Below are 64152 nucleotides of genomic sequence, written 5' to 3'. Positions count from 1 at the left end.
CCAGGCACCTGCATGCTTGGGAAGCCAGGGCAGAATGCTCCCCTAACTCCGTTTTCACCAGGAGGAATGCAGTACCCTGCAGAAGCACATTTTTCAGTTTTTCTAAGAGACCCAAGCTTGGAGCAAACCTCCTCCCACAGAGGAAGCCCCAGTCTGAATGGGAACTCGGTGCCAGGCTTTGAAAATGCCTTCAGGCACTGAGCGAGGCTTTTGGAGAGCAGGGTCAGAGGGGCAGCAGCGGGGAGGGCTTCCAGAAGTAGTTTAGAAAACTGTGCCACATCTGTAAAAATATTTAGTGGCTCGATGGCATCCTAGTGTCGTCTAGGAACCTGGAGTCGCATTGCTGCCTCTAAACCCCATTCTGAAAAAAAAGACTTGGAAGCCAAAGCACACTGAAAAGTCTCTTGCCTTTTTTGGAAAAGCAGAAAGACATTTTCTGAGCTGTCGGGAGCAGAGGGAATAGGCTTGGTGGGCTCCAGGGCGTGGGCGTTGGCATCGCAAGTGGATGGCATGGGAAGTGATCTTGGGAAAGGGTCCGAGCGCCTGGGCCGCTGCGGTGGGGAGGCGCGCGGCACTGGTGTTCGATGCCCCAAAGCAGGGGCCAAGAGCAGAAGGCAGCGCTTGGCGGGGAGCAGGGCTGCACACACCATGGCAGGGCTCTGCCTCGGTGCAGGAGGGCAGCCGTGCCCTGTTCTGTGCTTTTTTAGCCCCAAAGCAAAAGGTAGCATCCCGCCAGCCCCCAGCAGGGCTGACAGTGGGGGTCCCACAACGTCTGAGGTGGGAGCCTGAAGTGCTGCATGTCTGCCACTTCCCCCAGGCTTGTCCTGCAAGAACAGAGTCTGGCTTGCACCACAGATTCACACCGAAAGCCCCACACTAGGACAAAAGTCTCCATGCAGAGAGGAATCCTGCCCCTGTACCGAGAGGCACGCTGAATAGTGGCAAGGGGCAACTGGGGCGGCCATCTTCTCTGAGGGGCAACATGGTGGGGCCCAGGACTTGGCAAGGATGGGCTTCCTCACAGAGACCGCTGGCCCGTGGGGAGGGCTCAAGCTCCCCCTGGCTCCCTGGTTCCTGGGGGTGGGAAGTTTCTGAGGGGTGTTTTTTGAAGGATGGCTGATTTCTGAGGGGAAACATCTGAGGGGGATTGCGTGGTGAGGGGCAGCGCACAAAATGGCAGCGCCCTCCTGGGCATGGCAGAAGGGGGGGCGCCTGGAGGGGGAGACACTCCTGCTATGCCTTTCTCTGGGGGCAGTGAGGGGGAACCTTTGGCATTTTGTCTGTCCCTGTTAAGGGAGTAGAGGTCTTTCCCTCGTGTTTTGCCCCTGCGCAGTGGCTGCTGCACGGTGCACAGCCTGCTGGAAACAAGGTGGCTTGTCCTGGTTTCCTGAGAAGAAGGGAGGGTGGTGAGAGGGGCATCCTTTCTAACCTCCCTGCCTTGTTTTCCTTCTCTTCCCCAAGGCTGCAAGATCAAAGCCCTGCGGGCAAAGACCAACACCTACATCAAGACGCCGGTGAGAGGCGAGGAGCCGGTCTTCATGGTGACAGGGCGGCGGGAGGATGTGGCCATGGCTCGGCGGGAGATCATCTCCGCAGCCGAGCACTTCTCCATGATCAGGGCCTCCCGCAACAAAGCCGGCACCACCTTCGGCAGTGCTCCCACCTTGCCGGGGCAAGTCACCATCCGGGTGCGCGTGCCCTACCGCGTGGTGGGCTTGGTGGTGGGCCCCAAGGGCGCCACCATTAAGCGGATCCAGCAGCAGACCAACACCTACATCATCACGCCCAGTCGGGACCGGGACCCCGTCTTTGAAATCACGGGTGCGCCGGGCAACGTGGAGCGTGCTCGGGAGGAGATCGAGACCCACATCGCGGTGAGGACGGGCAAGATCCTGGAGTACAACAATGAGAATGACTTCCTCTCCAGCAGCCCTGATTCCGGCATGGAGAACCGCTACTCGGAGGCCTGGCGGGTCCATACGCCGGCGCCGGGCTGCAAACCCCTCTCCACCTTTCGGCAGAACAGCCTGGGTTGCATTGGCGACTGCTCCGTTGACCCCGTCTACGAGACACCCCGGCTGAATGACCAAAACGACTTCAATTATGGTTACCTCTTCCCCAACTACGGCGTGAACAAGCAAGATCTGTATTACGGGGTGCCGGAGTCGGGCGCCCCGATGTGGGCTGGGCAGGAGAACACCAACCCTGTCTCGGTGCTCTTCTCGAAACAGCAGCGTTCCAGCAGCACTGGTGCCATCCACCCGAATTCACATCGCTCCCCATCCTCCTCCATCCAAGAGCCCAATCTCTCTGGTCTCCCCAGGCGGTCCCAAGGAGAGCCGCTCCAAGGGTTTTCCAAGCTGGGGACGACTGCCGCTGCCCGGACGTCTGTCTCCAGCAGCCGCGAGTGCATGGTGTGTTTCGAAAGCGAAGTTACGGCAGCGCTGGTGCCATGCGGCCACAACCTCTTCTGCATGGAGTGTGCCGTGAGGATCTGCGAGAGGACTGATCCGGAGTGCCCGGTTTGCCACGCTGCAGCCACTCAGGCCATTAGAATATTTTCCTAAAGAGACAGAGCAGGGCATTGGGGTGGGGTGGGGGGTAGGAAGGGAGCATGGGGGGGGGTCCAGGAAAGAAAAGTGATGATGATAATAATAATAATAATAATAATAATGACATCTGAAGAACAAACGAATGAAAGAATAAATTAATTTAAAGAAGAAGAAGAAGAAAAAAAAAGAAATTATTTTACAAGCAATGTATGTTATTTTTTAAAAAAAAGTGAATAATAAAATTAAAATGAATAGCAAAGCCAGAAATTTTGAAGGGCGAACGATGCTCCAGCCTGCGATGTCTTTTTTAAAACAAGTACTCTGAACGCACACTCGGATCTCGCAAGCAAAGCGGTTTAGTTCAGTTTTTTTTGGTGGTGAGATTGGGACTTCTCTGCATTGACCAAGCCAGGCCATCTCGATCGGACGGGGAAGGGAGCAGGGATGTGGGGAGGGCCCTGCCAGCCTTTCTTCTCCAGCCATGTTCAATCTTCATCTTGGTCTGAAGCCCCTACTCTCCTCCCCCCCCAGGGATGTCAGCCCAACTGGGAGCTCAGAAAGAAACAAATAGAAAGAAAGGAAAACGGATGTCGGGGATTTAAAAAAATAAAAAAGACACCATCAACCTCTGGGAACCTGTTAGAACGAGGGCACAACTGTATTACCTCAAAGATTTAAACAAAAAACCACAGCAGCTAAAGAACTTTTATTGTTTTCCTTTTTTTCTAAAAAAAACAAAAACAAAAAAGCCACAAAAAAAAAGAAAATAAAAAAAAAGACGAAGAAGAAATAAAACTGACGCCGGTGAAGCTGAAGAAGGTTTGGAAGAACCTATTGGAATCACACTGGGCGATTAGCATTTATTTTATTATTCTGAGCCACCATGGAGTTTGGAACTTTGTTCTTTTTTCCTTATCCGAGCAGGGATTTGTTCATCAGACGAATCAGGAGTCACTAACAGGGTATTTCAAAAGCAGTCCTGAGTTCCCATCCGTGGGGGGAGTGTATCGACTTCCGCGTTTCTGTAGTTCACTCTTCATCCTTTTTTCCAAGTGATGCCAGCTGCAGCTACATGCAACACGCAAGCGCACGTGCACACACGCACACACACACACACACTTGTAACATTGTGCTTTTCTTTTCTTAAAAAGTATATATATATCACACCAAAACCTAAGAAAGACGATCATGCAATACAGGCAATGAGCCCATATGAAACCAACATGCATCCCAACAGAAAGCAAAAAAGAACCCCGAGTTTATATATATAATTTTGTTGTCGTCGTTTTTAAACTGGACCAAAACTTTTGTTACCCAAAACCGAGTGGGGGGAAAAAAAAAAGAAGAAAAAGTATTTCTTTATGGACCAAAACCTCTTCAGCTGTCCTTTACCTGGATCTTCCTGAGGTTGGCCACTTTTATATATTATATTTTTTTCAGAACGAAACAAAAAAAAAAAAAGAATTGCCTTGTTGAACATCCTTTAATCATTTCAAGACTCCTGGTTTTGTTAAATCAGATACTTTCTAAACCATTGGGAACTGGGAGAGGACGGGCTTCGAATCTGGCTTCTGTGCCAATGCACACGAGATGCAAGCCAGCATCTTAACATCATCAGGTTTGTTCAACCAGTCTGTGGATGCCAAAATGCCGTGATGGTAAAGATGTGTGTTGGATTAACCTATCAAGTACCAGTATACCTATCTATAAATATATGTGTGTATATATATATATATATAGGCACTTAACTCATCAAGCACCTATATATATATATGTATATATAAATTATATATAGAGTTTTTCTCCCACCACCACCGCTTCCCCATTTCCTGCCCCTCGACTTCTGCTCACAGATCCTGGACCCTGATTTAGAACTGAACCAGCAAGTTTCACAACTTGGCAGAGACAGTTCTACAGCAAAAAAAAAAAAAAATAATAATAATAATGATGATAATACCAATAAAAATCGCCTGAGATTTTTTTTCCCTTCAGTTACAGGAGACTTTATTTTCATCGTAATAATGTTCCTGGGAACATCCCCTCTTCTGCTCGGTTTGCTGCCGCTTGCTGCCGGTGCCGGGGCAGGCTGCTCCGGTGCTCTGCATCGATAAAGGTCTGCTTTCAATCTCCAGATACTGGGTGGAGGGGCGTGAAATGATGTACCTCCACCGTTCGTGCATCGACGGTAAAATGTTACGTAGGGGGCGAGATGGAGGGGTGGACGCTGTTCCTAGGTTCTGTAATGGATGCTGATGTTTCGGAAAGAGAAAGAAAAAGAGATGCAAAAAAAAAAAATAAGAAAAAAAAAATACTAATGCTGTGCTAAAGGGACACTGTCAGGTCGAATGTGTACTTGCCTCCTCCCCAAAGCTTTAAGAAACCTTCGGCTGCCTGGTTCTCCGTGCCCTGCGGCGCGCGTAGCCGCTGGCGCCCGGAGCGGGTCGGGATGCGAGCGTGTGCCCGGGGGAGGCGCTGCCTTGGCCCCGTGGCCAGCCACGTCCTTCCTAAACTAGCCTGGTTCTTGTTCAAAGTCTGGCTTTGGTCTGGTCCCAGTAGAAGAAGGGTAAGGGAGAGAGGGGGGGAGCATTTCTGCGCGCCGGGCGGGAACCTCTCCCCGCCCCGCACGCCACCGCCTCCGCTCGTCTGTGCCCCCGGGGTTGCGTTGGAGCCGTTCTCCCCCCCCCCCCCCAAATCCTCCCGATGGTGGCAAGAGAGTGGTTGGGGGCAAGAGCTGGGGGAAAAGGGGGGGGGCTCCAACCGCCATTCCGGGGGTGGGAGGGGAGGCGTTCGGAAATGTTCGTGTCGGTACCGGAGGGGCTCGAGCTGGAAACGCAATGGCGAGGTGCTTCCCCGGCTGAGTCCCCCGGGGCCGATCTGTTAGTTGAGTGACTAGTCGTTCTTGGCCGAGTGAAGTCTGTTCGTGGTAATGTGAGCAAGTTTTTGGTCAATGTCTTTCTTTGATGCCAGGTTGTGAAGAGGTTGTTGGGGGGGGAGCGGGGAGGGGGGGGAAGGAGACACCCGTGTGGGGGCCTGGGGCGGGGGGGGACCTGTGCTAGCACTGACCCTAGGGATTTGGGGGGGGTGAGGGGAGGATAAGAGGGGCCCTCGTCCGCTCCTTTTATCTCTTCCCCTTCCCCTAGCAAGCGAAAAGCGATGTAAAAGCCTCCTGCATGCTGAAAATGTTAGAGAAAAAAAAAAAAAAAACAAAAAACCTTTCTTTTTAGGTAAAAAAACCGCAAAAAAAAAAAAGGAAAAAAAAAAAGTTAGAAAACAAAAAAAAAGGAATTAATGACCCAAACAAACATCCATGCTCGCTGATCGGAACCAGGGGCCGGCTGGCCGTCTGTCCAGGCGGCGGCGGTCTGCCCCTCTCTGCAGACGAGGTTCCTACTCAAGTCTCCAAGTTGGCCTTTAATAAAATCTTCAGTTCCAATAACCTTTATATATATATATATATACATATATATATACATATACATATATATTAAAAGAAAGCTTGATGTAGCAGTTCTAGTTTAAAATGAATAGAAGTATTTCGGCCCCCGTTTTATTTTGATTTCTCCTTTTCCCCTGCTTTTCCACCCTACACCCCCCCACCCCCACCCCCCCACCAACTCCGTATTTTGATGTAGCAACTTTGGAAGAAAAAAACCAGGCGCTGTAAACGCACCGAGAGCTACCTCTGGCCCGCGAGGGGCTGCAGGGGGCTCGGGTGGGGGGGGAACCGCGGCCCCGCCGCCCCCCAGCCCCTCGGGGGCACCCGGAGAGGCTCAGACCCGGGCCCTGTCCTAGGGGGAAGCCCGGTTGCGGGGCTTAAAACGACAAATTTGCGTAACTTTTTTTTTTTTTTTTTTTTTCTCTCTTTTTAAATATATGTATATATATAAAAAAAAATCTTAAAAAAAAAAAAATAAAAACAAAAAACAAGAAAAATGCCCATGACCTTAACTATTTGCTCTGACTTGTATCTTCCTTGATAGGTGACTGAAAAAAGAAAAAAAAAAAAAAAAAAAAAAAAAAAAGGCTTGTTGGTCCAATTCACCAGCAATAACATCCGCTAAAAGCAGAGCCCTCCGGATAGGGAGGGGGGTCGCGGTCCTGGCTTTTTGGGGGCTCCCTCGTCCCCGCCATGTCCCATCCTGCCAGGGGGGCCCAGCCACCCCCGGGTGTGTTTCGGGGGCGCAGGGCGGTGGGACGGAGAGCGGGGCGCCGAGCACCCGGAGCGCTGCTGCGGGCGCAGGGTGCCGGGCGAAGGCAGGATCAGGCCCGGGGGAGGCTGGTGGGCGCTCGCTGAAACGGGGGCTGTGCCGAATACAGGGTTCGTCCGGCTAATTTATCGGGCTTCCCGGTGCCGGGGACGCAGCCAGGGAAGGGACGGACGCGTCCCAGCCGGGCTCTGCGAGGGGACGCCCCGAGGAGAGGCGATGAGGCGGAGCGGGTGGTGGAACGTGAGAAAGGGAACCGGAGGGATGAGATAATATCGTGCCGTGATGTCATCCTCATCGACGTAAATTATGTAGAGAATAGTGTGTATTATAATGCATAACAGAAAACGAAACAAAAAAAAAAAAGAGAGAGAGAGAACCAAAATTGGATTTATATTTAATGAGGAGATACTATAAAAATATCTTGTCCTAGCTCCCATTTGCAAAAGTATTTTTCAGCTGGAGGGATATCTATTATTTTTTTCTCTTTTCTTTCTTTCTTAAAAAAAAAAAAAAATCTCCATACATACAAAGGCTCAGACTGTTACTATTGTGAACCTCTTAAATCAAAATGCTCCAACCTGTTTATTTGGTATTTGAAGGGTTTATTTTGATGCATTTACTGGTGTTTTTTAAAGAGAGAGAGAGGAGGGAAAAAAAGATTAAGATTTTAAAATTAGAACATTTCTTTATAATTTAATATTCTATTTTAATAAATGCATTTATTACATGTAAATGTAGCAAGGAACTGGGCTAATAAAAATACTTTTTATTAGGTAATTTATTATAAGAAAAAAGGATATTTTATTTTATGATAAAGTGATCCTTAAAAGTTTAGAAGGTTTAGAATATATGTAGGTTAAAAAATACATTTGTATCCAGAGTATTGCTTAAAAAGTGTTTTTAATATATGTTTCCTTTTTCGTGTGTGCGTGTGTGTATGTAAAAGGTGATAGTTATGGTGCAGATAGCCCTTTCCAGGAATAAGAAATTAACACAGTTGGATGTATTTAAAAATGAAAAAAAAAAAAATGGAAAAAAAAAAAAAAAAGAAATTACAAACCGGAGAAGTGAAATAGACAAAACCACTACGACTCGGAGCCGCGCGGTCGGTTCCCAGGCCCTGTCCTGAGGTCGCTCGGTGCCGTCCGTCCCCGCGCCCGCCGCCGGGTGACCTCGCTTTGCTCTGACGGTGGCTGCTTTGGGGAGAAAAAGGGCTTTTTTCGGAGCAGGCTGGGCACGCTCAGAAAGCCAAACTCACCTTTCTCGCCCCTTCCGCCCTCCTTTCTCGCTCGTTTTCCTGCAGACCCCAGCCTGCCCCAGGTTGCCAACGGGGAAGCGTTGCCATTGACGCGTTTGGAAGCAGGATTCGGGGCGAGCCCGGCGTAAAAACCGCTTCTCGCCCAGCGTGGGAGGCTCCGCGGGGCCTGCGGGTGCGCGGGGCCGCTCGGCGCCGGGGCAGCTCCGGCCTCTGCCTCCCCTGGGCCGAATTTGGCTCCGTCTCCGCAGCCGGCACGGCCCTGGGTGCACCAAACTCGAACCCGTCCCCAACCAGGAGGGCACCGGGACACGCAGCGAGCTGCGCCCGTCCCCACCGGGCTGGCAGGGCCCAGGCCCCGTGGCCGCCCCGCGGACGGGAGCCCGCTGGTGGGGTTGGGGGTCTCGTCCCGCATCCCCCAGTCGCGAGGCGGCGGGGATGCTTCTGCTCTGTTGCCTTTCAAAGAAGCATGTTAAAATAAGTTGTTTTTTTTTTTTTTCTGTTTGTTTGTTTTTAACCAAAAAGGAGAAGAAGAAAAAAAAAAAGTTTGCGTTGATGGGTATTAAAAAAAAAAAAGTTAAAATAATAATAATAAAAAACGCTCAAATTTATTTCATATAATCCTAGAGTAAAGATTAAAATAAAATTAACTAGTTCAAATAGTAGATGCTATCCATATTGTTTAATCTATAGTAGATCCAAGTGATCCCAGACAGAGCAGAATGTAAAGTAAACTTGTAAACAAGATCAGTTATCATTTTTAACTTCCCCAGAAATTCCATCTTTTTTTGGTACTATTTTTCTGAAGCAAACACGTCGACGAACGAAAAGCCTAACAAAATAACAGACCACCGACTGGTACCTTCTGTCAAAGTCCTGAAGTTATTTTTTTAGAGGGGAAAAAAAAAATGGGATCTAATAATATGTATTTTTTTAAAAAAGACGCGTTTGGGTTTTTATGTTGCTTTTCTAATAAAAAGTATAAGGATTTGGCTAGTCACTGAACAAAAGAAGAAAGTTTTAGGCCATTATTTTTGCCTTATTCTGACCTCCAGCCTCGGGCCTGGAGCACGGAAATGGAAATTTCAGAAAAAGACGCTAAAAGTCAGAATCTCGTTGCTGTTGACTTTTCTCGCGCCGTTTGTGCTTTCGGAGCTCCTCCAGGCACTCGAGGTGTCGGCGGGTCCCGGTGACGGCGGCGGGACCGTCCCTGGGTGGGTGGAAAGGAAAATTGGGCGCGGGTGAACTCCCCTCTGTAAGGTGACGGCCGGAGCTGGCGGCAGCGAGGTGCCGGTGCCGAGCGCGGAGCCGTGCTGAGCGCGCCCTGCTCAGCGCTCGGAGCACGGGACGTTAGGGTTTGGTTCGTTCCCTTTGGTTTTCGGGCTTTTTTTGCTTGCTTTCTTGGTTATATCTCGACCCAGCAAGGGGAAGGGTTGTGCCGGCAGCGGGCGGCGTACGGCTTGGGTTGAGGGTGCTTCGTGAGCAGCTGGCAGCTTGCAGGCTGCCAGCTCCGGCTCGGTGGCTTTTTTCGGTGCTGGAGGCTGCGGTGAGGGAGCCGAGGCTCAGCCCTTGAGCGCTGGGACTGCGGCGAGATGTTCGCCCTCCCCGTTGCTTGTACCAGGCAAGACGAGCCCTGGCTGGTCGGACCCTGCTCCGTGCGCGCCCAGCCAAGTGCTCGGCCCCTCGGAGGCTGCTTTTCGCTGCACTGACCCCCTGTTTACACGCGATGATGCTAAAATAAATGACCTAGTGCAAGCTCCCGTTGTTCGCGGAGGGAGCGGAGCATTGCCAAGAAAACACCCTCGCAAGGTGGCTGGTTACCTCCGGGTTTAGCTCTTGCTCCTATCCTCGGTGTCGTGGCACAGCCGGAGCGAGCCCCGGCTGTCCCGCGGTTCAGGAGCATCCGCCAGGATCCCAAAGCCTTCGACAACCACGGCGGCCACCCCAGCGCCCGCACCCGGGGCGGGACGAGGCAGCCGCTTACCAGCATTCAGCAAAGCCATGCAATAGGTTAGGACAGGAAGCGAAGACAGTTCTCATTCGGTTTCTGCGTATAGCACTGTGAATCCGAGATCGCTCGCTGCGCCCGCCCCGTCAGCCCAGCGCCGGTTCGGGAACGCGGAGGCACGACCCCTCCGCCCGGTCCTTCCCCGCGGGGCAGCGAGCGGCCTGTTTGCTCTTTCATTTTCGTTTTACCTCATTGTTTTTCGGTTTTGATACTTGAAGTAGAGTCAGCGCTTGACATTGTGCAGCGGCGCCCTGGACTGGAGAGCGGATGCACTTTATAGTCGCTTGTCCGTGGCTCGTGGGGTCCCGTCCTGCCTCTGCCGCGTCCCCGCAAAGGTTTCCCTCGGTGTCAGCACCGCGGAGCCAGGATGGGCGGGTTCTTCCAAAAAAAAAACCACAAAACCTTCCTAGGATGTTCATGAGCGGTCTGTGGTGTGTTGTGGGTTGAAACTGGGAGCCGTGTTCTGCTGTCAGTCGGCCCGGCCGAGGTTGGGCAGCCTCAGCCTTGGTCCCTGCGCCGCTCGCCCGCTTCGGTGGGGTTACTCCACGGGACGCCGAAGTCCCTTCGGCCCTGGCAGGCTGCGGCGTCCCCGCTGGGACCTGGGCCAGCATCGCTTCAGGGCCGCTAATGGAGCAAATTGAAAGTCACCCCCGGTTAAAGTGACGCTAATGTGAAATCTGGAGTTGCTCCACCGCTGTCTGCGCAGCTACGCAGGGATTAAAAAGAAAAAATAATGCAATCGTGTCCCCCGCCCTGCCCGGCGGTGGCGGTGGCAGTTCACCGGGCGGCTGACGGCAGAATGCGTCCTGGTCTCGCGGCGATGCTTGGGGACAACTCGCTGAGGACCGGGGCAGGGGCAGAGCAGCGCCGCGTGGCCGCGGGGTCTTCCCTCGGCTCCCAGCAGCTGAGAGGGAGCCGCGGTCGCGACCTGCTTCGCCCAGCTGTGAGACGATCGGCCCTGTTCGATTTTTTTTTTCCCTTTTTCCTTATGAATTCTCTTCAAGAGAATTGTAAAGAAAGGGGGAAAAAAAAAAAAAAGCCAGGGGCCAGATCCTGTTTTGCAGTTGAGGGTTTGCTCCTGGGTTAAGCAGGCGTGAAAGGCAGTGGGATTTGACGGCTGGGCGCGTGGTGCCGGCTGACCCCGGCGTCGGCTGCAATTTCCTCCGGCTCTTCCCGGTATTGGAGGTCCCGGCTCCAGCTCGCTGCCGCTGGGGCTCCGGCAAAGCATCTCCGGGGCCATTTCCCCGTTTTCTCGAGCAAAGCCTCAGCCCCGGGGAGCTTCCAGGGGAGCTCAGCCCATGCCAGCCCCGCGCAGCCCTCGCTCGCCAAGTGCCACTGAACTTTCTCTCGCCCTCGCTCCAAAATGCCGAATGAGTCCACGTGCATCCGCTTTTTTCCACGGAGCTGCCGGTGTCGGCCTCGGCATCCCGACCGTGGCCCCTCCGCTTAAAGTCCATTCCCTGTTACGTTGTGTTTTCCTTTTTTTTTTTTTTTTTTTTTTTTTCCTTTTCTTTTAACGTCATAGGAAACCTGTAGTCGGGATTGTTACTATTGGAAACCGATCACATGTTCCATCCAGGTATTTTCATCTCTCCGGCATTACGCAAAAATAAAGGCCTGAGAGAGAGATATAACCGAACATAGAAGTAGAGTTAGGCTCGTTGTCTGAGTTTTGAGGCATATAGTATAAGGGGAGAAGGAAAAAAAAATTAAAATAAAAAATTAAAATAATGATGTTGCACAACTTGTAGAAAACAAAGAAGGGAAAGGGTTAATGTATTAAATGTGCTAAATTACATTAAGAACTTAATTTTATTAAAGTATTATTACTTAAGAAACTTGGTACCTGCTCTTGTTTTCTGTCTGTTCACGCTCTGGGAAGGGCTCCAGCGGCGGCGGGTGGGAGCGGGGCCCTGCTCAGAGCAAAGGGATTTTACTTCCACGGCGATCCCGTCCCCTGAACCGGCTGCCACCCTCAGCCCTGGCGGCGAGTTCCCATCTCCGTGAGCTTCGGGTCACCCTCTCTGCCACGCCGTTCTAGCAGGAATTGTGTAAAAATGGGGGAATCGGAGCAAAACGGAGCTAAAAGCCGCGACGCCCCGGGGACGTGGCGGTGCCCGGGCTCACGCTGCGCTGGGGGGGGCTCCAGCCAAGGGTCAGGTGCTGCCACGGTGGCTGCTCAAAAAGGGGTAAAATCAAGCCCAAATGGGGCTTGCCCCACACCTCCTCCCTACCCCGCTCCTCTTCGTGCCCTTCCTCGCCTGGGGATGCCGCCGAGCTGCCATGTGCCAAGGCGGGGGGAACAACGGGGCCGGAGCTGGCGCGGTTCCTGGGCTCAAGCAACGACCCCAGCAGGCAGAAAAAGCCTCCAGCAGCAACTTTATTTTAGGATTCTGTCCAAATTCCCGTTTTTGTCAATAAACCATGCCCCAAGGCAAAATTCCTGCTGAGTGGGACGGGGTGACCGTGGGCAGATGTGGAAAGAGAGGACCCCCCCCACACACACACCCCGGGGGATGCGCTCCTGGGGCTGGGGCGAAGGGAAGGGAAGGGATGGGATGGGATGGGATGGGATGGGATGGGACGGGACGGGATGGGATGGGATGCGATGGGACGGGATGGGATGGGATGGGATGAGACGGGATGGGATGGGATGGGATGGGATGGGATGGCATGGGATGGGATGGGATGGGATGGGATGGGATGGGATGGGGTGGGATGGGGATGGGATGGGATGGGATGGGATGGGATGGGATGGGATGGGATGGGATGGGATGGGATGGGATGGGATGCGATGGGATGGGATGGGATGGCATGGGATGGCATGGGATGGGATGGGATGCGATGGGATGGGATGGGGTGGGATGGGATGGGGATGGGATGGGATGGGATGGGATGGGATGGGGATGGGATGGGATGGGATGAGACGGGATGGGATGGGATGGGATGGGATGGGATGGGATGGGATGGGATGGGATGGGATGGGATGCGATGGGATGGGATGGGATGGCATGGGATGGCATGGGATGGGATGGGATGCGATGGGATGGGATGGGGTGGGATGGGATGGGGATGGGATGGGATGGGGATGGGATGGGATGGGATGGGATGGGATGGGATGGGATGGGATGGGATGGGATGGGATGGGATGGGATGGGATGGCCCCTGCAGCCCCCGCATTGCCCCCTGCCCATCACGCCAGCGGCACCGGCTCTGTCCCAGCCCTGGGGGGCCCGGCTCTGTCCCCTGGGCAGGGGGAGCGGGGCTGGCGGCCCCCTGTGAGCGCAGCACACGCTCCATCTAGTGGCAGCCTCATCCCCAGGCTGCGCCCTGCTGTCACCAAGTCCCTCGTCCTCACCCCGCAGCCCCAGAAGTGGCAAAACCTTTCCAAATCCCCCCACCCTGGGAGCCCCTTTTCCCCTCCTCGTGCACCCCAGCACCCGGCCGAAGGACAGGGCAGCTTTTTCCTCTGCACTGGCTGCGCTGCAGGGGTGCCTCAGAGGGGCTCAGGGCACAAAAACGGGGCCCAAGGAGGGAATCGCCCCCTGCACCCCCCCCAGCAGGGCGCCCCATCCACACCCGGAGCCGTGCCCGGGGCTGGGTGCACCCGGTCTCTTGCCAGGCAGAAAGAAGGGTGCACCCTGGCCCCCCACAACCCCCAAAATCTCCCCCAAAGGGCTGCACCCACGGGTGCCACAAAAACCCGGGTACCAGGCAAGGGATTCGCTGCGCTTGGGCTTGTTCGGTGTCACCCTAAGGTGACTTCGGGGCTGGAGAAAGCAAGGACATGAAGGGTGGCACGTCCCGAACCCTGGGGAAGAGAGGCACTGGTGGGGAGACACGGCTCGGGGAGAGCTTTTCCTCTCCGTTCCTGTAGGTCCTACATAAACACAGGGAGAGCAGCACGAGGCGGCATGGCCAGCACGCACAGGAGCGGCCGTGCAGAAGAAGCGGCCGCCAGCCCCATCCCGTTCCCGGGGGGGCCGCAGCGAGCAGAGGTAGAGGGTGAGAAAGGCGACGGCTCCGTGCGCGGGGCGGCGGGGGGCGGCGGGGGCTCAGATGTTTTGGCAGCAGGGCGCCTGGCGGCCCTCCTGCTGCGTGGGCAGCACGCGGACGGGCTCGATGGTCGTGCTGGGGCCGAACTCGGGCTCGGGCTGCCCGGTGATCTGCCGCTGCGACACGATGCGGTAGATCTCTGCCGAGAAAGGGGGAGAAGGAAGGAAAATTTTTTCATAAAAAAAATGCGGATTTCAGTGAAAGAGCTTCCCCCTCCCAAAGCGCACGGCTCAAGAGGCTGGGAGCACCCGCCCCTCCCCGTCACGGGGAGCAGGATCCCACCCTCGAGCTTACAGAGGTCCCGGGAGGGACCCCAAAGCACCTCCTGGCCCCCCCCTTACCCGTGAGGATGTTGTGGAAAGCTGTCTCCACGTTGGTGGAGTCCAGAGCCGACGTCTCGAGGAAGGACAGCCCGTTCTTCTCTGCGAGGACAGGCTGAGCTCAGGCAGGTGTCGTGCGGGACGGGGTGGGGTGGGATGGGGTTTAGGGGATACCTGCGAAGCTTCTGGCCTCGTCGGTGGGCACGGCCCGCAGGTGCCGCAGGTCACTCTTGTTGCCCACCAGCATGATGACGATGTTGGCATCGGCGTGGTCCTGCAGCTCCTTCAGCCAGCGCTCGGCGTTCTCGTACGTCAGGTACTTGGCGATGTCGTAGACGAGCAGAGCTCCCACGGCCCCCCGGTAATAACTGGGGGACGGCGAGGGGACGGGGTCACGGCCGATTCCCGGGGAAGGGATGTGGGATTGCAGGGGGGGAGCGGGGACACTCACGCCGAGGTGATGGCCCGGTACCGCTCCTGCCCGGCCGTGTCCCAGATCTGAGCTTTCACGGTCTTGTTGTCCACCTGGATGCTCCTCGTGGCAAACTCCACCCCGATGGTGCTCTTGCTCTCCAGGTTGAACTCATTGCGGGTGAAGCGGGACAGCAGGTTGCTCTTCCCCACGCCGGAGTCCCCGATGAGCACAACTGGGGGGGGAACAAGCACGGCGTCGGCCCCCGGACCCCCAGCACCAGGCAGCACCGACTGTCCCCGCCGCAGCCACGCGGAGCCGCCCCCAGCCCTGCGGGGACCTGGACGTCCCCGTCGGCCCCCATCTCCTTTTCATCCCGAGGGAATCGGTGCATAACCAGGGATTTAAAGAGCTGGTCCAGAAGTGAGCACCAGACAAGGAGAAGGAGGAGGAGGAAGAGGAGAAGGAGGAGGAGGAGGAGGAAAGTCCCTGGGTGTGGGCTGGGCGAGCGCATTTTCTGCCTAGTTCCTGTAAAACCTGGCGCAACGGCCTGCGGGGAGGCTCCGTCACACGGCTCCCCTGTCGAGTTTGTTGGGTTTGTGACTCAACAGGTTTGGATTTCTTTTCTTTTTCATTGCTGCTGGCTCGGTCCGTTCCCCGGGGGAATGCGGACTCTGGGGTGGGCCTCACCTTGCCCTCCCCAGCCGGGACCAAACCTTCTCGGCAGCAGGGCCACCGCCGAGCCCCCCGCCACCCCGTCACCACGCTGGGGGGAAAGGGAACCCGGCGAGGGACCAGCAGGAGCTCGGGGCTCGACCAGCAGCAGGGGAAGGGAGGCTCCTGACGCCGCGGGGCGCTGCGTGGATGCCTGGGAAGACCACGATGGGCTGGGCTGCCCTCGACGAACCACTGGAGACGCGGAGGCCAGCAACGTGCCGGGTTCGCTAATGAGCCTCATCGCTTTGATCCCGTCTCAGTGTTTAATTAACGGGAAGTTGCCACTTCCCTCGGCTCAAGTGCCACGTCTCCGATCCCGGCAGTGCTGCTGCAGCCCGGCTTCCACTGGCCCCGTGCACGCCCACGGCAGTGCTGAAGGCAGCTGGGGAAACTGGGGCACGCGTGCGCCATGCCCCTGGAAGCCTTAGGACAGGGGCCTTAGGAAGCCTTAGGAGCAGGATGCTCCCTCATCAGAAAGTCAGAGTAACGCTGCTTCGAACCGAAACCAGCACCCGTTTGGGCGACAAAAAGCCCCAGCAAAGCCCCAGGGACCCAGCGAGCGCTGGCCCAGCTCCGTGCCCCTAAACACCGCGTCTCCCTTGGACTTTGCCCCTGGTTTGGGTGGAACCCACGGGTTCTGGACTCAAAGCCGGGTTCTCCTGTTTTTAAGGAGAATAAGAGAAGAACGGGGAAGGAAACGCAGAGCCCGACCTCCAGCTGCCCTCAGCCCCGGCTCCTTTAGGAGCCCGGCACCGCAGGAGGACACCGCTGGGCCCCCCCCAGAGCCGTGCCTCCGGCGTAGCAGCGGGCGAGACGCAGGGGCCGCCCCTCGCTGGGTCCCAGGAGAGCTCCGGGGAGGATTTTTGAGCCACCTGCTCGGCAGGAGGGGTCCCTGCCCACGGCAGGGGGTTTGGAGCGAGGTGATTTGCAAGGTCCCTTCCCACCCAAACCAACTCCGTGATTGATTTCCTGGGCGGGGGCCAGGGGAGGTGCTGGCGGCTGACTCACACCAAGGTCATCCCCTGGCTCCTGTTGCGACTTTTGGACGTCCTGTTGCGACTTGGCGACGTCCTGTCGCCGCTTTGCTCCAGCCAACAGCACCGGGACCCCGTGCTGGTGGCTGGGGAGAAGATCCCGGGGCTCCCGGCTCCCTTCCCGGGGGGGGGACAGCGGGGCTTTTCCCCGCTCCTCCCGCTGCCCACGACTCCCCCCCAGCCTCCTGGGGCTGCCCAGGGGCCGAGCACCCCCGCACCCATGGGTGCTGCCCCCCAAGGGGGGTCCTGCCCCCCCCCCCGCAGTACTAACGAGAAGCCGGGGCCAGGAAGAGCTGCTCGCACCCTTGGGTGCGGGGACACCCGGCACCTGCCCAGCACCGGGAGCTGGGCCCGGTCCCCGGTTCTGGTCCCACGTCCCAGGTCCCGGTCCAGGTCTCTGTCCCCGGTCCCCGGTCCTGGTTCAGGTCCAGGTCTCCATCCCCGGTCCCCGGTCCCGGTCCTTGGTTCCCAGCCCGGTCCCCAGTTCAGGTCCCGGTCCCCGGTCCCAGTCCCGATCCCCAGTTCCTGGTCGCGGTCCTGGGTTCAGGACCCCGGTCCCGGTCCCGATCCCTGGTTCCCGTCCCTGGTCCCGGTCCTGGGTTCAGGTCCCCGGTTCAGGTCCCGATCCCGATCCCTGGTTCCCGACCCCGGTTCCCGGTTCAGGACCCCGGTCCCGGTCTCGATCCCCGGTTCCCGTCTCCGGTCCCGGTCCCCAGTTCCCGGTCCTGGGTTCAGGTCCCTGGTTCAGGACCCCGGTCCCGGCCCGGATCCCGATCCCGATCCCGGCTTCAGATCTCGGTCCCCGGTCCCGATCCCGATCCCGGTCCCGGTTCCGGTTCCCGGTCCCGACCCCGATCCCGACCCCGACCCCGGCCCGGCCCCGTACCCTTGAAGAGGCAGTCGTACTCCTCGTCCCGGCCCCGCATCCTGCCCCTGCCCCGGTCCCGGCCCCGGCCCCGGCCCCGGCCCCGCTCCCCCCGCCCCGCCGCCGAGTTCCGGACCGGGGCGGGGGGGGGCGGGACGGGGGCCACCCCCCGCGATCCCATTGGTCCCCCCCCGCCCTCCTCCGCTGCCATTGGCGGGCGGGGCTGTCCGTCACCGCCCGGCGGCTCACCTGGGCCAGGTGCGTGGGGGCGGCGGCGGGGCCCCGAGCCCCCCAGCCCCCCGTTCCCACGTTCCCCTTCCCCTTCCCCTATTCCCCTTCTTCCCCTCTTTCCCCCATTCCCCTTTCCCCTTTCTTCCCATATTCCCCATCTTCCTCCCCTTCCCTATTCCCCTTTTCCCCCCTTTCCCTTCTTCCCCCTTCCCCCTTTCCCCCGTCCCCCCTTTTCCCTACTCCCCCTTTCCCCCTAAACCCCCTTTTCCCCTTCCCCTCCTTCCTCCCTATTCCCCTCTTCCCCTTTTTCCCCTCTTCCCCTTTTTCCCCTATTCCCCTATTTCCCCTTCCCCCTTTTCCTCTCCCCCCCTTCCCCTACTCCCCTTCTCCCTCCCTTCTCCTATTCCCCTATTCCCCTTTCCCCTTTTCCCCCTATTTCCCCTTTCCCCCTACTCCTCCTTTCCCTCTACTACCCCTTTTCCCCTATCCCCCCTTTCCCCCTATTCCTCCTTTTCCCCTATCCCCCCTTCCCCCCACCTTCCTCTATTCCCCTTCTCCCTCCCTTCCCCTATTCCCCGTTCCCCCTTTCCCCCCTTCCCCTATTCCCCTTTTCCCCTATTCCCCCCCTTCCCCTTCCCCCATGACAGCACAACCCCGCTCCCCATGCGGAGCCTCCAGCCCTGGGCCCGCACCCGGGGGAAGACCTGGGGAACCCGGCAGCGTCCCCCCGTTTCCCAGGGGGTTCGGGAGAGGCCCCTTTTTGGGGCCGATCGGCTGCCGAGCATCCCCCCGGGGGCCACTGGGGCGACGGGACAGGGGAAGGGGCGCAGGGACCCCCATCGGGACGCGCCCCATGGGCATGGGGTGGAGGGCCCGGGCCCGAGGCCACGAGGGCTGAGGGATTCCAGCACAGTGAAGCCGCCTTTCGCAAGTCCTTTAATGGTGGCATCACCGCGCTGCGGGACACGGAGCTGGTGCCGGGCCCCGGCCCGGGGAGCCAGCTGAAAACTGGGGGGGGGCCTCGGCTCGGTCCCGCCGTCACGGCGTCCCGGGTCAGGGATGGGGACAGACCCGCTGCGCGCTGCTGCGTCGCTCCCCGAGCTTTGGGATGCGGTGACCCCGAAGCTGTCCCCACCGGGGACGCGGAGCTGTGGGGACAGGCACGTCCCCAGCGCCTGGCACAGGCCCCACGGCAGCAACCGCGGGCAGCTCCCGTGGGTGGCACGGCCCCGGCGAGCCCCCGGCAGCACCCCAGGGCGTCTCAGTCCTCTGCACGGCGGGGCTGGAGGGACCGGGATTGGGATCCGGGCGGCTCGGTGCTGGCGTTAATTGATCGGGACCCGATAAAAACGAGGCGGACGGAGCAGAGCTGCCGGCGCCGAGGCTTTTCCCCGTTTCTGGCAGAATTTGCCCGCTGTCCAGGCTCCCCGCCACGCCGGGGCGGGGGGTGGCACCGCAGGCTGCTTGCCCCCAGCCTGTGTTGGTGGCCCAAAGGGGCCGGCACGGAGGCAGCCCCAACCCCAGCTCCATGCCCTTGGCACGTCCCGGGCCCCCCCCCGAGGTGCCCGGCGGGCTCAGATGGCCACGCAGCACGGGCGCTTCTCCGCCTGCGCCGGGGCCGAGCTCTCGGGGCTCTCGCTGCCGAGCGACACCGTGCTGCTTTGGCTGCTCCTCTGCTTCTGCTTCTGCACCTTGTGGAAGATCTCTGCAAAACACAAGAGGGGCCGGGGGGGGTTGCGGGTTCGTGTCCTGGGGGAGCAGAAACCTCTGAAGGCTCCCCACCGTTTTTGGGAGGACGCTTTGAGGAGGGGGGGGCGGGGAGCAGCTCTCTGCGGTCGCGTCCCCGTGGCCAAGCGTGGGTGGCGGGGAACACCTTGAAATTTCCTCTTGCCCAACCTGTGTTAGTGCTTTGGCCCGTGCTGGGGCTGGCACGGCACAAATGGCACGGCATGGCACGGCACAGCACGGCATGGCACGGCACAAATGGCACGGCACGGCACAAATGGCACGGCACAACTGGCACGGCACACCTCGCTGTGCGCCTGTCCCCACCTTCCTGGAGAGGTGCTCCCGGCCGAGCATCACCCCTCTCCGTCCCCCAGGCCCCCGCGGGTGGCTCAGCAGGATGCTGGAGACGTTGAGTCAGGAGTCCCCCGTCCTCCCTCCCCAAGGGATTTTTGCCCGAAGGGACCCGCGGATTACAGGGGGGGGGAGAAGGAGCCCCCGGGGCCCTGAGAACAAAGCCACCGGGTGACGGGGAGCGAAACGCCCAGCGCAAAAAGGCCGGAAACCAAACCAGCCGGAAAGACGGCACCGAAACCAGCCCCAAAACTGCTCAGGCGGAGCAGGGCGGAGGAGAAACGCGCCGAGAATCCTCCGCCCGGCCCCGGGTCCCCCCACGAGGGACCCCGCGCCGCCCCTTCCCCTTCGCCCCGCGGTGCCGGAGCGCGCACCCTTCAGGATGGTCTCGAAAGCCTGCTCGACGTTGGTGGAGTCCAGCGCCGAGGTCTCAACGAAGAGCAGCCCATTGTTCTCTGCAAGGACAGCGGGCCCCCGCGGTGATGGGGACCCCAGCGAGGGCACGGCTCATTTTGGGGCCCCTGCCAGGATTTTTGGGACCCCCCCCCCCCCTTCGGCGTGAGCACCCGCTAGCAGGGAGGGTTGGAGGCTCCCAGCTTGTTTTCGGGGGCGGCGGGAGCGGCGAGCGCCCGTACCTGCGAACATTTTCGCCTCCTCCGTGGGCACCTCGCGAGCCTGCGCCAGGTCGGTTTTGTTCCCCACCAGCATCACCACGATGCTGGGCTCGGCGTGGTCGTAGAGCTCCTTCAGCCAGCGGTCCACCACGTCGTACGTCTGGTGCTTGGTGATGTCGAAGACGACCAGGGCACCCACGGCGCCCCGATAATACCTGGGGAAGAGCTCCACCGTCACCCCGTGCTCCGGACACCCCACGGCGGCCTCGGTTTTGGGGGGGGGGGGGTATGGGGAGCCCGTCCTTACGCGGAGGTGATGGCGCGGTACCGCTCCAGCCCGGCCGTGTCCCAGATCTGCGCCTTCACCATGGCGTCGCCCACCACGATGGTGCGGGTGGAGAACTCCACGCCGATGGTGGTGCGGCTGTCGTGGTTGAACTCGTTGCGGGTGAAGCGGGACAGCAGGTTGGTTTTGCCCACCCCGGACTCGCCGATCAGGACCACTGGGGAGGGAAGCGAGAGATCCCGCTGGCGCCGGGCGAGGAGGGTACCGAGGCCGAAGCGTGCACCCGACGGGCTTCGGAAAGAACTCGGAAAACCCTTCCTGGTCCTGATCCAGACCCGCCAGCGGCCCGTTGCCTTGGACCGTCCCGGGGACTGGCACAGGGACAGCCCCAGTACAGTGTGAGCCCGGGAGGGTGAAGGGGAAAAGGGAAAAAGGGGAGAAAAAGAAAAAAAAAAGGGAGGAAAGCAGCCCCTGGACCATCCTGTCCCTATTAACAACGGCCCCAAACATGGACAGAAAATGGGTTTAACGCCCGGCACAGCAAATGGAGCCCCAACCCCACAGTGGGAGCTCTCAGCCCCTCTCCAAAGCCACCCAGGGGCTCGTAGGGCCCCCCACCGTGCTCCCTGAGCGCCGCTGAGGCCCCAGCACCGCTCAGGGAGGGGATCCAGGCAGCAGGAGCAGGACGAGGACGCTGCCAAGCCCAGGGGACGCCTGCGGTGGGAACGTGGGGCTGGTGGCACCCGTCCTCCCAAGCGAGGTCCAGCCGGTGGCACCGGGGGGGGGACACCAGCACCCGGTGCTTGCATCGCTCTGGGCCCCCACGGCCGGGTCTGACCCCGCGTCCTCTGCGCGTGCCACCACCGGGCACCGTGGCCGGACGACTTTGAAGTGCCCGCCACCCTCGGCCGGCACGTTTACACCTCGCGTGTACGGCCCCAGCCGTGTCACCCCCTCCGCTTACTGGTGCCCCGGGGGGTAGCAGAGGGTCCCCAGTACCTCCGCGGAGCCCACGGGCAGCGAGGCAGCCCCCCCGACCCCACCGCCATCCGTTCGGGACGCAGCCCCCAGCGCCAGGACCCTCTGCAGCACCCATTTCCTGCTCGCGGGGCACGTCAGCTGCAGGGGTAGCCCCCAGCCCCGTCCTGGTTCGGGAAACGTCAGCCCGGGGGGAGGACCCCCCGCCCTCCTCCCACCCCGTCCTTCGGGTGAAGGGAAGGGGACGAAGTTTCCTCCTCACCCTTGAAGACGAAGTTGTAGTCTTCCTCGGCGCTGCTCATGTCGCCCTGCTGCCGCCCGCCCCGGCCGGTTTTCCTCCTTCCCTCCGCTCGAGGTTTCCTCCTTCCCTCCGCAAAGCCTCGAGCGGGGCGGGCTCGTGGAGGCCGCCGAGGGAGGGGATGCGGAGGGCAAAGTCTCCTCGGCGGCGGGGAAGCGAGGGGGGTCTCGGGAGCTGGGCCGGGAAGCGGAGGCGACGCGAGTGGCGTCGGCGGAGCAGCGCGGCCCGGGCCGGGTTGACTCAAGGGGTGGGACGGGTGGCGGCGGCGGCGCAGGTTGGGCAGGTAAAGTCACCCCTGGGACCGTCACGGGGCAGCCGGAGGAGGAGCTGGGCCCGATCCTGGGGCCAGCGCAGCGCGGGGCAGGCTGGGGCAGCGGGGCCAGGAGCAGGGCCCTGGGCTCAGCCGGGATCTGGCCGGACACCGGCGCTTTTCCTCGCCTCTGCTGCCGTCGTGTGAAAGCCGGGAGCAGCAGGGGCTTGGGGGAAAGAAGCCCCCCAGACCCTCCCCGCAGGAACGCAGAGGGGCTCTTGGCAGCTTTGTTTTTGTGCTTGTTGCAGACCCCGAGCTGGCGGGTAGCTGCCCCGTCCCCCCCCTTTCACCCTCCTTTTATCTGAGACGCACAGAAGGACACGAGCACCAGACACGTTTTTATTCCCCCTTCCTTGGTCCCCTCCGCAGCAAGCGGCCGTCCGGGGCTCCCCGCCAACGCCGCCGGAGGTGTCGGAGGTGTCGGAGCTCTCAGCCGTGGCACGGTGCCCCCCGTGAGCCCGTCAGCTCCTTGCTCCGGGGTCAGGATGCGGCCACCTGTGTCAGCGGCTCCTCCAGGTACTGGACCAGCGCCTGCGCCTGCAGGTGGGGACTGGTGTGAGGGGTGCTGAGCGCACCAGGGCTGCAGCCCCCCAGGGGACCCGGTCCGCTGTGGGCAAACCCACATCCTGCCCCAGCGCCCGGGGGATATTTGGGATCTGCACGGACGCCGTGTGCGTTCTCGTTTTGGCTTAAATTTCACCGTGGAGCCTTAATAACGTGCGGTTTCCTGCCTGAGCTGGCGTGGGAGCTGTCAAAACTCTGCCTGGGGGAATGAAGCATCCCTGGCATGGCTGCTTCCTCCACCGCCGCCATCCTCTTCCTCCCGGAATTACCCCAACGGCCCCTTTTTGCCCCTCCCCGCCGCATTACCTTGGCTTTCAGCATCCCAAATCCCACCGTCTCCTTCGCGTACATGCACAGCAGGAGGTTGGCCACGCGCGTGATGGCCACTCGTCCCTCCTGCCCGGAGAAAAACGGCACCTGTCGGACCCCCGGCTGGGCAGGGACCCGTTGGGGGGGTCTGGGGGGGTTTGGGGGTGCCTGTGACGGGGGGCGGGGTGGGCGGGGGGGCAGCCCCCACGTACCATGCAGTCCATCAGGATGAACTTGAGGTTGTCCTCGTTGAAGGCCTGGTGGCCCGTTCTTGTCGTAGGCCACCCAGATGTTGCTGGCGATGGCGGCGGTGACCCTGGCGTCGGTGTCGCCGTAGCCCGAGTAGGCCAGCAGCGAGCCCTCGTTGTTCAGGAGCCTGGGGAAGAGACGGGGCGAGGAAAATTCGGCACCGCCGAGCACGACGGGGGGGGCACCAGCACCCAAGGGTGGGGCTGTCACCCCCCCAGAGCTGGGTGCCGGGCTCGGCAGCCCCCCGCCAGCCCCCAGGCTGAGCTGAGGGAGCTGGGGGCGACCCCAACCGCTGGGCTTTAGGCTCAGGAGCTCTGTCCTGGGGGGGGGGGGGGGGGGGGGGGTTCTGCTCCCTTCCCCCCCCCCCCCCCCAGCAGCACCCCCACAGCCCCCCAACCCCACTGCGTGCCCCCGGGGGGGGGCTCAGGGACGCCCCCAGCCCGGCTTCGCCCCGCTCACAGCGTGCTCTGGACGCCGCCGGTGTTGGCCTGGCTCAGCACCTGCGTCAGGGCCTTGGGCCGCAGCATGGCGGCGCCCTCCCCCCCTCCTTCCTCCTCCTCCCTCCTCCTCCTCCCCAGCCCCGTCATGGGGGGGGGGGGCCGCTGACAGGCGCGGGGCACGCCGGGACTTGTAGTTCCGCCGCCCGCTCAGCGCGGGGCACGCCGGGAGTTGTAGTGCAGCGCCCCCCCCGTCCCTCAGCCGGCCCTGCTCAGCGCGGGGCACGCTGGGAGTTGTAGTTCAGCTCCCCCCCCCCACCGCCCCCTTCAGGCCTACTCGGCCCCGGGGGCACCCCCACCCCGGCCGCCCCCAAAACCCTTCCCCCGCAGCCCCGCAGCCCCCCGCCGGGCCGCCAGGGGGCGGCAGAGGCAGCCCGAGGCGGGGAGGGCCCGGGCGGCGAGCGCCGCCTTTCTCTGTCGGCGGCGGCCCGGGCGGGCGGCGAAGATGGCGGAGCCGAGCGGCGGCGGCGGAGGTGGCGGCGGCGGTGGAGGAGGAGGAGGAGGAGGAGGAGGGCCGGGCCCCGGCGGGGTGGAGCTGGGGGGGCCCGGGGGGGCCCTGATCCGCGTCACGGTGAAGACCCCCAAGGATAAGGAGGAGATCGTCATCGCGGACGGGGCCTCCGTGCGAGAGGTGGGGGGCCGGCGGGGGGGGGGGGGGGGGGTGAGGGGTTTGGGGGGGGGGGCTGGGGGGGATTTGGGGGGGGTGGGGGGATTGGGGGTGTGTGGGGGATTTGGGGGGCGTGGGGGATTTGGGGGGCGTGGGGGGGGTTGGGGGGATTTGGGGATTGGGGGGGTGTGTGGGGGGTTGGGGGGCTATTGGGGATTTGGGGGGTGTGGTGGGATTTGGGGGGTCGGGGGGTGTGGGGGGGTTGGGGGGATATGGGGGATTTGGGGGGTGTGGTGGGATTTGGGGGGTCGGGGGGTGTTGGCTTGAGGGGAGGAGGTGAGGATTCGGGGGGGGAGAGTTTGAGGGGGGGAGCGGAGGTTTTTGGGGGGGGGGTCCTGTAAGGCCCCCTTGGATTATATGGGGGGAGTAGGGGGAGGTGGGGGGGCACAGAGGCCGGGGGGGGGGGTGTAGAATGGTTTTTTGGGGGGGAGAATGGTTTTTTGGGGAGGGGGAGAATGGTCTTGGGGGGAGGAGAATGGTGTCGGGGGGGGAATGTGGCGTCGTTGGGGATGCGGGGAGGGTGGCAGGAGGGGGCGTGGGAGGGGTTGGCTTTGGGGAGGGGGATGCGAGGGCTCGGGGGACCCCCCCGCCAGGTAGGGGGGAGCTGGGGGCACGGGGCTGGGCTGGGAGCCCAGGGCCCGCCTGGCACCCATGGGTGCGAGGTCCGCTCCCGCCAGGGAGCTGCGCAGGGCACGGGGGAGCGGGAGCGGGATCACGAGGAGCGGCTCCGGCGCTGTCAAAGCGGCGTCGGCCCCGGAGCACGCTTCGATGCGGGGTTCAGGGCGTTTACGGCCCGCCGGAGCTCTGGGGGGGGGGGATTTGCGGGGTTGGCGGGGGCTGCGGCGTGCGTGGGCCCTCCTGCTCCTTCCCGGGCAGCTCCCCCGAAACCCGGCGGCGCTCGGGGGGGTGCCAAGCGCCCGCTGCCCGCCGAGGAGAGCGCGAAGCCCCGCGGCCAGGAGAACCTCGGGTTCGGGGCTGTGCCCTCGGGGGTGCTGGGTTTGCGGGGTTTTGGCGCAAAGGCTGCGGAGCTCCTCCGGGAGAGGCGTGCGCTTCTCCTCCCGGCCTTTCCCTGTGAATTTCCGCTGGTCCGGGGCTTCCAAATGCAAAGGTTTTTTTTTTTTTTTCTCCCCTCTCCAATCAACACGGGAATGCCCCAGCTGAGCTAGCGGTGGCGAGCTTATTGGCAGGTGTTAATCCCTCCCCGTCGCACAGCAAAGAGGAGATGTCAGCGGTGCACGGCGTTGCCTACTCATAGGGAGTCCAGCCCACAGGGGTAGGAATTCGAGGAGGCCCGGTTTAATTCCGGTGGCTGAGGAAGGACGGAGCCCCCTTTTCCCGTGTTAAGTCAGAGCAGGGCTTTCCTTCCAAAAAAAAAACACAACAAAAACCAGACAAATAAAGTTCGGTCATTGCGGATAACTGGTGTGTTTGGGTTAGCCCTAAGAGGCACGCTTGATCTTTCTTTGGAAGCCTCCGGCTCGCCTTGAGGTGGTTGTTCTATACGTCCTGAAATTTACTCCCCATCTTGTAAGCGGTGTAGAGCTTGTCTTTGCTTTTTTTTTGTTGTTGTTGTTGTGGTTGTTTTCCTTAACGCCTCAGACATCCTCAGCAAGTGGTGACTGAATTGCTGCCTGCATGGGCTCCTTTTCGGTGAGGTACTGAAGGACTGTCGCTCCCTTACGCCGTTTGCGGGGGTCGATCGGTGATACCTGGAGCGTTATCTTTCGATTTCTGGTCTACGGCCGTTTGCCTGACAAGCGCTCTGTTTGTTTTGCAGTTCAAAGAAGAGATTTCCAGGCGGTTTAAAGCCAAACAGGATCAGCTGGTTCTGATCTTTGCTGGGAAGATCCTGAAGGACGGAGACACTTTGAATCAACACGGGATCAAAGACGGGCTGACGGTGCACTTGGTCATTAAGACTCCACAGAAGTAAGGAACTGTTCGGCTCGGGGAGGGGGCTGAGAGTAAAGGAGCGATGGGGTTACGCTGTGGTGGAGCGGCTCAGCTTCGCCGGGGACTGAAGCAGAGCACTTGTGTGCGAGTCCGGCGGCGGTGACGGAGCGGGACAGCTCTCGGAGGCTGTCTTTTCGCCCCGCTTTGCCGTTTAACTGCGGGGTTTATCGCTCGGCCTGTCTTTTCCCCGGGTTGTGCAGCTTGTGGCGGGTACCTGCGGGGGCAGGCTGCTCTTCGGCGCAGTTCGCAGGCGTGGCTTTGCGTAGTTTGAGCCTCTCTAACTTGGTCATCTTGCGAGATCCCCTCTGAACTTGACGCTGTCCTAGCTCTTACCGAGGTGACTCACTGCTACCAGAAATGACCTTCCCGGTGGGTTTGTATTAAGGCTGAGAGTAATGCCCGCTTTGCCTTTCGCTTCCTGCTCCGCGCTCTAGCCAGCAGCTCGGCCTTTCTCGGGCGCCGCGGAGGACCTGCGGCGCACACCGAGGGCTCCCCGCGGGGCAAAAGGGCTTCCCTGTGGCATCTCTGCGTGGGCACGTGCAGGCAGCTGGGAGTTTGGGGAGGCTCAGGCCGTTTGGCTGCTTGCAGTGAGGTCACCGGCTCGAGAGCACGCTGCGGGCACACCCCTCGGTGGCTTCCAGCTCGAGCGCAGCTCCCTCGCGTCCGCCTGCGCCCTGTCACTTGGCCTGAGCAAGGGCTGCGGGGCGAGCGCGAGGTCCTGCGAGGCCGGGCCTCTCCCGGCGCTGCCCAGTGAAGCAGAAGGCACGAGAGGCTCTGGGGAGCCGTTGCTGTGCCTCAGCCGCGTCTTGTTGATCTCGAAACGCCCTTCGCGACAGTTCCCTGGGCTCCCTGCTGCAGGCTGATCGGGGCGCCTGGCAAACGAACGGGGCTGCAGCTCTTTGTGCAGGTCCGCTGTCCCCCCGGGAGAGCTGACAGAGTGGAGATTAGCGCCTTTTTTTTTTTTTTTTCCTATTCTTTACAAAGCCGAGCTCGTGTATTGTCAGCTTCTGCAGGAGGTCTCGCCCTGAATCCTGCGTCTCCAGGTCGCTCGGTAGGCTGATGCTGCTTACCGCTGTCCCCGCCGCAAACTGCGGTAGTTGGGAACCTTTTCAAAGGGTGAATGAGAGAGCTGTCCTGGGCTGCTCGTTTTGTTCTCTAATAGTCACAGATAAGTGCTTACTGAAGTCGTTACAGCCTCTTCCTGTGCCGAGAGAAACCAAGTGACCTTCCTCCAGCTTCCTCCTTCCTTTTTTGTTAAGCTTCCTACTTGCTTTGTTCCCCACATGCTCTGCCTCCCTGTCGGCGGCCGTTGGTTTTCGGCACCGGTCGGATGGGGCTGGAAAACACGGTGAGGCCTTCGGGTTCAGGTTCTGAAAGTCCTAGAAGACGTGTGGAGAGGGAGAGGGGCTTAGAGAAGGGCATCATCCTGGGTTTGGGACAGGAGAGAATAGAGAAAAGGGTGGGAAAAAACAAAAAACCAAGAGCTTGCTGTTCGTTATGCGTTAGCGACGTAAGTGGCGTTCCTTTTTTGAGGTGAGTAAAGTGAATTTCGCCATCTGATTTCATTTGAAAGCTCTTCAGCGCTAGTCCAGGACTCTCGCTGCCATGACTGCAGATGCTTCAGAGAATCTTTGCAGTGTTCCTTTTTTAAAGGCCCATAAAAATCCCAAGGAAGACCTGTGAGTACGAGGTACTGGTTTGGGTCGGTTTAGTCAGTAAAGCTGGCGTCCTGCGTCTGCCGCGCTGTGGCTCGTGATCCTGTGCGTGTTAAAAGAAGCCACGGCAAGCTTGTGGTGGAAGGAGAAGTCTCGCGTATAAGGTAAAACCGAGAGCGGAGGTGTGAATTCATAGCCCTGCCGGCCAGAAGTGTTGTTTAGGGTGGATGCTCGCTGCTTCATGCCTCGTTCCTCCGTCTGTAGGGTAAGGCAGGCGCTTACTTTGTCCCCAGGAGCACCGACAGAAACGTTCAGTGCATGAGAGGAGTTGCAGCAAAGCCAACTCTTGTTTACCCCGTCCACTAGCCCTGCTGTAACCTCCTGTGGTTTCTGTGGGAGCAGCAGGAGGATTTTCCTGTTTGGAGCAAACTCATTGCTCAAGGATATGGCCGAGGTAAATAGTTCAGCGTGATTCAGGCGGGAGCTAGATGCAGCTCGGAGTAAGACCAGTTGAGCCGCTTCGTGTGGGCCAGGATGAAATGTCAGAGGCTGTTATGCAGCAGGGTGGGAGGCAGATTCCAACAGATGGAAGGCATCTGGGAGCTGCAGCTGTGCAGCCCTGCGGCTGGGAATGAAAGCAGCCGGGGCTGGCCGCTGCTGGGCCAGCGGGCTTGAAGGGAGGCTGCCTCGGTCCGGGGTGCGCGGTCCCGCGTCCCACGCGGAGGATCCCGCTCCAACCTCCCCGGTCTCAGGAGTTTAACGCCTCGTTTCGTCTCTTTGCAGGGTCCAAGATCCAACAGCTGCTGCTTCTGCCCCCAATGCTGCTTCTGCCCCCACCGCGAGCTCCCCTTCTGCTGCCCCGTCTCAGCCTTCCACATCCAGCAGCGCCGCTTCGGACGCCGGCAGCAGGCGGAGCAGCGGGTCAGGGACTGTGGGAGGTCCTGGAGATGGAGGCCCTAACAGCGCCACGTCCATCCTTTGTAAGTGCTGGCCGGGAGAAAGCGGAACGAGAGAGAAGTTCCTAGGAATGGGAAGGAGCCGGGAGCCCCTGTAATTGTCTCTGCCGCTCGCATGAGTCGCTTCCCTCAGCGTAGCTCGGTTTGCCTGCTCAGGATAACAGCGAAACCCTTTGTGAAGCATGCGCAGGGGGTGTCCTCCCTCAGAGCTGGCTGCCGTAGGAGTAGGATACCCCAAGATGAGTGTGGGTGCAGTTCAGCTGATGCGCTTGTCCTCTTTTTGCAGCTGCCGGCAGTTTCTGACTCACGCCTCTCTCCCCGTGTGTTGTTCCCTCTCCAGCTGGCTTTGGCGGCATCACCGGGCTGGGCAACCTCGGGATGGGCTCGGCCAACTTCATGGAGCTCCAGCAGCAGATGCAGCGGCAGCTGATGTCCAACCCCGAGATGCTCTCGCAGATCATGGAGAACCCCTTGGTGCAGAACATGATGTCCAACCCGGACCTCATGAGGCAGATGATCATGGCCAATCCCCAAATGCAGCAGCTCATGGAGCGAAACCCGGAGATCAGCCACATGCTGAACAACCCGGAGCTCATGAGGCAGGTGGGTCAGCGCACCGGGGGCTGGTCCAGGTGGGTCCGGGAGCGTCTTTGTGGGCCAGCTTCGGTGTCTGCTCGCGGAAGGGGGTGTGTGAATGCCAGCCTGACGAATTCAGAGATCTCTTCCTTTTCCTTCCCTCCGTAAGCTCCTCACAAACAGATGGTGGTCTTGAGTTAAGTGGATAGCGATTACACAACCCGCATGCCTGCAACTCTTATCTCCCTCGCAGGGCTGTTGTATCTATTATGTGGTGGGCAAAAAAAAGGGTACTCGGATCGTTCTAGCGTGCCACACACAAGGCTGCTGTGTTCTGTGGAATGGATGGGAGCAAAAGCAGTCACGGAGAAATGAAGCTACTGTGAATGGGTTTCGTTCTGCTCTTTTTCTGTTGGCGGATTAAGTACAGACTTACAGAGCTGTATGGTTGATGTTTTACTAGTAAAATATTACGCCAGGCATAGGCTGGGATCCTAGAGGTCTCTTTTTTCTGTACTGTCCCAGAACAGAGAGGGTTCGTGCCCCAGAGAGCTGGCTGTCTCTCCGAAGGTTTATCGGAAGGGAAGCGTGAGGGGAAAAGTGAGAGTGTGGGTGTTAAATATTTGGCAGGGCGCTGCTGTTTCCCCAGGAAGACTTTTCAGGAGGTGTTTCCGGGTATGAGCGTAGTTTCCCTGCGCTTCCAGTTGTCTTTCCTTTCAACCGTGTTGGGCCTACGTGAAATTCCAGCGTTGCAGGCCTAAATGGTGAACGATCCATATTTATGCGTCTCCTCAAAGGAGGTCTGGGTGTTCTTTGAGCAGGGGAGACCCACGAGAAGTCTGGGAGATGGTGAATTACTTGGTTTTTCTGCAACAGGAAGGATCCAGTCTCTTCCACCTCGGTTTTTGAACGTGGTCCACCTGCTTTGAGTGGGAACATATGGGTGTTAAATGTTTGGATGTCCCGATACTGCTTAGAAACGAAACAAGGCCGAATTGAGGTTATGAAGGAAGAGAGCTGAGCAAGGGTGGGAGGAGCCAGGATCCCTGGGCTCTCTTTGCTTGGATAAATGATCTCTCTGCTCTCCGGCTGTGAAACGGGTTTAATTATACTCTTTCTTCTGGGAGCTGAGACTTAACTCTTTCAGGGCTTGGTCGATAAATCAGTAGAATACCGCTGGGCTGCTCACCAGGCTCTCGATCCGCTTCAGTCTTCCGTGGTGCATGTGGACCTGAACTTCCCACCTTTCTCTCCTTCTCCCAGACAATGGAGTTGGCTCGTAACCCTGCCATGATGCAGGAGATGATGCGGAACCAGGACCGTGCTTTGAGCAACCTCGAGAGCATTCCAGGAGGCTACAACGCCCTGCGCCGGATGTACACGGACATCCAGGAGCCCATGTTCAGCGCAGCCAGGGAGCAGGTACGGGCCGTGCGCGGGGCGCAGCGTGCCGAGCGAGGGGAGCTGGTCTTTCCCTAACCCTCGTGGTGGCGGGCAGCCTCCTCAAACCACAGCTGTTCGTCCCCTCCCCTTGCAATTACGAGCGCAGCCGTTAGCAGAACGTCGTGCGGTGCCGGGCAGCTGCCTTTACGGCATGGTTTGGGTGTATCTGAGCAGGGACCTGCCCTTGCTCCCCCGGTCTCCGAGGAGGCTGGGTGCCAGCCGTTGCCGATCCGAAAGCCCCACAGCTTCGTTAGCACGGCCCTCGGCTCCCGGCAGGGCTTACTGTGTTAGCTCAAGCCTGACGCCTTCGGATTGGAGCTGGCTGGGATCCAGCTGGCTTGGAGCACGGGAGGAGCGAGCGCAGGTCTGGCCGCAGAAGGCTGCGCAGACATACTCCAGTCTAGCATTACCTACTGGTATGTCCGGGTGCTGATTTTACATGGATGTTTGGAAGGCCTGTGTTTGGGAGCCAAATCTAGGGCTGTGGCCGTTTCTCGAGCCTGGAGTTTTTCTGAATGTGGCGTGTTGTGGATTACAAAGTTCTCAGGAGGCAAATTATGGCATGTGTTTAGCAAATCCTGGACCCAGATGAATATGATGGGCTGTTCTCTAGCCACGCAGTGGTGGGGTTAGTCCAACATTCCCTGTTAGGGCTGACTGATTAAGGCTCTTTCTTCATTCTCCCCTTCTTCCCTAGTTTGGCAACAATCCTTTCTCTTCCTTGACGGGGAACTCTGATAGCTCAAGCTCTCAGCCTTTGCGGACGGAGAACAGAGAGCCGTTACCGAACCCCTGGAGCCCCACGCCCCCTGCTTCCCAGAGCCAGGCGCCCAACAGCGAAGGCAGCACTGGCCCAGCAACCACCCAAAGCACACCGACTGTATCCAACCCCTTCGGGCTGAATGCTGCTAGCATTGGGGCTGGTACGTAAGCGAGAGAGGGACCAGAAAGAGGGTGGCAGGCAGCTGCGGCTGTTTACAGCCACATTCCCTGTTGCCTAGTGGATAGGCGGTGTTGTACTTCAGGCACTGCAGCAGTGCTCAGGCTTGTAACGGGTTTTCCTTTGTCTTCTCTTTCGTTTACCCTTATAGGCATGTTTAACAGCCCAGAGATGCAAGGCCTCCTGCAGCAGATTTCCGAAAACCCTCAGCTGATGCAGAACATGATCTCTGCCCCTTATATGCGGAGCATGATGCAAACTCTTGCCCAGAACCCGGACTTTGCAGCACAGGTAAAAGCGTTGCGTTTGTATCTGCTATTACCAGGCAGGCCTTGGGCGTGACACACACGGGACCAGTCTGCTTCTGTAGCTGGAGAGGTTTTTCTCGCTGAGAGCTGAGTGAATGTGTACAACTTTGTTTTATTTCTCAGTAGCTTGAAGGTAGTCACAGTAAGTAGCGAACTCTTGTGTCTTTGGTGAGCCCCTGACAAAAGAAAGTGGCTTTCAGAGGCACGTGGCATTGGCCCTTCTCTTTGCCCTTGGATCCTGCGTTCAACACTGCTGCCAGGAATTGAGCTGTCTTATTTCAGTTCCCCCGAGCAGGGGAACGTGCTGAAAGCCCAGGGAGGAAGTCAGGGGCACGACTGACTTGTTCTTCGTGGCTTAGTTAACGTAGGGTCTAACAGCCAACGGCAGCAAGCCTCTGACCCTACCTACGTGTGCTGTCTCTTGCTAGATCATGGTAAATGTCCCCCTCTTTGCTGGGAATCCACAGCTTCAAGAACAGCTCCGCCTTCAGCTCCCTGTCTTCCTGCAGCAGGTAAAGGCCCCTGTCTGGCCCTGTGCTGCTCTCAGCCCCCGGGCTCCAGAGCTTTTCCATCCTCTGGAGGCAAGGGAGCGCCTCGGCTGTGTCGTCAAGTGGAGTAGGAAGCATGTGGGCTTGGGTGGTTTGGGCTGTGGAAGAAAGGGGGTTGCGCAAAGGAGAGGGAAAGTGAGAGCGCGTTTGGACGAGGCCATCTAAATTAGGTGATCTAAGCTACCTAAAGGTGGACTTGAAATTGGGCTAGTCACGATGCATGAATCCCCTTTGTGGACAGTCTCGCGCAGTAATGAGCTTACAAAACTGAAAACAGCTAATTGTGCTAGAGCAGCTGGTTCACTCAGGTAAATCAAACAGAATCGCTTCAGTTCCGAGGGCGTGTGTTCCCCTTTCTTAATCCGATTCACCTAGCCTATTTAGGAAATTTGATCTAAACTCTTCCAGTGTCTCTGTGTAGACGAGCCCTGCAGTCTAGAGACTCGAAGGAGAAACCAGACTCGCAGGTTGCTCTGGCTGCAGGGCTCGAGGCGCAGCTCTGTGCTGAGGCTGGTTCAGATTTAAAGCTGGTGGCTCGCTGGCTGCAGAAGCTCTCGCTGTTTGGTACCGCTGAGTGGTTTTTTTTTCTTTTTTTTTTTTTCTTTCCCCTTTGTTCCCAGATGCAGAACCCAGACTCCCTCTCCATTCTCACCAACCCCCGCGCCATGCAGGCGCTCCTCCAGATCCAGCAGGGACTCCAGACGCTGCAAACGGAGGCCCCAGGACTAGTGCCAAGGTAACGAGGGCTGGAGAGTGGGTTTCTGCAGGCAGAGCTGACGCGCTTGATACCAGCAGGCAGACTAGTGGTCGATTCATCAAGGAGAGTCATGGGGACCTGCGTGTGTGTGCCTGCGGGCCTCAGTGAGCTCCAGCTAATTAGCACTTTCTGCTTGTTTGCACTTGGTGCGGGGAAGTCCTTGACCCTTTCTTTTCGGAGAAAAGAGCCGGGAGCTGCTTGGTCCCTCCCCTGTCTTTTGGTAGCGGTTGGGCTCGAGAGTTTTATCTCTGAGGAGAAATGAGACGCGCAGCCAAGGAGGTTGGGTGGGGAAGTGAGGTCAAACTGGTCTGCCAGCAGCCCTCGGGCCCTCTGCTCTCTGACAGCGTGGGTCGCCTTCAGCCTTTGCAGTTCCTTTCAGGCCGCACCTCTGTTGGCATTGCCTGCTCCCCGTGGCGTGCGTGAGCGGGGTACAAATGAGGCCAATTAGGTCGACGAAGCTGTCCCGAAGCACGGGTTGGGGCAGGGGCTTCCCGGTGCTGCCTGACTCCCACGAGACGGGCAGGGGACGCCCAGAAGCGCCAGCTCGCCTCTGAGCACACCCTGCCTTTTTCTGCAGCCTCGGCTCCTTTGGCATGCCTCGAATGCCCCCGTCCTCCACAGGAGGAAGCACAATCCCGGAGAACCCCGTTCCCTCTGCTTCGACGCCGGCCAGTGCCTCTCCAGCTGGGGGTGGTAACCCCCAACAGCAGCTCATGCAGCAGATGATCCAGCTGCTGGCCGGAGGAAGCTCTCAAGTATGTAACGCTCAGCTCCACGCCGCCGGGCTTCTGGGGGACATCTGCAGGGCGAGCTGGAGCTTGTCCCGATCCCACCCCGCTCCGGGGACGCGGGTCCGCAGCGGGTTTCTCTTGGGCGCGGGGCTTCCTGCTAAATTTGCCGGATTTGGTGTCCCAGAGCGGTTAGTTCGTTGGGGTAATGCTTTGAAACTTAAGAGCGCCGTGCGCAGCGCTGCCGTCGCCGTAGGTACAGAACTGGGACCAACTGGGTGCGGCGTGAGGGCTCCGCCAGAGCCCGGGGCGGGTTGGGGGAGGCGGTAACGTCGCCAAACGAGCCTGGAGAGTTTCAGTGCTCGGCGCAGGGTCCCTGCGCGGCTGTTGCTGTCCCCCTTGGATGTCATCTCTGCTCTCTGCCGCTAAGGCCTTTTGTCCTCTTCCCCTGTAGGCGCAGAGTCCTGAAGTGCGATTCCAACAGCAGCTGGAGCAGCTGAATGCCATGGGCTTCATTAATCGTGAGGCCAACCTCCAGGCGCTTATTGCCACTGGTGGAGACATCAATGCAGCTATTGAGAGACTGCTGGGCTCCCAGCCTTCCTAAGCTCTTGTCATGCTGCCCCGCAGATGTCAGCACATGCATCCATACACATGCGCAGGGGGATCTTTCAGGAAAGCCCACCATCATTTTCATATCTGACAGCTGTCCATGTATTTAAAACAAAAAGATACAGCTTAACCCCTGACCTTCCTACTAAGTTAAGATTTCATGTTGAAATGCTCTTTAACTGGCTTGTATGTGGATTCCAGTTCTCATCGTGGCCACAAAGACTTCAGATGTGTATTTTTTCCTAAATATGCCCTCTGTCTCAGACACTCTTCTCTCTTTCTCTAGATGGTAGAGGCGATACTTCTAGTTATTTACCTGAATGATTGTGTTTTGAGTAGCTTGATTTTAACTGTACATGATTCCCTCCCTTAGCCTTCCTTTCAGGCAAATATTTAAAAACTTGAGCCAAGTTTGGTTTCTGGTTATTTCTCCCAGCATCTTATTGGGAATGGATCAAAAGAAAAATTGAAGCGACTTGGAAATTTCTGATGTCATTTGTGTTAATACTTCATTGGATGAACCGAGCTTGTGTCCCTCGCACGCAAATCTCCTGGTAAAGGGTTGATGTGCATGGAAACCCCATCTGCACTGTGGTTCCTTACGCTGTCGGGATAGTGTAAAGTAGCCTGGGTGCCTTCAGGGATCAGGCGTGCTGTTGAACTCGAGTTGAAGCGGCGTGCAGGAGGTGTTTGAAAGGTGGGTTTCTGCCCAAACGATCCAGTTCTCGTGCAGCGATGTCAGGGGTTTGTTGGCTCAGCAGGTTCATTTCTGAAAGCGTAAAAGCAAGAAGAGGTCGAAAAATAAGTCACAGATCTCTTCTTTCCACTGGAAAATGTTGACGTTCATGTTCTTCCCAGTTTAGAGCACCCTCCCCCCCGCATTTTGGTGTGTTTGAATGTTACGACTCTCCAAGAAACTCTCCCCAAGGACCAGCAGGGTGATATTTTCCCAAGAGCCTCCATGGCTGTGTAATTTGCATACCATTTTTATCAAAGAAAAAAATAAATGCGCACAACCATCCGTCTCCCTGCGCTCCATGTATCTTCCTTGATTGCCACACCGAAGCTGATTGAGTTCCCCTAATTATTTGTGATTAATCTGTCTCATCCCCCTCGCAGGTAGGGCGGGGTGTCGGGCAGCCTCCCCACCTCGCCGGGCTTCCTCCGCTCCGGCGGCAGGAAACCTTTTGGCCGCTTCAGTGCTTAAGAAACGCTGCTGAAGGCTTGCCCCAAACCTGGCTCTAAACGTGCCCGTTCAGGTGCTGCCTTTTCATTAGGGGCTTTTGCATTTAGGACGATCGGGATGTCCCGATGCAGAGCGTATCAGGACAGCGGGTTCTTCGCTGACCCCACAAATGTTGGCAGTGCTGATGCCCTGGGGAACCCGGGCAGCTCTGCGCCCCGTGGATTTTACCCCTGCTTTTCTGTAGCAAGCAGGGCACTTGCTGTTCGCTCGGCACTAGTGTCCTGCGTTTCTTTAACGTTATTTTTTTTTTGGTAGGGGAAGGTTGGGCAGTGAGAGGGAAGGGGAGAAGTCCCAGCGCTGCTTTCTGGACCCCCGTAAGACCCGCTGCGCCCGGCTTGCTTCTGGATTGGAGCGGGATCGATCGGCACGGTGGTGTTGGGGTGCAGGCGGAGCAGCCAGAGGAGATGTGGGAGTGCAGGAGGCCTGGGATTGCTCCTGCCTTTGTGTGATGTGCATCACAACAAAGCTGTTTCTTTTTTTTAGGCAGGGATTCAGAACGCCTAGGTTTAATCTCTTCTCTTGGAGGCTGTGCCTGTATATGTGGATTTTTTTTCTGCAACCTCTCCTCAAATGTAAAAAACCAAAACCCCACAAACGTTTGCAACAAGCGCGTACGGACGGGCGCCGAAGTTCTTGATGCGCTGGTGGAGGCAGAGCTCTTTCCTCGAGCCGCTGTTCAGCCCCTTTGCAGCTGAAAGTGGCTTCCCGAAAAGGCCCGCGTGATCCCAGGTGGTTTCTTAGGTTTGTTGGACGCCCTGCGCCTGCGCTTAGGATGGGGTAAGCAGGTAAGTGCAAGGGAGAGGAGATGGCAGCTGGCAACGGCGTCACTTCGAGATCATTCCTCACCTGCTGCCAGCCACGGTGCCAAAACCAGGATAAGGGGGCAGCCCGCTATCTCGGGGGGCAGCCTCTTCCCACCTGATGCCCACCCACCGGCTCGCCAGTTCCCCCTGGGGAATTTGGCAAAGCTGCCGCCCTCCGCTCCCCTCCCTGCTCTGGGGGTTTTGCTGCCTGCGTGCGGAGCACCCCGCGGATTTGGGGCTCCGGTTCCGTATCTGGAGCCACGTGGAGGGGCTTGGGGCTGGTGGGACCCCCGGGGGGGGGCTTTGGCTGCAGCCACTTGGCCCTGGGGACCCCCCCAGTGGGGCTGGGACCTGCTCAGCTCGCCAGCAGCCCCGAACAGCCTCACCTTGGGTCAGCCCAGGCTCGGGAGGAGAAGGCGGCTTTGAACGCTGGTGGGGAGGGAGGTTTTTCGTGAAACCTTAATCCCCTCCGGAGAGCTCTCCCTAATCCTCAGAAACGAGCTGCTCAAAAGCCCCCTTTTAGAGGAACAATTGTGCTTGCTCGCTGTTGTCTCTCTCCTTCCCCAAGGAACTGCCCCACAGTGTTTTTCTCGCTGTTTCCTCTCATTTTTCTCTGATAAATATAAGTAATTCCTTTAAAATGTAATAGAAGGAGCAATTTCCTTAGCAGGTAGTGGCAAATCTGGCTGATTGATTGGGGGACGTTTCTGCTGTAAAAGACTTAATTTCACTTTGTTCCTCCCCTCTCCCTGGAGGGGAAAGGCAGCATTTTCCCCCAGTAACTGAAGGTAACACTTTCAACTTTGAAGTCAAACCTCTTAAATGTGGAGGAGGGAGATACTGCAGGAAATGAACAACTAAATTCCCTTCAAGAAGTCTTTTTTTTTTTTTAAATTTTTTATTACTAAACCTCCCCGGCTATGCCCTGCGCTGCATCCAGCATCTGTGGCCCTGATTGCGAGGGGGCGAGGTCAAAGCGACTGCTCGAGTTAATAACTTCTGAGCGTGCTGCAAGAGGGGGCGACGGGGAAATCTCCCAGGGTCGGGAGGTCAGAGCGCGGGGATAGCTTACGGGGAAAAAAAAAACATATAAAAGTGCTGCAACATCTTCATTGCGCAGCCCTGGGAGCGGTAAGGAAGGGATGGAGAGAGGGGGCTGAATTGCCACGGTGCTGCTCCAGCCCCCTCTTTGGGGGGACAGGGGGGGACATCTCCGTGCTCCTTTTGCTGCTTTGGGGAAGGAGTCTCTTTTGGCGTGGTTTCGTGGTGCTGGGTCCTGCCTTGCTCGTGTTTTCCTGGGGGGGATGCCCCTCTCCTCGCTGCCTCAGTTTCCCTGCCCTGCCAGCAGCGGAGCGGCCTCACGGTGTCCCCCCTCCTCCACGAGGGTTATTCCTGCTGTTTTCACCCTACCGGCCACAGCAGACGGAGCAAAAACTGAAGCAGTTGACGTCCCTGTGGTGGGGCTGGGGGCTGTGAACAGAGGGGGGGGACCCCGGGATGAGCCTGGCCTGGCTGTGGGGGCCCCGTGACAGCTCGGGGCGGTGATGGGACAGGGAGGGACAAGGGCACGGTGTGGCTCACCCACGGATGCCGGCACCGTGCCCCAGCACCTATGGGACCCACGGGGACCCCCAGCAGCCATGAGGGGAGCCCTGAGCACCCACAGGGACGCCTGGGAGCCGTTGGGACTCCCGGGAGCTGTGGGGACCCCCAGCGGCTGTGGGGGACGCCCAGGACCCGGGGGGACCCCCAGAAGCCTTGGGGACCCTCGGGACCCCCCTGGACCCCCAGCAGCTGTGGGGACCCCCAGGACCTGGGGGGACCCCCAGAAGCCTTGGGTACCCTTGGGAACCCCGTGGCCCCCCAGCGGCTGTGGGGACCCTTGGGACCCCCTGGACCCCCAGCAGCTGTGGGGACCCCCAGGACCCCCAGAAGCCTTGGGGACCCTTGGGACCCCCGTGGCCCCCCAGCAGCTGTGGGGACCCCCAGGACCCGGGGGGATCCCCAGAAACCTTGGGGACCCTTGGGACCCCCCCTGGCCCCCCAGCAGCTGTGGGGACCCCCAGGACCCGGGGGGACCCCCAGAAGCCTTGGGGACCCTTAGGGACCCCCGGGACCCCCGGTTGCAGGGTCCTGCCTTGCACAGGGGAGACCTTGGGGGGGGGAGGGGGTTCTTTATGCCCCCCCCCCCCACCGCGCACGCGCGGGGCCCGCCCCGGGGGCGGTGCCTCCCCCTCCCCTCCCCGCCCCGGCCGGGCCGCTCCGTGCCGGGCCGTGCCCGCCGCCATGAGCGCCCCGGGGCCGGGGGGCCGGGGGCTGAGCTTCGCCGAGGGCCTCCTGAGGCGGCACGGCTGGAGGCAGGGTGCGGCCCGGGGCTGCTGGGGGTCCCCGGGGGTCCCCGGGGCTGCTGGGGGTCCCCGAGGGCCCCCCCGGGTACCGGGGGGCCGCGGGGATGCTGAGGGTCCCCGGGGGTGCTCGGGGTCCCCACGGGTCCTGGGGGTCCCCGTCGGTGCTGGGGGGCCGCGGGGGGTCCTGAGGGTCCCCACAGCTCCCAGGGGTCCCCGTAGGACCCGGGGGGACTCGCGGCTGCTGGGGGTCCACAGGGGTCCCAAGGGTCCTCACACCTGCTGGGGGTCCTGAGGGTCCCCACGGTCCCCAGGGGTCCCCAGGGGTCCCCACAGGTTCTGGGGGGTCCCCACGGCTACCGGGGGTCCCCTGTGGGTGGCTCCCGAGAATCCCCACAGCTCCCAGGGGTCCCCACAGCTGCTGGGGGTCCCCGTGGCTGCTCAGGGCTCCCAGGGGTCCCCGTGGCTCCTGGAGGTCCCCATGGGTGCTGGGGCACGGCGCCGCCCTCCACGGGCAAGCCACGCCGTGTCCTCATCCTTCGTGTGGCAGCAGGGCTGTAGGTGTGGTGCAGCCAGGCCTGGGGCTCTCTCGGGGCTCCTTTCGGGTCCTTTCCCTTGAGAACCCCCCCCCAGGGCATCCCCCCCCCCTCGGGCCGCAGCCCCACGGAGCCCCCGGTTGCGTGGGGAGCCCCCGTGAGCGCCGCTCCCTCCGTCCGCAGGCAAGGGGCTGGGCAAGCGGGAGGACGGCATCAGCCAGGCCCTCAGGGTGAGGGTGAAGTGCGACAGCGCGGGGGTGAGTAGGGCGACGGGAGGGGGCCAGCCCCGGTTGTGGCCCCAAAACACACCCCGGGGGGTGTGCTGGGGGTCCTGGTGGCTGTCCCCTCTTTGGAGGGTCCCCCTGTCTGTCCCCTTTTTGTCCCGCCGTCTGTCCCCTTTTCGCCCCGCAGGTGGGTCACAACGCGGCCGAGCAGTTCTCCTTCCACTGGTGGGATCACGTCTTCAACGAGTCCGCGGCCAACATCGCTGTGGAGGACGGGCAGGTAGGGGGCGGCGGGGAATTTCACCGGGAAGAGGGGTTTGGGGTCGCCTTCGGGGTTTTTTGCAGCCCCTGAGGCGCGCAGTGCCCGGCGCAGCACGGTCCCCAGCGCCACCGCCGCGGGGGGATGAAGGCAACATGCGCAGACGAAACGCGCCCGTTTGCACCTCTGCTCCCGCAGGACGGCGTCTGCGTGAGGACCCTTGGTGAGCAGCGCGCTGGGATCAGCTACAAGAAGCCCCGCAAGGCCGCCGGCGCCGGCTGCAAGCTGTACGGCCGCTTCGTGAAGGTGACGCCTCGGGACGCGGCTCTGCGAAAGCTGCCGCGAGCCGCGCGTCCCCCCGCTCTGCGCCGCGGACTTGGCAGCCGCTTGCTGCTGTGGCCCCTTTGCAGCCCCTTTTTCCACGTCCCCCTTTCCCACGGCAGGCGGCCACGCTCACGGCACGCGGGGAGGAGCCGGCAAAGCTGCCTGCGGGCTCGGAGAGCAGCGAGGAGGAGGAGGAGGAGAAATTGGACCGCTCTTCGGCCCGGAGGCAAGGAGGGAGGGACAGGGGTGGCAGGGGGAGCCCTGCTGCGGCTCACGCCGGTGCTGGGGGTGATGTGTCCCGTCTGTGTCCCCAGGCTGACGGACGAGGAGCTGGTGAGAGCATGCGGGGGCCGCACAGCACACAAGTGAGTGGCTGAGGGGGGAGCTGCGTTTTTGGGCTCCCCGCTCCTGGCAGGCTGGGCTCAGGGGGGCGCGTTCTGCCCCGGGGGGCGCCGGACCCCGCTGCGAGCACCCTAAACCTGGGGTTGTTGCAGGGGGGCCCGTCACGGCCTGACCATGAGCGCCAAGCTGGCGCGCCTGGAGGAGCAGGAGCGAGCCTTCCTCGCCACGTACCAGCAAAAGAGGGAGCAGCCCCAGCGCGCAGAGCTGCAGGAGAAGAAGAAGAAGAAAAAGAAGAAAAAGAAACGGGCTGGAGATGGAGCTGAGGCTGAGGCGCTGCAGAGCTGCGAGCCAAGTGGAGAAGAGGAGGTGGAAGGAGAGGAAGAGAAGGTTGTGAAGAGAAAGAAGAAGAAAAAGAAGGACAAGGAAGAACTGGCTGAGACAGAATTACCTCTAGAAGAGGCAGAAAGGGCAGAGCAGGCTGGGCACAGCCCCAAGAAGAAGAAGAGGAAGAAGAAGCGGAGGGAGGAGGAGTGAATGCCGCCGGTACCGCCTGGCTGGGAGGGCACCAATCCTGCCTGCGGCACCGGTGGGCACCCAGAGCTGCGGCCGAGCCCTGCGTGAGCCTCCTGGGCTTGTTGGGCTGGGGCTGGATGGAGTTTTGTTTCACCCACGGAGCCTTCCTCCGGCCTGGGGTGCGCTGAGATCCCCCCAAGTGCTAGGGCTGGGACGTGTTTGTTACGGGTCCACCGCCGAGGGACACAAGGGCAGAGCCCACCGAGCACTGGTTTGTTTCCCGAGGGCATCAATAAAACTTTATTGCAGTGAAACACTCCTGAAGTGCACCGTATGACAGATGCTGGATTGTGTCTACACCTAGAAGCACTCAAATTAGGTTCTAACCCCAACCCCAGCCCTGGCAGCCTGCAGCAAACCTGGATCCCGCTGCCGGAGCTGGGTAGCACTGAAACCCCGCGCGGTGCTGAGCCTCCTCTTGGCGCAGAGCTGCACCTTTGGCAGAATTGGGCCCTGCTTGGCCGTGCCCGTGCCCAGCGCGGCCGCCCGAGCTCCCCCAGCCCTAGGTGAGCTGCAGGACGCAGTCTGTCCCCGGGTACGGGGGCAGGTTCAGCGCGTATTTCTTCTGCAGCGCCGCGGGCACGAAGCGGCCGCCCAGGAAGTGGTAGCGGCCGGCGAAATGCCGCGCCGCCTTCTTGGGCGCCGTCAGCGAGATGAGCATGTCGGGCTGCAGCCCGTCCGCCTTCCCCTTCTCCACGTCCCAGCCTGCAACGAACCCCAAAGCCGGGCTGGAGCAGGGGAAACCCCGTCCGGGCGCCTTCTGCCCCGGGGGTCCGGCCGCTACTCACCCGAGGGGATGTCGATGCTGGCCACGGGCACCGTGACGTGCTCGAGGGTGCTGAGGATGCTGCCGAAGGGCTCCCGCACTGCTCCCGTGAAGCTGAACCCAAAAATGGCATCCACCACCAGCCCGTAGAGCTCGTCGATGAGCGCAGCCTGCGGCGGGGGGGGAAAACCAGCCCCAGGGTGGGGGTACGGCCCCAAGGGGGGACCGCGTGCCGTTTTGGGGTGCTATTTGCTCACCTCTGCCGGGAATTCGGAGAGGAAGGGGATGTCCATCTTCTGGCACTGGGTGGTCAGACCTTCAAACAGCGGCTTGTTGGGGCGCTTGGGGTAATAGACGGTGGGCTCGTAGCCCTGCGAGGACAAGGATGGAGCCGTTTGGGGGAGCAGAAACCCCAAACCTCGCGGGTCCTGGGACCCTGGGGGCAGGGGGCGAGGGCCGGCCCCGCTCCCCTCGGCCCCGTGCGGGACACTCACAAACATTTTCAGGTGGCGGGCGCACACCAAGCCGTCGCCTCCGTTGTTGCCCGGCCCGCACACGACCAGCACGGCGGGGACGCTCTTGGTGAAGGAGCCGGGGGGGTACGCCTGGGGCGGGCGGGAGGGCAGGGTTACACCGGGCTGGGTGGGCACCCAAGGGTGCCGCTCCCCGCTTCCTCACCCACCTTGGCGATGGCGGTGGCGCAGCTCAGCCCCGCCAGCTCCATCAGCTGGTCCACGCTGAACTTGTACTCGGTGAAGAGCTCCTGGTCGATGGCCTGGGCCTCCTCCTGCCTGGGGGCGCAGCGGGCACCCGTGGGACCCCTTGCGGGCACCCATGGGGACCCCAGCGCTACAGGACCAGGGCCAGCACGGGCGTGCCGCTGCACTAACACCCCCCACCCCACTTTGGCATTGCAAAACACCCAGGGACAGGGGGCCAGCCCCCCCCTTGTACTTCCCCCACCATCTCCAACCTCCCTGCACCCCCTCAACCCCCCCCCCACCCTCTCCACCCCCCCCACACCCTCTCCAACCCCCCCCACACCCCCTGCACCCTCTCCAACCTCCCCGCACCTTCTCCAACCCCCCCGCACCCTCCCCAACCTCCCCGCACCCTCTCCAACCTCCCCGCACCCTCTCCACCCCCCCTGCACCCTCCCCAACCTCCCCGCACCCTCTCCAACCTCCCCGCACCCTCTCCAACCTCCCCGCACCCTCTCCAACCTCCCCGCACCCTCTCCAACCTCCCCGCACCCTCTCCACCCCCCCTGCACCCTCTCCACCCCCCCTGCACCCTCCCCAACCTCCCCGCACCCTCTCCACCCCCCCTGCACCCTCTCCAACCTCCCCGCACCCTCTCCACCCCCCCTGCACCCTCTCCACCCCCCCTGCACCCTCTCCAACCTCCCCGCACCCTCTCCACCCCCCCTGCACCCCCTCCAACCCCCCCTTTCACCCCCTCCACCCCCCCCTTTCACCCCCTCCACCCCCCCCGCACCCACCTCTCCCCCAACCCCCCCCCCCCCCCCCAAAAAACGCCCCCTTACCCGAGGAAGCGCAGCCCCCCCGCGCTGGAGCCGTGCATGGCGCAGCGGGGGCGGCTCCAGTTCCAGCCCCGGCCCGGGCAGCGCCCCCCCCCCGCCGCCACCAGCAGCCCCAGCCCCAGCCCCAGCAGCCCCCGAGGACCCCGCATGCAGCGCCCCGGCCCGGTTCGGCCCTGCTCGGCCCGGAGCAGCACGGAGCGCGCGCAGGGGGCGGCCCCGGAGCCGGCTCCTCCCCGGGTTTCCCGGTTCGGGGCGCAGGGGGGGGGCCGCTGGGGGGCGCTGGGGTGGGAGCGAGGAAGGGCGAGAGGCCCTCGAACCGTTCTTGCTTTATTTTTGGGGGGGTTTCCAGCAAAACGGTGGAGGGCCGAGGGTCCGGAGGCGTGCGGGAGGGTGCGCAGCCGAGGTCGGCTCCTGCTGCGGCTGTGCCGGTGGAAGGGGCCGCTTGTGGCCCCGGGGGGCTCCGCGCCGCCCTCCTGCCGTCCCGCCGCCGTCACAGGAGGCTGCAGATGCGGGACGGCATCCCGCTGCCCCGGCCCGGTCCCCAAATCCTGCGAGGCACAGGGCGGGGGTGCAGGGTGGGGGCCACCGGGGGGTTTTGTAGGGCCGCCGGCACCCACCGGGGACCCGCCGGCACCCACCGCGGACCCGCCGGCACCCACCGCGGACCCGCCGCCCCGCCTGCGGGGCCAGGGTTTGGGGTGGGTTCCCCGGTGCCGGACCTCAGCGCCTGGGCGCCGCGAGTGGTTTTGGGGAGGGGGGGGGACGTGGGCGTTGCAAGGAGCTGCGGTGCCCAAATACCGCCCGAAAACCCCAGCCCGCGGCCCCGCACAGCACCTACCGCTCCGGGGAGCGCGGCCACCGCGGTTTGTGCTCGCCGTGCCCTGTGAGACGCAGCATGGGGACAGCGGCTGGGGGCACGGGGGCTCGGGTTTTGCTTCGGCACGCACCTCCCGGCCGCGGACGGGTGCTGTTCGGGTGCCTGGGAGCAAAGCACAGAGCAAAATGGGGAGCGCTGTGGGGCAAACGCTGCCCGATCCCGTTGCCACCAACCCGTCCCCACGTCCCAGCCTGAATTACCCCCGCGCCCACGCTCCCTCTGCTACGCGGCCTCTAAAATCCAACGTGTGATGCCAGCCAGAAGTGTTTTGGCCAACCGTCGCCGCAGTCCCTACGTCCTGTCCCTGCGCAAGCTTCGGCTGAAATCCAGCACAGCCGTGGATGTTCGCCTTCATCCCAGAGCCTGCAGCAGGCCCCGGAGCGATGCCGCTCGCTGCGTTGCTTCTGCTGCTGCTGCAAGGGCTAAAAGGCAGCGGTTCGGTGCAGGGAGCTGTGCCTCTCACCCACCCGTTAACGTGGGGCTGGCTGCGACGCCCCAGAGGTGTGCTGGGGCCATCCTCATCCTCCTCGGAGCTGGCCGGGTGCTGGCGAGGGGCCTGGGGCTCCGCTGCGGGGTCGGGGGCCGGGGCTGCTGCTCCTGTGCCACCGGGGAGGAAGGGCGAACAGGCAGGAGGCCGGCACAAGCCGTGCCGAAGCCTCGCCTCTGGCTGAAAGCCACCGCGTGGCTCAGATGTCAGCTGGGTCGTAGTTGGCAAGAGGATGGGGTTCGGTTCTCCCCTCGCTGCTCGGATAATTGTTCCGGGAGGGTTTTTTTTTTTTTTTTTGCTTTGCTCCTCTCCCCGCTGCTGCCTCCCCACTCCTCTGCCCAGCACCAGGCGATGTGCCCCTCTGGTTTTTTTATTGCAAGTCAGGGAAAAAATGCCGATCCCGATTTCTGGAAGTCTGACTTTCTGAAAATCTCTCTTCCCAAGACTGTGGCCAGTGTGGGGGCAAACACAGCGTTTCCCTCTGCAGCACCCAGGGCACGTGGGCTCCACCCCAGGCGCACACTCTGCACCCTCTTACCTGGAATCCCAGGCTGTGCTCCCAGCGCAGGCTGGTGCGGCTCGTCCCCAACTTTCTCCCTGAAGGACCTGGGGTCGAGGGAAGGAAGATTTATCTCATGGCTGCTGCTGGGAACTCAGCCATGGAGGAGCGAGGGGCAGGACACCGGGCTCTGCTGGCGTGGCCGGAGCTTTCCTACTCACGCCTCGCTTCCCCGGAGCCGTGTCCCACTGGCACGGGGCAGCACGGAGCAAAACTGCAGCGGGCTGAGGTCCTGCGGGGCACCGGCAGGGAGGACGGGTGGCCCGGGGGCCACACGCACGGGTCCCTGTCCGCCAAACCCCAAAGCAGGGCTCTGTCAGGAGAGGCGAGCAGCTGCACACCTCGGGGAGACGGCAGAAAACGCACGCCTCCGGTGCAGAGCTTTGCTGGCATCCCCACCCCTGAGCAACCATCCCCGGCCCCATTTCTGCAACCCTGAGCTGGGGTCAGGCCCCGTCTGGCTCCCAGCACCCCAAACAGCCCCGGGGTGCTGCTCACCGGCACCGGGGCACCCCAACGTGAGGGGTGGCGGTGGAGGCAGAGCTGGTGCTGGAGGGCGCGGGTGAGCTGGCTGACGATCCGCTCGCCGGCCGCCCTGGGGGTGCCCTGCGGAGGAGAAAGCCCCCCCAGGTGAGTCTGTCCCTGCGCTGGGGCTGGCGCTCACCACGCACCGGAGGGTCTGGCCCTGGGGTTTCCCTTACCGGGCAGTGGGACAGCAGAGTCAGGGCCTCCTGGTAGTGCCTGACGGCTTTCTGGGGGTTCCCCAGGTGAAAGCGGGCGGCTCCCAGCCCCTCGCATGCTTGCCACTGCCCCTGCACGTCCCCTGCGAGGTGAAGGGGACGGCGGTGCTGGCCGGCACGGCGCAGGGGAGGTAGCGTCACTGATCCCCTTCGGACCCTTGGCTGGGAGCTGCGGAGACCCCGGCAAGGCAGACGGGGCCGTCGTGACCGGGATTTGCGTCCCCTTACCCGAATCCCGGAAGGCTTGCAGGGCGTGGAGGTAATTCTCTGCGGCAGCCTCGTGGTTCCCGAGCTGGCTGAAGGCGTACGCCAGGTTTCCGAAGCACTGCCCTTGGGCCCTCCGGTTCCCCACGGCACCTGCGAAGCGAGCGAGGGGGTCACATTTCGGAGCCAGAAGAGGGGATCACGAGAGACGCTGGCGCGAGCTACCGTGCAGCGCCGCCGCTCGCCGGTGCAAGCCCAGGGCCGTGCCGAAGCTGCGCAGTGCGTTGCGGGCAGCGCCCAGGTTCTGCAGCAGCGCAGCCTCCCCTCGCCGCCCCAGCGTGCCCTGGCACAGGGCGAGGGCTCGCTCGAAGCTCTCGCTGGCCAGGGAGAAGATGTGGAGCTGGGAGAAGCCGAGGCCGACCTCGTTGTAGAGCTTCCCTGCGGGACGCAGAGGAGAGGCCGGGTGGGGATCGGCGCTTCCCAAGCGCTGGGAGCAAAGGGGCTGGCGCGGCGTTACCTCGCAGGGCCGGGTCGGCGATGCTGTCGCAGAGCGAGCGACACCAGGTGAGGATCCGTGCGATTTCTGCCGCCCCGAACTGCCGGCTCTGCAGCATGGAGCCGCTCGCCCTGCTCAGAGCCACCGCGGCGGCCTCGGGGCTCTCGGCCACCGCGTAGCTGCGCGCGGCCTCCAAGAAGCACCGGGCGGCTCGTGCTGGCTCCCGCATCCCCAGGTAGCAGCAGCCCATCTCCACCGCCTGGCTGCCGGCGCGGCACGGCCCGGCCGCTTTGCCAAAATACTCCAGAGCCTTTGGGAAGTCCCTGAGCCCCTCGTCAGCCGCCCCGATGTTGAAATAAAGCCCCCTGAGGGGTTCACCCTCTGCGGGCTGGGACTCGAGGAGGAATTTTAGGCCCTTTCTGGGCTTCCCAGCCTCCACGTAGGCAGCCCCCAGGTTGAAGGCGCAAACCCTGCGGAGGCGGGGGCTCGCGGTGCCCAGCGAGAGCAGGAACGCCTTCCTGAAGCACGTCAGGGCCCCCCGCACGTCTCGCAGCCCCAGCGCCCGGTGCCCGGCTTGCGTCAGCCCCTCGATCTCGGCCACTCGCCCCGCGGCACCGTTCCCCCCTTCCTCAGCTTCCTCCACCACCGCGAGCTTCTCCTTCCCTTTCTTCCGACTCTTCCTCCTCCTGGCCGTGGGGTCCACGAGGGCTGCGGGGTCTGTGGGGGCTGCGGGGTTCATGGGGTCTGTGGGGCCCGTGGGGGCTGCGGGGTTTGTGGGGGCTGTGGGGTCCGTGGGGGCTGTGGGGTCCGTGGGGGCTGTGGGCTGTGCTCTCAGTTCTGCAGCCATGGGCAGTGACACACCTGCAAGAAAGAAGCACCGAGCAGCCTGGCACAGCACAGCCAGAGTCCTGGCACTCCTCAACACAAGCAGATTCTATTATTATTATTATTATTATTATTATTATTATTATTATTATTATTATTATTATTATTATTATTATTATTATTTTACTATTACCATTAGTATCATCATTATTATTATTATCATTATTATCATTATAATCACAATTACTATTATTACTACTACTCTTATTTTTTTTATTACCACCACCCTCCTCCTCACCACCATTATTATCATCATTACCATTATTATTCTTATTATCACTCATTATCATTACCACTCAGGTTTGTAGCCCGTTTGCTGCAAAAACAGGAGGAAAAACCTTCCCACGGGGGACCCCAGCCCGGCTTCTCTGCTCATCGCGTGCGCGGGCAGAGGGGAGGCGCGGCGGGGAAGGCTTTTATTTGGGGTTTTCTTTTAGGACCGCGTGCCGCCCGGCTGCACTTACTGTTGTCGTTTTAGGTTCCGAGCGGGCAGGGAGCAAAGCACGGCTCCCTGGGCGGAGGATGAGGCTTTCTGAGGTGTCCCCGAGTGCCACCTGGCCTCGCAGCCGGCTGGTGACGGCCACCGGCGGCCCTTGGGTGCCCGGGGAGCGGCAGGAACGCGGGGCCGAGGCCAGGGCTCCGCGGGGAGGGCTCGCTGCCGCAATGGCCCCGCAGGCTCCGGTTTCAGCTCCGCCACCGTGGGGCCGTGCCGTGCCATGGTAACGGGGGCCTGCGGGCGCGTGGCGGCTGTGGCGGGTGGCCCAAGCGGCCACCTGTGGTGGGTGGCACAACTGGGCGCTTGGGATGGGTGACACAATCGTCTGCTTGTGACAGGGGGCGCGACCGGCCGCCTGGGGGCACAACCGGCCACCCGTGACAGGCGACACAACCGGCCACTTGTGACGGGTGGCACAACCAGGCCCTTGTGACGGGTGGCACAACCGGCCACCCCCGACAGGTGACACAACTGGCGACTCGTGACGGGTGGCACAACCGGACGCCTGTGATGGGTGACAGAGCCATCTATTTGGGACAGGGGGCACAACCGGACACCCACGACGGATGGCATAACCACCCACTTGTGGCGGGTGACACAACCAGCCACCCGTGACGGGTGACACCAGCGGCCACTTGCGGCGGGCGGCACAGCAGGCCTCAGCCCCGCGCCGAGAACTACAAGTCCCGACAGCCCCCGCGCGGCCCCACGTGACCGCCCTGCGGCGGGAGATTCGAATCGCGGGCGGGGCCGCGGCTGCACCATGGAGGGAGCGGGGCCGGAGTCGCTCCGGAGTGAGCGGGGAGGGGGGCAACGGAGCGGGGGGGGGGGTGCAGGGGGCGAGGAGGGGGCGGCAGGGCCGGGGGTGGGGGTTTGGGGTCGGGGGGCGGTTGTTTGTGGCTGGGCGGGGGGTTATTTGGGGCCGGAGGGGTTGATTTTGGGGCTGGGGGGGGTTATTTAGGGGCGGGGTGTGTGATTTTGGGGCTGGGGGTTGATTTTTGGGGGACGGAGGGGGCGGTTTTGGGGATGGGGGTGTTTTGGGGGCCGGGGGTGTGTGTTTTTTTTTGGGACCGGGGTGTGCGTGTTTTTGGGACCGAGGGTGTGCGTGTTTTTGGGACGAGAGGATGTGTTTTTGGGACTGGGGGGGTGTTTTGGGGCTGTGTGTGTGGGTTTTTGGGACCGGGGGGTGGTTTTGGGACTGGGGGGGTGGTTTTGGGACCAGGGGGCTGTTTTTGGGGTTGTGTGTGTGTTTGACGTTTGGGGCTGGGGGGGTTGTGTTTTTGGGGCTGGGGCGTGCTGCTGTTGCCCCCAGCACTTTTGGGGTCCCCTGCCTATTTCCAGCCCCCCCCCCCAAAACCTCCCCCAGCTGTGGGACCCCCCCAGCTCCCATTTGGGAAAGGGGGGAGCTGGAAGCCTCCTTCCTGACCCCAAAAAGTGCCGAAAGCCCGGCTTTCCTTTGGCGACCTTCCTCCGAGGGGGGGGGGTTATGGACACCCCAAAACCCCCCCGAGCGTGGGGGGGTGACGGGGGTCCCTGTGCCCCCCCAGATGAGCGCCTCACGGCGGACGAGATGGACGAGCGGCGGCGGCAGAACGTGGCCTACCAGTACCTGTGCCGCCTGGAGGAAGCCAAGCGGTGAGGCCGGAGCCCCCCCCCCCCGCTTCAAAATAGACCCCAAATATTTTTTTTCTTGGGGGGGGGGGGGGGGAACGGGAAGAAGCCCCGTGGGGTGGGCATCCCCCTTCCCCCGTTACGGGGCAGCCGAGCCCCTCGCGAAGCGGCCCCGTAAGCACGGAGGGAGGGGGACGCGTCCCCTTTGGGCGCACCCTTCCCGTTTGGGGTGGTGTTTTGGGGTCCGTGACCCCCCCCCTTTTCTCCCCCCCCTCCCAGCTGGATGGAGGCCTGCCTGGGCGAGGAGCTGCCCCCCCCCACGGAGCTGGAGGAGAGCCTGCGCAACGGGGTCCTGCTGGCCAAGCTGGGCCACTGCTTCGCCCCCGACGTGGTCCCTGCCAAGAAGATTTATGACCGCGAGCAGACGCGGTACAAGGCAAGTCCGTGGCACGGGGTGGGGGGGACCACGTTCCTCAAGGCCTCCACCCCCCCCCCAAAAAAAAAAACACAGGTTTTGAGGCATCCGGGCAATGTCTGCACGCAAAAAAGGGCTTCTCACGCAGCATTAAAAAAAAAAATCAGCAAAAAGCAAATGTGTTGCTCCGGCAGCTGATGGGGGGGGTTTCTCCTGGCTTTGGTGGCTGTGGGGCTTCCCGGGGGGGGGGGGGGTGCGAAGCCCCCAGCTGATGGAGCTCTGAAAATTGGGGGGAAGGGGCTGATCGCAGCGGCCTCGGGGTGTTTTGGCGAAGCGGGGGCTCCGAGCTGCCTTGTCCCGGGGGTAGATTTTGCCTTTTTTTGTGCCTAACTTTGGGGTTTGGGGGAGACTGGGGAGGGGGAATCCCGGAGCTTCAGCCCAGCCTGATTCCACCACCCCCCCCAGGCGAGCGGCCTCCACTTTCGGCACACGGACAACATCAACCACTGGCGCGACGCCATGAGCCGCGTGGGCCTGCCCTCGGTAAGGCGTCCCCGGGGAGGGGGGGGGGGGCTGCGTGGCATCGGGGGGGAAACGCCGGTGCCCGGAGGGGGGGCTTCGTCTCTTTCCCTCCTACCTTCGGCACCGTTTTCTCCGGGGGTTGGCTCGCTGCCGGTGCCGTTGGCTGCTTTTCGGAGGGACGCGGTGGCGTTTGGTGGCACTCACGGCCACCTCGCCGTGCTGGCAGCTCTTCCACCCGGAGACCACCGACATCTACGACAAGAAGAACATGCCGCGGGTGGTCTACTGCATCCACGCGCTCAGGTGGGTCTGAAACCACCGCGTTTGTTCCTGAAACGTCCCTGGGGTCGCCCGGGGAGGTGGCCGCGGGCGTCGTGGTGGCACCGGGGCTGCCGCGCTCTCCTCTTCCCGTCCTGGTACCCAAAGGACCTGGAGCGGGGAGGGAGAGGCGAGACCGAGCGGTCATGGCGTGCGTCTGCTTCGTCTTCCAGCTTGTACCTCTTCAAGCTGGGGCTGGCTCCGCAGATCCAGGACTTGTACGGGAAGGTGGACTTCACAGGTACGGGACTGCTGCCCTCAGGTCCCCCTGGGGGAAGGGAGGAGGGAATAAGGAGCTGTCGGGAGCTTTCCCAAAGCTGCTTGGTGCCGCTGGGGGTTTGCTGCGCCCCTCGGGCTCGCCGGAGGAGCTCTGCTGCGGTGCGGGGCCGGGCGGTGACCCCTCTGCTCGGCTCCAGAGGAGGAGATCAACAACATGCAGCGGGAGCTGGACAAGTACGGCCTGCAGCTGCCTGCCTTCAGCAAGATCGGGGGCATTTTGGCCGACGAGCTCTCGGTGGACGAAGCGGCAGGTGAGGGGGTCCCGGGGGAGCGGTGCGGCGCGTCTGCCCGCTGCCGTCTCCGCCAGCAGCCAGCCCAGCTGGTGCAAAAACCCCTGGCGCCGTAAGGGATGCCACGGCCTCACGCTTCCCCATCCCACCCCGTCCCCAGTCCACGCCGCCGTGCTGGCCATCAACGAGGCGGTGGAGCAGGGGGTGGCGGCGCAGACGATGGAGGCGCTCCTCAACCCCAGCGCGATGCTGCTCGACCTGCGCCCGGGGCTGGCGGGCGCCTACCAGGAGGTGCTGCACCGGGCCAAGAGGGAGAAGGGCAGCAACGCCAGGAACAGGGTGAGGACGGCACTGAGGGCCTGCGAGGGGGGCAGGAGCCGCCTGGTTGGAATCTGGGGGTAAAAAGCGATGGGGAAGGGTTTCTCTTTTGGGGCTGGTTGAGGGGGTTGGGTTGGGAAATGAGCCCAGAGCTCGGCAGGGCGGAAAGCTCAGGGGGGGCGCCCCATCTGCAGCATCTGCGGGCGATTCCGGAGGGCGAGGACATCTACGACCGCTGCCTGACGCAGGCTGAGATACAGGGGAACATCAACAAGGCGAACGGTGAGCGCGGCGTTCCTGCTGGGGGGGCCCCAGGGTGCTGTCCCGGTGCTCCAGGAGAGCCTGGCCGGGGGCGCTGGGCGCGCAGACAGGAGCTGGGTGCTCAGAGCTGGCAGGGAGCGGGGCTGGGTGCGCGTTTCCGAGGAGAAATCAGTGGGGTTTGGTGAGGCTGGTGGTCTCAGCCGCGGCTTGCTTCGTTCCCGGAGGTGTGACCCGGCCTCTCTCCTAGTGCAAGGAGCTCTGGAGGACGTGGACGATGCCCTGGAGAGACAGGACGCGCCGGCGCTGTACCGTGCGCTGCAGGACCCCGTCCTCGCCCTGCGCCACCTCCGGCGGGACAACCTCGACCGCTACCTGGAGCAGCTCGGCGCGGACCGGCAGCAGAAGGCCCTGGTAGTTGGGGTTGCACCTCGTGGCCGTGGGTAGCTGGGGCCAAGCAGGACCTGGGGCACTTGTAGATGCCTCCCCCTTTTCCTGCCTCCTGCAGGAGCTGGGCTACGTGGAGCTGCTGGAGCAGGAGGAGGTGGCCGCGGGCATCGCGGCGGCGAACGAGAAGGGCGAGGAGGAGCGAGCCAGTGAGTGGCCGCGGTGCACGGCGCCTTCGGCTCATCCCCGGCCGAGCTCCGCGGGGCTGTGGGGGCACGGCCGCGTCCTGCAGCCCCATCCCCTGGCGTCTCCCGCAGTGCTGCAGGCCGTGAGCCGAATCAACGCTGCCATCCGCCGCGGGACGCCGGACCGAACGCTGGAGGCGCTGATGGAGCCGGCGGCGCAGCTGCCTGCCGTGCACCCGCCCGCTGCCCCCCTGTACCAGCACCAGCTGGCCCTGCTGCAGCGCCAGCACCCAAGGGTGGGGGCTCCGCTTCCCAGCGGGGAATCTTGGCGCTTCCTGCACGATTGTGGGGGCTGCGGGATGGGGTGAGGGGGAGCGGCGGGGCCGTGCAGGGGCTCAGCATCTCCGCCTGCCCCGCGCAGGGCGAGCTGGTGCAGGAGGAGCTGTTTGTGGCCGTGGAGATGCTTTCAGCCGTGGCGCTGGTGAACCGAGCCCTGGACGCTGGGGACCCCGACGGGCTCTGGAGCAGCCTGGGCAGCCCTGCCCTGGGGCTGTCGGACGTGGAGGATGGAAACGCGCAGAGGTAAGGAGATGGCGCTGGCGTGATGGTCTGGGGAGATCCCCTGGGAGGGGACAGCCAGGGATCCTGGCGGCGCTGGGGCTTCTTCCACCAGCTGCCTCGCTCTGTGCCTCCCTTACCCCACCGGGGAAGCGAGGCAGCTGGTTCTGGCAGAAGTCTTCCCTGCTTAAAATGCTCTAAGCTATCGCCCCGTGTCCCTCCTGCAGGTATTTCGACGACTTACTGCAGCTGAAAGGCCAATTTAGGAAAGCAGGAGCGGAGTTCCTGACCTGGAACGACGTTCAGGACTGCGTGAACGCCACCAATTCAGCGGTGCAAGACGAGAACGACAGTGAGTCGTGCCCGCGCGGCGCGTGCTTGAGCAGATGCTTCTGCAAATCCCCAAGAGAGCCGGCGTGGGGAGAGACGCCGGAAAACCTCGTGCACCCCTGGGGTGCCGGGGGGCTGAGCCGCGTGTCCCCCCCTCCTTGCAGGAATCCTCGCCGTCCGGCTGATCAACGAGGCGCTGCTGCAGGCGGATCCCCAGAAGACGCTGGCGGCGTTGCTGCTGCCCGCGGCCGCCCTGCCCGGTGTCACCGTGTCCGCCGCTCGGCGCTACCACGATGTCCTCGCCCGGGCGCGGGCGCTGAAAGCCCAGGTGGGGTGGGAGCCGCGGGGCACCAAGGAGGAGGCACCCAGAGGGCGACGTGGCGTAAAACCACTTGGGTGGGGGCTCCCCAGCTTGCTAGACCCCCGTCTCTCTACCCCACAGGCCGCCAAGGACGACAGAGCCGTTCTCTGGTGGGAGGAGATCCAGCGCGGGGTCTGCGGGGCCAACGAGGACGCGGCGGCAGCGAGGCGCAGTGAGTGCCGCCCGTGCCGCGGGAGCGGGGCGCTGCTGGGCGGGAAGGGGCCGCCGTCAGCCCCCCCCCCTCTGCTCCCGCAGTGGCTCTGGGCACCGCCGCCATCAACCAGGCCATCAAGGAAGGGAAGGCGGCGCAGACGCTGCGGGTGCTGCGCAACCCCGATGTGGCGCTGCGCGGCATGGTGGATGCCTGTGCCGCGGCGTACCAGGAGCAGCTGGCGGCGCTGGCGGCCACCAAGAGGCAAGCAGGTAGAGCCCGGGGGAAACAAAACCCTCACGGGGGGGACGGGGTCCTGGGGTGCTTCCCTGCCCTAAGGGGGACGGGGTCCTGGGGTGCATCCCTGCCCCAGGAGCCCAGCGGGGGCCCCCAGCATCTCTCCATCGGTGCGCAGGGAACACGAAGCCTCGCTGGGTGCAGCACAGGCTGCAGGATGGTGCTGAGTACTTCCTGAGCCTGCAGACCTTCGAGGGCAGCTGGGAGCGGCCGCGCGACGGCGAGCTCTGCACCACGCACCTGAGCCGGGAGGAGATCCAGGTCCGGGGGGCACGGGGACGGGCGGGTGCCGGCGGCGCTGTCGGGTTGTGACCCGGTGCCTTGTGTCCCTGCAGTCGGTCATCACCCAAGTGACCGCAGCGCACGACCGCGAGCGCCTCTGGGCGTCCCACGTCCCCTTCGTGGTGAGGCTGCAGGCTCGGCTGCGAGGCTTCCTCGTCCGCCAGCAGCTCGCGGCGCGCTGGCGCGTCCTGCGGGAGGAGCAGCCGGCCGCCCTCCGCATCCAGGTGAGGCAGCCGGGATCCGTCCCACCGCTGCGAGCAGGGGATGCGAGCGGCCGGCGCCGCTTGCTGCGTTTCCCGGGGGGGTTTGGGGTGCCTGGAGCAGCGAGTCCGTGGTGCGTGGAGCACCGGGCACCTGCTGCTCCGTGCGTTCAGCAGCCAAGCCTCGGGGGCTGTGGAGCGCTGATAAGGGGAGCGCAGGGCTTGTTTTTCTCCCTGCAGCCACTCAGGGCTCTGGTTTCGTCTCTTCTGTGCTGGGTGTTGTGGTTGCGTTGTCTCGTGCGTTCTCCAGGGCACCAGCCGGACGTCGCAGTGGCCTCGCGCGGGTTGGTAGCAGTTCTCTTCTCTCTCCAGGCTTGGTGGAGGGGGCAGAAGCAGCGCAGAGCTTACCTGGAGCGCCTGCGCTACCTGCGAGCCCATGCGGATGCTGCGGTCAAGGTCAGCCACCCTTCTTTGCCCTCTGCTCCTACTTTTGCATCCCCACCCGCCGGCGTTTCCCTCCCTGCCCGGTAAAAAAAAGGCACTGAGGGGGAGCAGAGCTGAGCCCCAGGGTGGCCGGGCAGCGCGTGGGGACGGGGAGGATGCGGCGTGGCAAACCTGGCTTTTGGCTGTGGTGCTGCGGGTCCTGCCCCAGGCGCTGTGCACAAACAGCAGGAGCTTGTTGCCAGCTCGCGTTAGAGGCATCGTGGCTCGCAAGAGCAGAGCTTTCCCTCCCCTTTCCCCCCCCGCTGCTTGGCCTTGCTCTGCCCACGCAAGTCCCCGCGGGGTCGAATCGACGTCTCTCTCAGATCCAGGCGGGCGTGAGGATGTGGCAGGCTCGGAAAAGGTACCAGGAGAGGCTGCGCTACTTCAGGAGGAACGTGAGTGAGGGCTGGGGGCTGAGAGCGCTGCCCACCGCCACGGTGAGGTCCTGGGGGCCCCTGAACGCGTGGCCAAGCCCCCAAGTGTGTGTGGGGTGGCTGGAGAGGAGGGAGAAGCTGCTGCGTCCTCGTGCAGGGCTGGGGGAAAGAAAAAGTGCCCGGTGCGTCTGCGTGCCAGGCTGGTGGGCTCCGGGGAGGGTGAGGAGAGAAAAACCGCTCCGGTTCGCTCAAAAGCCGGCAGGGGCTTCGAGATCGCCAGCAGAGGGGAGAGAAGGGTTAGGGGAAGGCGCCTGCTGCCCGTGGGCACGTGAAATGCAGCGATTGCTGGCGTGCAGCACCTCATGAGGCCGAGGGTAGCGTCCTGAGATCCCTGTGGGGTTTGGGGTGCCCCCACCACGGGCACCGGCGGGTCCCCGGTCCTGGCACTGCCTGGCTCGCCGCAGGGCTGCATCCCCCACCCCTCGTTTGTCTCGGCAGGTTAAAGCCGTAATTAAAATCCAGGCTTTTGTGAGAGCCAACAAGGCCCGCGGGGATTACAGGATGCTAGGTAAGTGCCTGCTCGTCTCCCCTCCGAAGCGACCCCGGTTAGTCGGGGAGGGGACCCTGCCCCTCTCCGCTGGGGGCCGCGGCGCTCATGGTGCGCCGTGCCCGGCTGCAGTCCACGCCAGGAGCCCGCCGCTGAACATCGTCCGGCGCTTCATCCACCTGCTGGAGCAGAGCCAGCAGGACTTTTGGGAGGAGGCCGAGGTGCTGCGGCTGCGGGAGGAGGTGGTGAAGAGGATCCGGGCCAGCCAGCAGCTGGAGAGCGACCTGGACCTCATGGACATCAAGATCGGGCTGCTGGTCAAGAACCGGATCACACTGCAGGTCGGGAGCGCGGCGCGAGCTCCGTGGCCTCCCCGCGGAGGCTGGGCTGAAATCGGAGCTTGCCACGGCCGCTCTGTCCTCGTTGCAGGAGGTGGTTTCCCACTGCAAGAAGCTGACCAAGAAGAACAAGGAGCAGCTCTCGGAGATGATGTCCCTAGACAAGCAGAAGGGGCTCAAGTCGCTCAGCAAGGAGAAGCGGCAGAAGTTGGAGGCTTACCAGCACCTCTTCTACCTGCTGCAGGTGAGGCTGGCGGCGCTCGGCCGTGCCCAGCACGACGGGAGGACCCTGGTCCCGCACCGCTCCGTGGCGCTGGGGCTTAGCGGGGTGCTCGCCGTCCCTCCCTGCAGACCCAGCCCGGGTACCTGGCCAGGCTGATCTTCCAGATGCCCCAGAACAAGTCCACCAAGTTCATGGAGTCGGTGATCTTCACGCTTTATAACTACGCCTCCAACCCCCGGGAGGCTTACCTGCTGCTCCAGCTCTTCAAGGCGGCGCTGCAGGAGGAGATCAGGTGGGTGGCCGGGGGTGCCCCGATTTGGGGACAAACTCGGAAAAAGCCTGGCCTGGAGACGTCAGCAGGGACGTGGTGGTTCCTTCCAGCTGCTGGCTCCTTGCCTCCCTTCACAGCCCTGTGTCGGGGAACAACTGAGCCGGTTCCTCCTCTCCTTCCCACCTCTCCCCAGGTCCAAGGTGGATCACATCCACGACATCTTGACGGGGAACGCCACGGTGATCCGGCTGGTGGTCAGCTTCTACCGCAACGCCCGTGGGCAGAACGCCCTGCGGCAGATCCTGGGCGGCCCGGTGCAGGAGGTGCTGCAGGACAAGACCCTCAGCATCCGCACCAACCCCGTGGACATCTACAAGGCGTGGGTCAACCAGACGGAGTCGCAGAGTGGGCAGAAGAGGTCAGGAGCAGGGTAAGGGAGCTCGGCCCAGCCACAGGGGGACGGGACGGTGATGGGGACCTTGTCTTCTGCCTGCAGCAAGCTCCCTTACGAGGTCAGCCCTGAGCAAGCTCTCAGCCACCCCGAGGTCCAAAGACGGCTCGATATTTCCATCCGTAACCTTCTTGCGACGACAGACAAGTTCGTCTCTGCCATCACCTCTTCCGTAGACAAAATCCCGTATGTATCCGAGGGCTGCTGGGCACGGCCCCGCAGGGCTCTCAGCTGGAAGGCAGCTTCAGCAAGGTCCTAGGAAGGGAGCTTGGGCCATGGGGGGGGGCTGCTTGTCCCATTATTGAGCTGCCAGCAAGGAGAAATCCCAAAATAATCGGTTCCTGCTCTTCCACTAACGCCCTGTTGGGTTGGTGCTCTTTGCCTCTGAATTTGAGCGCTTTGCTGTCGGTGTTGGGTGCCCGCAAGGAAGAAGCTGAGCTTTGAGGGAGTCCCAGGATGAGGGCTTTTAGGGAGATTTGGGCTGGCAGCTGGGCAGGAGAAGGAGCTGAGGGACGATGCGTGCTGACGGACCTCTCCCTGCCCTCTCTCCAGCTATGGCATGCGCTACGTGGCCAAAATCCTGAGGACATCCTTGGCTGAGAAGTTCCCCAAAGCCTCGGAGGAGGAGGTCGACAAGGTGGGGACCTGTGCTGCTTGGTGGGGTTGGAACCTGCGCACCCAGGGGAGCCAGGATCTTGTTTAGACACATGTGTTGGTTGCCATTTCCCTCGTGACTTAAAAATGCCTTGAAGTCTGAACGTTTTCCCGGAGCAGCGAAGGAAATGCCAGCTGTGGGCTCTTCCCTGCGCTGATGTCCCCTCCGGGAGTGTCCCCTCCGGGAGGGTCCCACCCTGCGGTGCGGGGACAAGGCGGCCTTCCCTGCTGAGCTCCTGCCGTGGTCCCCGACACCTGGCTGTCCTGTGCCCTAGGTCGTGGGGAACCTGCTCTACTACCGCTTCATGAACCCAGCGGTGGTGGCCCCCGACGGCTTCGACATCGTCGACATCTCGGCTGGGGCGACGCTGCACCCCGACCAGCGCCGCAGCCTGGGCTCCGTCGCCAAAGTCCTGCAGCACGCGGCTGCCCGCAAGGTCTTCGATGGGGAGAACGCCCACCTCTGCGCGGTCAACCGCTACCTGGAGGACACCCACGGCAAGTTCAGGTGGGCTCCGGGTCAGCACCGGGGCGCGAGGGGTGGCGGCGGTGTCCCTGGGGCTCACTGACGCCGCCGGTCCCACAGGAGGTTCATCGCCGCCGCCTGCCGCGTCCCCGAGCCTGAGGAGAGGTTCAACGTGGACGAGTACTCGGAGACGGTGGCGGTGGCCAAGCCGGTCATCTACATCACCGTTGGGGAGCTCATCGACACGCACAAGGTGAGGGTGTGAGGCCACCTGCAATAGGTTTGGTGTAAAACAGCCTCAGCAGCCGCTGGAGCTCAGGAGATCCGCGTGGCACCGTACCGAGGCAAGCTCCTGGTTCCCTGGTGACTCCTGTTGTCTCCCTGTTGTCCCCAGCTGCCAGCGTGGGGCATTGGTGTCCCAGATCCCACCCGTGTAACTTCGTAATTCCCAGCAGAGACTCGTGAGCTCTTTGCTGCCAGCCGTGGGGCTGAATCCCACCCCATCTCGCCGGGCAGGGCGAGTGGTCCCATTTCTGCTGTCCCCAGCTCTTTGGGCTTTTTTTCTGCTGTGGTTTGTCCCATTCCCCTGTACGCCAGCACGAGCACAGCTCCTCCTGGACTTCTTTTTAAACAACAGATCCATATTTTGTGGGATTCTTTGCTGTTTGTCTTCCCCTGAACCTCCTAACTTTGCGCACAAGAGGGGATTGCGAAGGGACTTCCCCATTCGCATCGTTCCCTGGGGGTTTTTGATCATAGCCCTGCTTCTTCACGTGCCCCTTTGCCACCGACTCTTCTCCCTTGCACCACCCAGCTCCTGCTCGAGCACCAGGACTCCATCGCACCGCACCACGGGGATCCCCTGCACGAGCTCCTGGAAGACCTCGATGAGCTTCCCACCGTCCAGTCCCTCGTCGGTACGTAGCGCCCGGCCCCTCGTCGGCACGGAGCGGGTCTCGAGAGCTTCAGCATCTCCCGGAGCCGCTGCAGGCAGCGCCTCGTGCTGGTCACAGCCTTCCCCGCGCACCGAGCGGATCCCATCTCCCTGCCAAGCCCCCGCTCCAGCTCGCCGGGGCTTTGCCGAGCAGTTTTTGCAGAGGTTTCTGCCACGTCGGCGTTTGGCAGCCTGGGGTTGTGCAGGACCGGAGCAGCAGGGACGTGCCCGTGGTAGGAGGCAGAGCGTGGTGCCTGCCTTATCTCGCCGGGGAGGTTTAATCTCCCGGTAATTACGTGCTGTCCTTCGGCCTGGGGAGGGCAGCAGCTCTGCACACCCACCACGGGACGGAGGGGAGGGATGCGTGCTTTTGTTTTTTTGGCTTTGTGGTGGTTTTTTTTCCTCCCCACGAAGCTCTAGCACGGTGGCTCTGGGCACGACCCTGCGCTGGGCAGGGGATGCCGACTCCGCTCCCCGACCCCGCTCTGCTCTGTGCCCCCCAGGGGAGAGCGCTCCCAGCTCAGCGGAGAGCAGCACTGGGGCCGTGCTCGCCCAGCTCAGCAAGATGGAAATCTCCCTCACCCTCACTGGCAAGCCACTGTTGGAGGCCAGCAGCGAGGAGAGCGACGCCAGGAGCTTGCTGCTGAGGTGAGCACGGGCTCCTTGGGGACAGACAGACGGCGACGGCCACCCCACAGCCTGGGCCGTTCGGGATCCTGGGCGTCTCTGGGGGCAGGAGGCTCGAGGGGAGCAAAAAAATCCCTTGGAAGGCACCTGAATAACCCACAGCTGCTGCAGCGGTGTGGAGCAGGCGCCCGACCTCTCTCTTGTCCCCAGCACCAAGCAGATGCTGGTGGACGTGATCCAGTCCCAGCCAGGAGGGTCCCTGCCAGAGATCCTGCAGACACCGGCTTCGGACCTCGAGGTAGGATGGGCATGAGATAAAATCACAATCACATGGGGGAGAGGCAAGCAGGCTGCGAGCACTACGCCGTCCTGCCTTGCTCGATGGCTTGGCTCCTGCTCGTGTGCTCCAGCAGCAGCTGGCTCGGTTTTTCGGAGAGCCTGGGGCTGGGGTCAAAGTGTGGGCTGGGAGCTGGTCTGCTCCATCTGCTGGGGTCCCAGTCCAGTCCCTCGCGTCAAACGTCCCCCTCCTGGTCCCCAGGAAGCCTCCCACGAGCACCTGATGCGCAGGCGAGCGCTGCGGGACGCCCAGACCCCCGACAAGCTGAAACGCAACCGCTCGCTGGCCGCCAACAGCCAGCTCTCCGTGGAGGAGAAGAAGCGCAAGATCGTCCGCAACCTGCGGCGCTTGGAGAGCCTGGGGCTCGTGGACTCTGCTCATCAGTACCAGGGGCTCGTTAACGAGCTGGCCAAGGTGGGCTGGGGCTGGGGCAGCCCTTTTAGGTGCACTCAGGGGAGATGGGAGGACTTTATCCGTGCAGCACCGCTCCGAGAGGGGAGGCTGCCTCCTGAGCCCACCCACCACCATGCTCTGCTGCTCCGTTAAAGCTCCCCGCGAGCTCTGTCAGCTTCAGAGGCTTCGTTTTCCTCCAGGACATCCGCAACCAGCGGCGCTACCGGCAGCACCGCAAGGGCGAGCTGCTGAAGCTGAGGCAGACCCTGCAAGGCCTCGACTCCAAGACCCTGTTTTATGAGGAGCAAATCGATTACTACAACCAGTACATCAGGACCTGCCTCGACAACCTGGCAGCCAGTAACAGGTGCGGATATAGATATATATATTTTTTTTTTCAAGGAAAAACTCCAATAATTGAAATATATATGTAATTTTGCGTTCCTAGCTGGATTTTGTGATGAGCAACGGGGACTTTCCCCGTGGCCGGAGCTGAGCGCGTGGTCCCTTCTCTTCCAGGGCCAGCGGGAAGAGCAAGAAGCTGCAGCCGCTGCGCTACACGGCGGCGCGGCTCTTGGAGAAGGGCGTGCTGCTGGAGATCGAGGACCTGCCGGTCAGCCAGTACGTACCCCTGCCCCCGGGGGGGAGCTGTGGCAGCACAGAGCTCGGGCACAGGGAGGGAGGTGGCAGGGGTGCGCCGGAGCCGTGGGCACCCCAGGGATGGGGAGAGTTGTTCTGGGCATCTCTGGGACGGAGCTGGAGGTGGGTTCGGGGTGTGGATCCGGCCTTAGCCGTGCTTTTGGGGCTGCAGCGGATGCGTGACCTGCTACGTGGTCGCCTCGGGCTGCGTTAGAGCCTCGAAGCCCCCCCTGGGCAGCGGGTGCCTCCCTTCCCTCCAGGTTCAGGAATGTCATCTTCGACATCGTGCCCTGCGAGGAGTCCGGGAGGTTCCAGGTGAAAGCCAAGTTCATGGGGATCGACATGGAGAGGTTCCAGCTGCACTACCAGGTGGGGAGCTGGGGGCTGGGGGGGGGTCCTGCCCCAGGGACGGGGCAGTCGTGCTGTGGGGACGCCTCCCCCTGCCCCATTTTCCCCTACGTGGGGGCCCGTGGTGACGGCCGCCCCTCCTGCAGGACCTGCTGCAGCTGCAGTACGAGGGCGTAGCCGTCATGAAGATGTTTGACAAAGCCAAAGTCAACGTCAACCTGCTCATCTTCCTCCTCAACAAGAAGTTCTTCAAGAAGTAACAGGAGAGGGGGGCAGGGGGCACTGGGGGCGATGCAAACCTGCCAGGGCCCCTCTTTTCTGTGTGCATGCGGCGCGCTTCTGCTCCCGCGGCAAACGGCGTCGGCCTGGGGGAACGGAGGGCTTGGGCACCCCAAAATCCCACTTGTGTGTCCCCCGGGAGCAGGCGTGAGCCCTGCAAGAGTAGAGGCTGCAGCTGCTGCGGCTTTGCAGCGTAGCTTGTAAAAAAAAAAAATAATTTAGGTTTGGGGGATACTGAACGGCGTCGTGGCTGTTTAGTTCCCGCGTTGCTAACGGCTGGCTGCTTGAGGACACTACGGAGCTCTGGACACTAGGCACGTTTTTAGTGATGCCATCAAGGTTCTCTAATTTTTTTTTCTTTCACTATTTTTAAAGACGGGGAAGGTCAGAATGAGACTCGCCTCCCTCTCTGCACGCTCCCTATAACACAGAGGCGATAACGGCTTGTGCGGACACCCCTGCACTGTTCGCTAGTAAACTGAGTGCAATAAGTGATATTCCTTTGATTTTTTTTTCCTCCCTTTTAGCTGAATTTCAGTACCTGCTTTCTAGCTGAGGTGGGTGGAGTGGGATCGCTCCTTCTAAGACTGCCACGGCTGCTCTTAACGCACTTTCTCCGGGAGCTCCTGCCCCATCGCAGGGATGGGGAAAAGGAGCTGGAAGGAGCTGGTACTGGTCCCAGGCACCCTTGGGAGCTTTTTTTAGGACCTGAGGCAGTCCCCATTGCTGCTTCAGCTCCTGCAGTGAGGACGAGCCCTTGCTTGGGCTCAGCGGTACCCAACGTAGCGAGGGCTAGGCTGTCTGTCTGTCTTGTCTCAAGAAGGTTTTTACGTCTTGTCCTGTCTGTGAGGTTTTTATGGATTTTTTTTTTGTCCTGTAAAAGCTGCAACCGTTTTACCCCTGTGCTGCCCTTGCTCATTTACTTTAAATAAAGATGTATAAGAACGAAAAACTGCTGTGGCTCCTTCCCCCTCCTTCCGCCAGGCTCGGTGCTCTCCCCCTGCACCCCAGCCCCAGGGGGTGCTGCCCCCCGGCCCCCCCACCCTGCAGCATCCTCCCCGGGGAGCCGGGTCCTGGCTCCCTTGGAGCGGTGCTGAGTCAGCTGCTGAGGCACCGACTCAGCTCTTGCAGGGGGAATTTAGGCCACTTTCAGACGAGCTTAATTCTTAAATAAATACTATGATTACATCTCCTAAAGACTATGATTATATCTCTGAAGGAATGAATTGGGATCAAGCTGCAGCGCTCTTCCCGTTTTAAAATAGGACCGGGCTGCGTTAACCCCTTGGGTGCTGCTCCCCTGCTGGGGAAGGGCTGGGGCCAAGATTTTTGCGTTTTTTTTCCCCCCCTTTTTCCCTTTTTCTTCCTCTGATGGCGGAGCCGATGCCTTCGCGCT

At 61.7% G+C, this 64152-nt stretch overlaps 8 protein-coding genes across 12 annotated transcripts in view; 4 read left to right on the top strand and 4 right to left on the bottom strand.

Moving 5' to 3' along the window:
- The window catches only part of MEX3A (mex-3 RNA binding family member A), a 14725-nt gene extending 10182 nt beyond the window's left edge, over positions 1-4543 (top strand). The window contains exon 2 of the mRNA XM_083813113.1: positions 1462-4543. Coding sequence (XP_083669239.1) covers positions 1462-2567 — 1106 coding nt within the window. The 3' untranslated portion in view covers positions 2568-4543. The remainder of the gene's footprint in view (positions 1-1461) is intronic.
- Positions 4544-13006: 8463 nt separating this feature from the next.
- On the bottom strand, positions 13007-17653 carry LOC310887322 (ras-related protein Rab-11A-like). The gene is made up of 5 exons (XM_083813171.1): positions 17449-17653; positions 14851-15046; positions 14574-14767; positions 14421-14501; positions 13007-14218 (listed from the first exon to the last, which is right to left on the bottom strand). Exons 1-5 carry the CDS (start codon positions 17636-17638, stop codon positions 14079-14081), a joined length of 801 nt encoding a protein of 266 aa, XP_083669297.1. The 5' UTR covers positions 17639-17653; the 3' UTR covers positions 13007-14078.
- Positions 17654-18577: 924 nt separating this feature from the next.
- On the bottom strand, positions 18578-22400 carry RAB25 (RAB25, member RAS oncogene family). Its single transcript, XM_083813177.1, has 5 exons — positions 21878-22400; positions 20659-20854; positions 20373-20566; positions 20112-20192; positions 18578-19363 (listed from the first exon to the last, which is right to left on the bottom strand). The coding sequence occupies exons 1-5, from the start codon at positions 21915-21917 to the stop codon at positions 19233-19235; spliced, it is 642 nt and encodes a 213-aa protein (XP_083669303.1). The 5' UTR covers positions 21918-22400; the 3' UTR covers positions 18578-19232.
- Positions 22401-22548: 148 nt separating this feature from the next.
- LAMTOR2 (late endosomal/lysosomal adaptor, MAPK and MTOR activator 2) lies at positions 22549-23887 on the bottom strand. Its single transcript, XM_083813180.1, is given in 5 exon segments — positions 22549-22760; positions 23094-23183; positions 23309-23362; positions 23364-23472; positions 23805-23887. Coding segments are annotated over 5 exon segments (378 nt in total). The 5' UTR covers positions 23873-23887; the 3' UTR covers positions 22549-22703.
- A 385-nt stretch (positions 23888-24272) lies between these two features.
- Positions 24273-36010, top strand: UBQLN4 (ubiquilin 4). 2 transcript variants are annotated; one of them, XM_083813105.1, is made up of 11 exons: positions 24273-24473; positions 26287-26438; positions 28901-29097; positions 29414-29676; positions 30913-31071; positions 31790-32015; positions 32184-32323; positions 32769-32852; positions 33509-33624; positions 34223-34400; positions 34828-36010. In XM_083813105.1, the coding sequence occupies exons 1-11, from the start codon at positions 24288-24290 to the stop codon at positions 34978-34980; spliced, it is 1854 nt and encodes a 617-aa protein (XP_083669231.1). In that variant the 5' UTR covers positions 24273-24287; the 3' UTR covers positions 34981-36010. The 2 variants fall into 2 exon arrangements, with proteins under 2 accessions (XP_083669231.1, XP_083669232.1); XM_083813106.1 differs by lacking the exon at positions 32769-32852.
- A 3251-nt stretch (positions 36011-39261) lies between these two features.
- Positions 39262-41898, top strand: GPATCH4 (G-patch domain containing 4). Its single transcript, XM_083813164.1, has 7 exons — positions 39262-39396; positions 40099-40172; positions 40327-40419; positions 40597-40704; positions 40842-40948; positions 41037-41087; positions 41217-41898. The coding sequence occupies exons 1-7, from the start codon at positions 39321-39323 to the stop codon at positions 41596-41598; spliced, it is 891 nt and encodes a 296-aa protein (XP_083669290.1). The 5' UTR covers positions 39262-39320; the 3' UTR covers positions 41599-41898.
- Positions 41850-48063, bottom strand: LOC310887299 (uncharacterized protein). Of its 4 annotated transcripts, none has more exons than XM_083813088.1 (13): positions 47331-48063; positions 47039-47251; positions 46838-46966; positions 46368-46692; positions 46031-46182; positions 45849-45916; positions 45291-45420; positions 43950-44925; positions 43086-43194; positions 42898-43008; positions 42661-42774; positions 42426-42573; positions 41850-42342 (listed from the first exon to the last, which is right to left on the bottom strand). In XM_083813088.1, the coding sequence occupies exons 1-13, from the start codon at positions 48046-48048 to the stop codon at positions 42140-42142; spliced, it is 3396 nt and encodes a 1131-aa protein (XP_083669214.1). In that variant the 5' UTR covers positions 48049-48063; the 3' UTR covers positions 41850-42139. The 4 variants fall into 4 exon arrangements, with proteins under 4 accessions (XP_083669214.1, XP_083669215.1, XP_083669216.1 ...); XM_083813089.1 differs by having other exon boundaries at positions 46031-46155; XM_083813090.1 differs by having other exon boundaries at positions 46031-46101.
- A 427-nt stretch (positions 48064-48490) lies between these two features.
- Positions 48491-63014, top strand: IQGAP3 (IQ motif containing GTPase activating protein 3). The gene is made up of 38 exons (XM_083813082.1): positions 48491-49484; positions 50238-50325; positions 50581-50737; positions 51182-51259; positions 51465-51541; positions 51730-51797; positions 51973-52086; positions 52226-52404; positions 52578-52665; positions 52892-53055; positions 53150-53237; positions 53346-53509; positions 53635-53795; positions 53999-54123; positions 54266-54429; positions 54544-54634; positions 54718-54885; positions 55029-55171; positions 55246-55416; positions 55765-55848; positions 56199-56270; positions 56748-56817; positions 56929-57137; positions 57226-57378; positions 57486-57649; positions 57822-58046; positions 58125-58265; positions 58632-58716; positions 59009-59241; positions 59320-59452; positions 60014-60116; positions 60637-60781; positions 60971-61058; positions 61299-61511; positions 61691-61857; positions 62010-62111; positions 62390-62498; positions 62624-63014. Exons 1-38 carry the CDS (start codon positions 49454-49456, stop codon positions 62735-62737), a joined length of 4929 nt encoding a protein of 1642 aa, XP_083669208.1. The 5' UTR covers positions 48491-49453; the 3' UTR covers positions 62738-63014.
- Positions 63015-64152: the final 1138 nt, after the last annotated feature.

The sequence above is a fragment of the Anser anser genome (genome assembly GCF_964211835.1).
Source record: "Anser anser genome assembly, chromosome: 28".
NCBI lineage: Eukaryota > Metazoa > Chordata > Aves > Anseriformes > Anatidae > Anser > Anser anser.
Note: the sequence above shows the minus strand (reverse complement) of the source record. Positions and strands in the feature narration are given on the sequence as shown.

Excerpts from the sequence above, each read along its gene's own strand:
- UBQLN4 (XM_083813105.1), top strand. The coding sequence starts at position 24,288 with ATGGCGGAGCCGAGCGGCGGCGGCGGAGGTGGCGGCGGCGGTGGAGGA. Across the intron at positions 32,016-32,183 it reads TGCTGCTAGCATTGGGGCTG|GCATGTTTAACAGCCCAGAG; the intron begins GTACGTAAGCGA and ends TTACCCTTATAG. Across the intron at positions 32,853-33,508 it reads TCCCTGTCTTCCTGCAGCAG|ATGCAGAACCCAGACTCCCT; the intron begins GTAAAGGCCCCT and ends CTTTGTTCCCAG.
- LOC310887299 (XM_083813087.1), bottom strand. The coding sequence starts at position 48,048 with ATGAACCCCGCAGCCCCCACAGACCCCGCAGCCCTCGTGGACCCCACG. Across the intron at positions 45,421-45,848 it reads AGCACAGCCTGGGATTCCAG|GAGCAGCAGCCCCGGCCCCC; the intron begins GTAAGAGGGTGC and ends CCGGTGGCACAG. Across the intron at positions 43,195-43,949 it reads GGGGGGCTGCGCTTCCTCGG|GCAGGAGGAGGCCCAGGCCA; the intron begins GTAAGGGGGCGT and ends CTGCGCCCCCAG.
- IQGAP3 (XM_083813082.1), top strand. The coding sequence starts at position 49,454 with ATGGAGGGAGCGGGGCCGGAGTCGCTCCGGA. Across the intron at positions 49,485-50,237 it reads GGGGCCGGAGTCGCTCCGGA|ATGAGCGCCTCACGGCGGAC; the intron begins GTGAGCGGGGAG and ends GTGCCCCCCCAG. Across the intron at positions 52,087-52,225 it reads CTCGGTGGACGAAGCGGCAG|TCCACGCCGCCGTGCTGGCC; the intron begins GTGAGGGGGTCC and ends CCCCGTCCCCAG.
- RAB25 (XM_083813177.1), bottom strand. The coding sequence starts at position 21,917 with ATGAGCAGCGCCGAGGAAGACTACAACTTCGTCTTCAAGG. Across the intron at positions 20,855-21,877 it reads CTACAACTTCGTCTTCAAGG|TGGTCCTGATCGGCGAGTCC; the intron begins GTGAGGAGGAAA and ends TTCCCTCCCCAG. Across the intron at positions 19,364-20,111 it reads TTTCGAGACCATCCTGAAGG|AGATCTTCCACAAGGTGCAG; the intron begins GTGCGCGCTCCG and ends TGTGTTTTGCAG.
- LOC310887322 (XM_083813171.1), bottom strand. The coding sequence starts at position 17,638 with ATGGCAGCGGAGGAGGGCGGGGGGGGACCAATGGGATCGCGGGGGGTG. Across the intron at positions 15,047-17,448 it reads GTACGACTGCCTCTTCAAGG|TTGTGCTCATCGGGGACTCC; the intron begins GTACGGGGCCGG and ends TTCCCCCCCCAG. Across the intron at positions 14,502-14,573 it reads CGAGGCCAGAAGCTTCGCAG|AGAAGAACGGGCTGTCCTTC; the intron begins GTATCCCCTAAA and ends CTGTCCTCGCAG.
- GPATCH4 (XM_083813164.1), top strand. The coding sequence starts at position 39,321 with ATGAGCGCCCCGGGGCCGGGGGGCCGGGGGCTGAGCTTCGCCGAGGGC. Across the intron at positions 40,173-40,326 it reads TGAAGTGCGACAGCGCGGGG|GTGGGTCACAACGCGGCCGA; the intron begins GTGAGTAGGGCG and ends TTCGCCCCGCAG. Across the intron at positions 40,420-40,596 it reads TCGCTGTGGAGGACGGGCAG|GACGGCGTCTGCGTGAGGAC; the intron begins GTAGGGGGCGGC and ends CTGCTCCCGCAG.